General features: G+C 46.1%; 5 protein-coding genes across 6 annotated transcripts; 2 read left to right on the forward strand and 3 right to left on the reverse strand.

Moving 5' to 3' along the window:
- Positions 1 to 10336: 10336 nt before the first annotated feature.
- LOC100382112 (Inorganic phosphate transporter 2-1 chloroplastic) lies at positions 10337 to 13253 on the forward strand. The gene is made up of 3 exons (NM_001174873.1): positions 10337 to 11203; positions 11868 to 12059; positions 12233 to 13253. The coding sequence occupies exons 1-3, from the start codon at positions 10481 to 10483 to the stop codon at positions 13049 to 13051; spliced, it is 1734 nt and encodes a 577-aa protein (NP_001168344.1). The 5' UTR covers positions 10337 to 10480; the 3' UTR covers positions 13052 to 13253.
- A 952-nt stretch (positions 13254 to 14205) lies between these two features.
- Positions 14206 to 14930, reverse strand: LOC100276844 (uncharacterized). The gene is given in 2 exon segments (NM_001150551.1): positions 14206 to 14595; positions 14700 to 14930. Coding segments are annotated over 2 exon segments (291 nt in total). The 5' UTR covers positions 14838 to 14930; the 3' UTR covers positions 14206 to 14442.
- A 126-nt stretch (positions 14931 to 15056) lies between these two features.
- LOC103627372 (plant intracellular Ras-group-related LRR protein 2) lies at positions 15057 to 17472 on the forward strand. The gene is made up of 3 exons (XM_008647663.3): positions 15057 to 15956; positions 16324 to 16490; positions 16580 to 17472. The coding sequence occupies exons 1-3, from the start codon at positions 15258 to 15260 to the stop codon at positions 17235 to 17237; spliced, it is 1524 nt and encodes a 507-aa protein (XP_008645885.1). The 5' UTR covers positions 15057 to 15257; the 3' UTR covers positions 17238 to 17472.
- Positions 17473 to 19345: 1873 nt separating this feature from the next.
- LOC100275089 (Protein NBR1-like protein) lies at positions 19346 to 24033 on the reverse strand. 2 transcript variants are annotated; one of them, XM_008647664.2, is made up of 7 exons: positions 23464 to 24033; positions 21393 to 22579; positions 21190 to 21304; positions 20870 to 21100; positions 20607 to 20756; positions 19854 to 20513; positions 19346 to 19773 (listed from the first exon to the last, which is right to left on the reverse strand). In XM_008647664.2, the coding sequence occupies exons 1-7, from the start codon at positions 23542 to 23544 to the stop codon at positions 19669 to 19671; spliced, it is 2529 nt and encodes an 842-aa protein (XP_008645886.1). In that variant the 5' UTR covers positions 23545 to 24033; the 3' UTR covers positions 19346 to 19668. The 2 variants fall into 2 exon arrangements, with proteins under 2 accessions (XP_008645886.1, XP_008645887.1); XM_008647665.2 differs by having other exon boundaries at positions 19346 to 19757; positions 23464 to 24026.
- Positions 24034 to 62477: 38444 nt separating this feature from the next.
- LOC109939923 (uncharacterized) lies at positions 62478 to 63519 on the reverse strand. Its single transcript, XM_020538384.1, has 4 exons — positions 63499 to 63519; positions 63291 to 63423; positions 63019 to 63206; positions 62478 to 62939 (listed from the first exon to the last, which is right to left on the reverse strand). The coding sequence occupies exons 2-4, from the start codon at positions 63406 to 63408 to the stop codon at positions 62478 to 62480; spliced, it is 768 nt and encodes a 255-aa protein (XP_020393973.1). The 5' UTR covers positions 63409 to 63423; positions 63499 to 63519.
- Positions 63520 to 70842: the final 7323 nt, after the last annotated feature.

A 70842-nucleotide genomic window follows, 5' to 3' on the forward strand; every position in this document is an offset into this window, starting at 1 on the left:
ACCACGGGATAACCACTGTGTCAACTCTGTGATCGCTTTCTTGTGGTTATCGTGTTTTGAGTTCTCTCTAGCCACTTGGCATAAACTGTGCTAACGCCTAATCAAGTTTTGTGGCTATAAGTTTAAGTTTATTCAGGATCACCTATTCACCCCCCCCCTCTAGGTGCTCTCAAGAAGTGCGGCCACAGGAACAAGTTGAACAAGATCAACCTTCTTCCTCAACAATGGTGCATCCCCCAACTCAAGACGATGAACAGGTTCATCAAAAGGAGGCGTGTGATCAAGGGGGAGCACAAGATGATCACGTAATGGAGGAAGAAGCGCAACCGGCACCTCCAACCCAAGTTCGAGCGGTGATTCAAAGGGATCATCCCGTCGACCAAATTCTGGGTGACATTAGCAAGGGAGTAACTACTCGATCTCGATTAGTTAATTTTTGTGAGCATTACTCCTTTGTCTCTTCTATTGAGCCTTTCAGGGTAGAGGAGGCCTTGCTAGATCCGGATTGGGTATTGGCCATGCAGGAGGAACTCAACAACTTCAAGCGCAATGAAGTTTGGACACTGGTGCCTCGTCCCAAGCAAAATGTTGTGGGAACCAAGTGGGTGTTCCGCAACAAACAGGACGAGCACAGGGTGGTGACGAGGAACAAGGCTCGACTTGTGGCAAAAGGTTATGCCCAAGTCGCAGGTTTGGACTTTGAGGAGACGTTTGCTCCTGTGGCTAGGCTAGAATCAATTCGTATCTTGCTAGCATATACCGCTCACCATTCTTTCAGGTTGTACCAAATGGATGTGAAGAGCACTTTCCTCAACGGGCCAATCAAGGAGGAGGTGTACGTGGAGCAACCCCCTGGCTTCGAGGATGAACGGTACCCCGACCACGTGTGTAAGCTCTCTAAGGCGCTCTATGGACTTAAGCAAGCCCCAAGAGCATGGTATGAATGCCTTAGAGACTTTCTAATTGTTAATGCTTTCAAGGTTGGAAAAGCCGATCCAACTCTTTTTACTAAGACATGTGATGGTGATTTGTTTGTGTGCCAAATTTATGTCGATGACATAATATTTGGTTCCACTAACCAAAAGTCTTGTGAAGAGTTTAGCAGGGTGATGACGCAGAAATTCGAGATGTCGATGATGGGCGAGTTGAACTACTTCCTTGGGTTTCAAGTAAAGCAACTCAAGGACGACACCTTCATCTCCCAAACAAAGTACACGCAAGACTTGCTGAAGCGGTTTGGGATGAAGGACGCCAAGCCCGCAAAGACTCCGATGGGGACCGACGGACACACCGACCTCAACAAAGGAGGTAAGTCCGTTGATCAAAAAGCATATCGGTCAATGATAGGTTCTTTGCTTTACTTATGTGCTAGTAGACCGGATATTATGCTTAGCGTATGCATGTGTGCTAGATTTCAATCCGATCCTAAGGAGTGTCACTTAGTGGCGGTGAAGCGAATTCTTAGATATTTGGTTGCTACGCCTTGCTTCGGGCTCTGGTATCCAAAGGGGTCTACCTTTGACTTGGTTGGATACTCAGATTCCGACTATGCTGGATGTAAGGTCGATAGGAAGAGTACATCGGGGACGTGCCAATTCTTAGGAAGGTCCCTGGTGTCGTGGAACTCTAAGAAACAAACCTCCGTTGCCCTATCCACCGCTGAGGCCGAGTATGTTGCCGCAGGACAGTGTTGCGCGCAACTACTTTGGATGAGGCAAACCCTCAGGGACTTTGGCTACAATCTGAGCAAAGTCCCACTCCTATGTGACAATGAGAGTGCTATCCGCATGGCGGAAAATCCTGTTGAACACAGCCGCACAAAGCACATTGACATCCGGCATCACTTTTTGAGAGACCACCAGCAAAAGGGAGATATCGAAGTGTTTCATGTTAGCACCGAGAACCAGCTAGCCGATATCTTTACCAAGCCTCTAGATGAGAAGACCTTTTGCAGGCTGCGTAGTGAGCTAAATGTCTTAGATTCGCGGAACTTGGATTGAAATGTAGCATACATGTGTTTATGCTTTTGATCATGTTCATTCTGCATATTGTTGTTTATTGTGGTGCTCAAGTTGTACACACACTCCCTGGACCTCACAAGTCCGTTGCAAAGTGATGCACAGTTTTAGGGGGAGATGTGTTGCAACTTGACCCTTTGAGACTAACCATTTGTTTGAGTTTGATTGTTTTAGTCTCGAAGGAGGATTGAAAGGGAAAAGGTGGACTTGGACCATGAAAGACTTCCACTGCACTCCGATGAGAGGGTAACTTATTCCAAGTTCATCTCATGAACTCTTATTGCCTATTTGCTCTTAATTGAAGATTTTGGTGAGGCAATGGGGTTAAAGGGCCAAGATTAATCCCGTTTTGGTGCTTGATGCCAAAGGGAGAGAAAATAAAGGCCAAAGTGATAAATGGATCAGCTACCACTTGAGAAACTTTGAAAACAGTAGGATAGAGCTTTTGGTTTGTCAAAACTCTTGCATTGTCTCTTTTGTCAAAAGTTGGCCTCTTGTGGGGAGAAGTGTTGTTTATGGGAAAAAGGGGGAGTTTTTGGAATCTTGAATCAATTTTCTATGGAAAACCTCTCTTTATGTCTCTACAAGTGGATTTGACTTAGAGATAGGATTTTGTGTTTGATTTGCAAAAACAAACCAAGTGGTGGCAAAGGATGATCCATATATGCCAAATTGAATCAAAATAAACTTGAGTTTTTATTTGAAGTGATATTGCACTTGTTCTAGTTGCTTTATGTTGTGTTGGCATAAATCACCAAAAAGGGGGAGATTGAAAGGGAAATGTGCCCTTGGGCCATTTCTAAGTATTTTGGTGATTGAGTGCCAACACAAGTGTTTAAATGTAAATCTATGCCCATGGATGGACAAAGTGCAAATCAAGAGCAAAGGTATGTCTCTAAGTCTTAGTACATTGCTTTTGTGTACTAATATACTTGTCTAAGTATCAGAAACAGAAAGAAGAAGAGAAGAGTTGGCTGTGTACAGCCAAGAGGCTGTTTCGGTCTGGAGCACCGGACTGTCCGGTGGTGCACCGGACAGTGTCCGGTGCGCCTGGTTGCCTCGGGCGAAGTAGCTGCTCTCGGGAATTCGCCGACGGCGTACGGCTAAAATTCACCGGACTGTCCGGTGTACACCGGACTGTCCGGTGAGCCAACGGTCGGCCGGGCCAACGGTCGGCCACGCGATCTGCGCGGGACACGTGGCCGAGCCAACGGTCGGAAGGGGGCACCGGACTGTCCGGTGTGCACCGGACATGTCCGGTGCGCCAACGGCTCCCAGATCTGCAACGGTCGGCTGCGCCATTTTAGGAAGGAGATCGGGCACCGGACAGTGTCCGGTGTGCACCAGACTGTCCGGTGCGCCCGACGACAGAAGGCAAGGATGGCCTTCTGGATTTGTTCTCAACGGCTCCTAGCTGCCTTGGGGCTATAAAAGGGACCCCTAGGCGCATGGAGGAGAACACCAAGCATTCCTACAACATTCCTAAGCACCAAGACATCGATTCCACGCATTTGGTTCATTGTGATAGCATCTAGAGCTCTTGTTGAGTTGTGAACTCATTGAGTTGTGTTGCGAGCTCTTGTTGCGACTTGTGTGCGTGCTGTTGCTCTGATTTTGAGTTTTGTGTGCGTTGCTAGTTTCTTCCTTACTCCGTATTTCTTTGTGAATCTTAAGTGTAAGGGCGAGAGGCTCCAAGTTGTGGAGATTCCTCGCAAACGGGATATTGAAAGGCAAAGCAAAACACCGTGGTATTCAAGTTGGTCTTTGGACCGCTTGAGAGGGGTTGATTGCAACCCTCGTCCATTGGGACGCCACAACGTGGAGTAGGCAAGCGTTGGTCTTGGCCGAACCACGGGATAAACCACTGTGTCATCTCTGTGTTTGATCTCTTGTGGTATTGTGTTTTGTTGAGACTCCTCTCTAGCCACTTGGCAATTATTGTGCTAACACTTAACAAGTTTTTGTGGCTATCAGTTTAAGTTTTCACAGGATCACCTATTCACCCCCCCTCTAGGTGCTCTCAAAGGTCCTTGGGAAATTTGGAGACTTGGCAAATTTGGATGTATATCATGGGATACATCATATTAGATCAAGTTTATTGCCAAGTGGGTTAGTGAAAATTTTTGACCCAAATTTCCCACCCATGACTAAGGTAACTAGTTGTATTATATTTCTCGTTTTTAGATATGCGTATCTATTTACCTTTTATCTAGTTTACCTTTCTTGCCTAGTATTACATTTGTTATGTACTTTTGTTCAAAATCATGCATACTAGGTAAATCATATTGTAGGATTGCTTGTTTTTAAATTCATATACTTGAGCAAACCTACATGGCTTAAAATGTTTATTTAAGCACGGCACATAGCTTCTATATCTCTCCATAGTAAATGATGCATAAATTGAAAATTTTGATTCCTACAAGTTGTATCATTTAACTTATATGTGCCAAAGTTAGGATTATGGATAATTTACCCCTCTTGATATCAAATCAAAGTGCATGTCTCCTACAAGTATTCAAAACTTGTATGCACACCTTTAGGGGGAGGTTACTCTATAATCTAACACTTTGAGACTAACACCTTTTCAAGTCTATTTCATGTGATAGTCTCATTGTAAGGAAAATGAAGTCCCCGGAGAAAGACAACAATCTTCCACTGCAAAATCTCCAAGAACTCTCATGTCTCTCAAGCTCGCCATTGATCTTCAATTGGTATCTTTTGAGACTACATTTAGTATCATTTACATGTCTTCTCCCAAATTTGATTAGACTATAATTCATATCATATGCTTCCATGTTGCTAAAAATGCATAAGTGGTTAATTCATATTCTGTTACCTATGCACAAGGGAAGTTAATCTTTTCAAATCATGTCTTGCACCTCTAATTTTCACATGCTTTTTCCTAAGTAGAGGATCTCTGTTAGGGGGAGTATTTCCTCATCTCTAAAAAGGGGGGAGAAACTTCTTTCTAATGAGAACACTCATTTAGGGGGAGTAATCCTTTCATCTGGTATCACTCATGTGGTTTTATTTAATATCCTTCTAGTGGTATCATTTGATATAATTCTTGTTGAGGGCAAGCTTTTATTTACTTCCTACATGCTTTTAATGTCTTCCTTTTCGGTGGTTGATGCCAAAGGGGGAGAAGTTTAGGGACCAAAGCAATGAAAACTATATCAAACACCAAACACCACCAATTTTCAATTTTATATCTACAAATGGTTTTTCAAGTGGTTTTGGTTATTTGGTCCAAAAATAGGAAGTAAGTGAATTATGGAGTTAGGGGGAGGCTTAAGTCCATAATATCACATTGTGGGGACAATCATGCATCTTAGCAAGTAGAATGCATATTTTCATTCAAATACTTGTATTATGTGTTTGCTTTGGTTGTGTTGTCATCAATCACCAAAAAGGGGGAGATTGTAAGGAAAATGGACCCCGGGCCATTTGGCTAATTGAGTTTTGGTGTTTGATGAACAACACAATCCGTGAACTAATAAGTTTTCTAGTGTTTGTGTTTGTAGTTCACAGGATGCGAAGAGAATTGGACCAAGGCAATGTGGATGCAACACCTCAAAAGAAGACATAAAAAGATGCATAGGAGTCCAATACTCAAGAACAAAGAAGTCCGAAGAAATCAGCGAAGAAATCCAAGATAAGGGCTGTCAGCCAGCGCCTGGTGGCGCACCGGACATTGGTGTCCGGTGTGCACCGGACAGTCTGCGCAGAGAGGCCAAAGACAGGCGCTCTCTGGCTGTAGCACCGGACTGTCCGGTGTGCACCGGACTGTCCGGTGTGCCAACGGGCAGACGGCAACGGTCGGATCCAACGGTCGACTGCTACAGGCGCCAACGGTCGGCTGACGTGGCGTGCACCGGACATCTACTGTGCAATGTCCGGTGGTGCACCGGACTGTCCGGTGCACCCGACGACAGAAAGCTGCTGCTTTCTGTCCAACGGCTAGTTGGGGGTGTGGAGGCTATAAATACCACCCCAGCCGGCCATTCTCAAGTGTGGGAGCCCAAGAAACATACCAAGGCATATTGTAGACATTTCCAAGTGCTCAAACACCCAAGTGCTTAATAGAATCACTCGGTGATTAGCGTAGGTGCTTTGTGAAGTGCTTAGGTTAGTTAGACCGCATTAGTGCTTGCTCTAGGTGAATCCTAGTTAGTTGAGTGAGTTTTGTAAAACCACACAACCCCTCGGCTCTTGCGTGAGTCGTTGTAATTGTACCGAGTGGGGCGAGAGTCTTGCGAGACCGTGACAACCGCGTTTGTGTCACGGCCGCCACCGTGTACCGGAGGGAACGAGGCCCGTGGCGTTTCGGCCGGAAGCTCGATAGTGGAGACGGCGGGGAGCGTCCGAGAGGAGCCGGAAGCGGAGCACCACTTGCGCGTGGAGAAGGCCCGCGGCTCTCTACGGAGTTACTCGACCGAGGTGCTTGGCCCTCGCGTGGACTTCCCTTTGCGTAGGGGCACCAACGAGGATTAGTCGGGACCTTGCGTGGTTCCGGATACCTCGGTAAAAATACCGGCGTCATCCACGAGAGTTTGCTTCTCTACCTAGCTCTTTACTTTCCATATTTATATTAAGCATTTAAGTTTCAATCTTGTAGTCATACTTGTTTAGTGTAGATTGAAACTTAACCTTTGCGGTAGAGATAGCAACACTTAGACAAAACCTAGTTTGCACACTCTAGTTTGATTACTTGCAAAGGTTTTGCTCTAGGGATTTAATTGTGGCCTAGTTTAGTAAAAGTTTTGGAAGTCCTAATTCACCCCTCCCTCTTAGGCGTCACCCGTTTCCTACAATGTGCAATATGTTACCTCATGAAAGATTAGTGAAGTGTATGAGCATTAAGTGTCCTTATAATTATCTATTTGTATGAATGCAATGGATTGTTGGTTGGTAATATCTGCGGCAACGAATTGTTGGTCGGTAATCTACACCATTAGTGACTCTTAGAGAGTCGGTAATACTATTATTACCAACTGATGAAGTGTCGGTAAAATGTCTCTTTTAGCGACAGAAGATGGGTCGGTAAATCGTGGCAGCTGCAACTCTTAGAGAGTCGGTAATACTATTATTACCAAATGATGAAGCGTCGGTAAAACTTTTCTTTTAGTGACAGAAGATAAGTCGGTAAAACAACGGTCGGTCGGTAAAAGTTTTACCGACACAGCTTGCAACGACGTTCGTGGTCCGTCGGTAAAGGTCTTTACCGACCTATAGTTTGTCGGTAAAACTGATTTTACCGACAGACCATAAGTTGCAAATAATGTTCCGTGGTATAGTGACATGTTTCATTTCTGTTATCTACAGTTGGGCTCCATAGGGATCTCGAGAGGGCAAAGGTATACGTATAAAGGTTAAGATAATGGATTATGGAGATGGTGAACGTGGTTGGATGTCATTTCTTTGGAGTATGATACTAGGGTCCCTTAGACACAATGTTTATAGTTAAGGGGTATGTCTTAAAATCATTGGTTGGACGTGACAAGCAATGCTTTGAAGATTACATTTCTTGATATCTATTTTTAAAGATAAAGTTATTGAACATGTGATGACTCCTTGTGTGGTTCAACATGTGATCATAATTAGTTGCATGAACATGTGATGGGACCTTCTTGTGTGGTTCAACCAAAAAGAATCAAACTCAAGGAAAGCAGCAAAAGAAGTGGAGGCAAAAGTGACACAAGTAGCATGTATTTCCCTTATGTTTGTCTTTGTGTTCAATGGTAGATCCGAAGAAGAAGCATGTGAGATAAGAGTGAAATGGGGACAAATGCAAGTGCACCGAACAAAAAACATACTACTAGCTAAGCCTTTCATTTATCCTTTTATCTAACATTAGCATCGACCTCTGTATACTAGAAGCATGCATCTAAACTTTATACCTTAAATCATTACCACCAATACACATCAATGTGTCATTATATTGCTTAATGTATGTGCATATAAATTATAATTTGTCGACAATATATTTCTTGTGCTTATCAATTATTTACTGATAAATAATAAACATACACTAAGCATGGTGAATCCAAATTTATGAAAAATGACATATTGAGAATGAATCATGACATTAGAAGGCAAACTATATTAGGGTAGAATGTTATTTTTTACTTGATTGTCATAAAAATCAGCACTTTATTTTGTTTTGAGGATGAGGATTGCATCACTAATTTTCCTTAGTTTTACAAAAAAAAAACTAAAGCAAGAAGGACTAAGAAGAAAATCGTGTGATTATTTACAAAATGCACTAAAGATAAACGGTTTTGGATTTGACAGGTCACTAAAAAAGGAATAAGTTTTAGTTGCGCAACACCATGTATTGTTGTTACCTTATCTGCAGAAGCAACTTTAGAAGTTACCTCACGACTTATTCTTGATTCCCCCACATTTCTTCCCCTTCTACAATGACACAAAAATGAACAAGATATGCAAATCTTAACTCATTGTTTGAAATATCCATGGGAAGCAAAACAAGCAGCACTGCTGAAAAAGGATAATTTTTATGGCAGTCACTGAAAGTGGAGTAACTATACTACTGAAGATCAAAATTTAGGCACAATCTGCAGAAAGGGAGGGAGGAGACATTTTAGTTTGTTTATCGATATGAATAGGGCACAGTTTACCTCCTACTTTATGTTGGTGATATTGTACTAACAATTTCCTCAACCACTCTGGTTGCACTAACAATTACCTCCTTACTTTATGTTGGTGCACTTCAGCAGAAGTCCCCTGTGATAGATCTTAACGCTCTTCATAACTTCTTGGGCATACATGTTCAGCACACAGGTTTGGGTCTCTTCCTCTCTAAGCTATAGTACATTATTGAGATTCTTGAGCATGCTAGAATGATTGACTGCAGAGGCCACCTAGTTACGTCAATTATTGTTGCCTAAGGCTAAGATGCACACTCTCAGCCATTGGTCATTCAGCCATTCTGGTACCGTTTCAGTCGTTGTATTACATTTTCACTCATTCTGTTGTGGTTTCAGTGATTCTGTTACTGTTACAGTTGCAGACGTTCGGTCACAGCGGGACACATGGGGAGTGCCGCGTGTTTGGTGGTTGCAGCGTGCGGGCTAATCGGGGTGCGACGGTTAGGGCACCTGAAGAAGCGCATGGGCTAATTAGAATACATGTGTTTAGTGTGTTTACAACGGTTCCCGATGGAATGTTTCGAAAGTTTTGATTGACATTTTTTATTTTAAAGATTTTCATAAATGGCTTACGAAATGACATAGTGGCTTACGAAATGACATAGTGGCTTACGAAATGACATGTTCTCAAGTATGCCATTGGGTAATACTGATCCCGTGGAGGAACTGTAGAACAGGCCCTGCTCATAGCATGAAAGCATAGATCTGGGCCTAGGCCCAGGAATGCATGGGCTTATCCCTGAGCCCTTCACCATCTCGGTTCTCGAAGCCGTAGTAGAAGATATGACAGGGACAAGTATTCCACACCTGATCCCCGGACAGAAAAAGAAAAAAAAAACTGAAAAAGACCCCGCCGATTCTAAGCGGCTGGCTGCCACTCAAGTTGCTCGTCCTTTTCTTGCCACCCAGCAGCGCTCCATCTGCATATTGGCAACGGAGAAAACCTTTACTATCTCGATGATAAGCACATAGAACCTTTGCGTCTCAATGACAAGAACCTAAAGGTTACCTTTCTTTGTTCTTGGGCCACATGCCACTCTGTTCACGCATTTAGCTAGAGCAACGAAGCAGATATCCTACGGGAGGGAATGACAACAAAACATGACCATGAATATTCACGGCACGCCTTGTCCAGCGGCGCTGGTAAATACTTTGTGGCCATGGAGATGCAAGCGGGTAGCAGGACAACAGCAACCATACGACCAGCATGGCACTTTCTTATCATACGAACCTAGCACAGTGTGAGTTTAGTGCAAATAACAAGACTTGATATATGGTGCTCGTCCAATTTGATTAATGTGCACAGTGTGTGTGTATACTATATAGCAGTACATATGAAAATCCAACAAGGAACAGGCACGACGAAACATTTCAGGATCCAGGATTTTCCAACCGCCCTAAGATGGTAGCGACATGCTGAACAGTGACGAACAGCAGAAACGGACACAGAACTAGATATCTGGAAAACCGGCTGGGCGGAAGGTGAGGCCAAAACGATCATGCAAACTGGGAACAGTGAGGTGATCAGCTGCGACACAAGTTATGGATCAGGCAGGAATCTTGCCCACATCCCCTTCCACCACTCATTCGCAGCCACCAACCGTTCGCCTCAGCGTGCGCAGCCGCGGTCACCACATCACAGAACGGCGCTCACTTCTTCCCATAGCTAGGTTCCTATGCCCACAGTCACACAGCTTGTCTCCTTCCTCCTCTCCACCCCGGCCCCTTGATCTCATCTCTTCCATCCTAGCTTGCTCGCCGCTGCCAGTCTCTCCTCCACCTGCAACTCCCATGTCTCAGTCTTCTCCTCTCTTCTCCGTCGCCCGAGCGCACGCCGGAGCAGGAGGGCGAGCCGTGGCAGCCGCTCTCCTGCTCCGTCGTCGCCCCATTGCACAGCTGCCGCACAGCATCCATGGCCTACGGTGTCTCTCTCCAGCCAGAGCGACACCTTCCAAGACGCTCCTCAGCCTCCCCCGCGCCACGCTGTCCTCCTTCGCCGACCCCGACGGCGACGGCGGCTCCAGCGCGAAAGCCAGCGACGGCGGCGCCAAGGCCGGCGCCGGCGGGGAGGAGCAGGTCGGGGAATGCGAGATGTCGGAGATGGCCAGGGCGTTCCACATCTCGCCACGGGTGGCGACGTCCATCTCCGTGACGATCGCGTTCGCCGCCCTCACCGTGCCGCTGGCGATGCGCTCGCTGGTCTGCCACGGGACCTTCAGGATGAACGCGCTGGCGTACTTCACGCTCCTGTCGGGGTTCTACATGGCGTGGAACATCGGGGCGAACGATGTCGCGAACGCCATGGGGACGTCGGTTGGGTCCGGAGCTCTGACGCTCCGGCAGGCGGTGCTGACCGCCGCGGTGCTCGAGTTCTCCGGCGCATTCCTCATGGGGACCCATGTCACCAGCACCATGCAGAAGGGAATCCTGGTTGCGTCTGCGTTCCAAGGGAAGGACTCTCTGCTCTTCGCTGGACTCATATCCTCCCTTGCTGCTGCCGGTACATGGCTGCAGGTATGTTATGTGGTCCATGATTCCATCGCCCTTTTGAGTTCTGCTGAGATTTCACCCAGTTTCTTGGGAACTAGGATGTGCTACCAGTGACATGATCATGCAACCATCTCTATCGGTTGCGCTACGTACAAATGAGGACCTTGATCAACCGCGACGTGCCTTCCAAAACCAATTTTGGAGGCCTTTCTATGCTTTCTGCTCTTGTTTGTTTGTTTGTGGGTTGGCCCTCTCAAGTGTTTGTGGTTGTCCCGTAGCCTGCTGAGGCATATGCCGTCTCGTTGAGCCAAAACCTTCTGTTTCCTTGAATGCAAGGCAGATCTCCTGCCACTTACTTTCGAAAAAACCGATCATGGCACCAGAACTACTGATTAATTAATCTGATATGGAAATTCATAATCTTTACACACATGGAAGCTAGTCAATGTTGCCAAACAAATCATGGCCGCTAACTGCATCTTTAACAAAGACTCTGCAAAGGGAAAGGAACCAGCAACTTAGTAAATATAACCATCTGCCCATATCATGGTTTTAGGCTTCGCGGTGTGAAATAATTTGTTATGCCCATGTTGAGATTGGTTTAATTATATTATTATATGTGATCATTATTGCAAACTGCGCCATAAGAGTATGCATCTACATGTATTAACCTGTGCTGTGTTCTTAGGTTGCTTCGTCATATGGCTGGCCTGTCTCAACTACACATTGTATCGTTGGGGCCATGGTTGGTTTCGGGCTGGTGTATGGAGGGGTGGATGCAGTTTTCTGGAGTTCTTTGGCTAGAGTATCTTCATCCTGGGTCATCTCTCCTTTGATGGGTGCAGCTGTCTCTTTTCTTGTTTACAAGTGCATACGCAGGGTGAGTTCCAGAGTAGCCTCCCTTTATAATCTAAATGACACACTAAAAACAAAAGACAGTTCCATTTCAGTACTTACACAAAAATGATTATATAACCAAAATGCCATAAATACATAGACTGTTTATGAGGAGGTGCAAAGGTTATTTTTGTACTGACCTGTTTTTTTACTCAGTTTGTATACAGCGCACCAAATCCAGGCCAGGCTGCAGCTGCTGCTGCACCAATCGCAGTCTTCACCGGTGTCACTGCAATCTCGTTTGCTGCTTTTCCTCTCAGCAAGGTGTTCTCCATTGCCATCCTGCAAGCAGTGTCCAGTGGGGCAATAGGAGCCATCATTGTCTCCCGAGTGATCCAAAAGCAGCTAGGTGACTTGCTGTCTTCAGAAGCAGAGAAGATCGCGTCTGCTGAGAAGTCAAGTGCCCAGCAGGCTGGATTTCTCTCGGACATTGCTGGCCCTACGGGAGCTCAGCTGCAGATCGTGTACGGTGTGTTTGGTTACATGCAGGTCTTATCGGCATGCTTCATGTCATTTGCTCACGGAGGGAACGACGTCTCCAATGCCATAGGGCCCCTGGCTGCAGCTTTGTCCATCCTTCAAGGTGTGGCAAGCAGCGCTGAGATAGTCATACCCACTGAAGTTCTTGCTTGGGGTGGTTTTGGGATTGTTGCAGGGCTCACAATGTGGGGATACAGGGTGATAGCAACAATTGGCAAGAAGATCACAGAACTAACACCTACCAGGGGCTTTGCCGCAGAGTTTGCAGCAGCTTCAGTAGTCTTGTTCGCATCAAAGCTCGGGTTGCCTATATCTGCCACGCATACACTTGTTGGTGCGGTGATGGGTGTCGGGTTTGCAAGAGGGCTCAATAGAGTCAGGGCAGAGACAGTTCGCGAAATTGTGGCGTCCTGGTTGGTCACAATTCCAGTTGGTGCTGTCCTATCTATCTTCTACACATTGATCTTAACCAAAATTCTGGCGTACTTCATGTGAGTGGATTGTAAAATAAAAGGGCTGCTTTTAAGTGGTACAGCCCATTGTCACTTCATAAATTTTGATCAGTGGAAAAAGGATTTTCTTTTGCAAAAGTAAAGAGATGGACTGATTCCACAAGTTCCACCAGAAATTTACAAGAATTTCCAAGACCAAATAACCATTTTCTTGGAAACTGAGCAAATTAGAAGTGTTTCCCAGCAAATAATCATGGTACAGGCTCCTGAATTATTATTTTTTTCAACTTTTTATACTACCTTGTATGTCTATCACAAGGTCGAATACTGTAACTTCTCGTAGAGCTGTTATACATATAGATGTAATGTAATGGTTGGTCAAATTTATTCTTGTAAATTGTAATGATATCGCATGACTTTGTTCATTGCCAATCATCCTAGAATAAGAGCTCATTCCTCTGCAGGAAATTATATGACAAAAAAAAGTTTAAGATTGACAAGAATTAAAAAATATAGGTGGAACCGTGGAAGATGATACTGAATTATTATACTAAACAAGCAAATAACAGTTTGCGGTAATTATATTATTATGACTATGGCATACTGTGTTGTACAGCCTGTAATAATGTCAGAGCTTTGGAGTTTGGATCATCAAATGTTGATGAAATTTTACGTACAGGTTCAGTAAAAGGAGAATGAGGAAAATGAGACACAATGTATTCGATATTCATAGCTTCAAAATACGCATACCTAATAACACAGTAGACAAACTGGTCTTATTAAATTAGAGAACTGAAAAGTAAATAAGCTTTTTTGGGTGTCAAGTATAGAAAATCAACAGGCAATCAATGAAAATTAATAAGCACATTCCAGCAACACACTGACAACAAACACTTTATAGTTCAACTGCTAAGAGGACACTCATATAGAACACTTTGTTTTTTTAAAGGAATCCTCGATGTGAATGTCTAGGTTAATGACACCTGACAATTACAGTACTTGAGTGTTACTACGGCAAGTCGACATTACTAATAGCTCAATTTAATTCGCTCCTTGATGTCTCTTTTCTGTAAAGCAGTGCTTCAAAATTTTCATATAAGAAGATTCGACCACAAAAGAAATAGAACAGTGTAAGAATCTTGACAAGGATTTGTTGGTCATGACACAAACAACAAAATGGTAAGAAGTAGCAGTATCTGGCACAAATAGAGGAAACTAATATAGCATTTAAATTGGACCGATTAATCATGTACTTGTTTCATACACAAGGTCCACACGACAAGGACATGCTCAGATCCTGAGAACAGACAGCAGCAAAATAGGGTAACAGCGTATCTAGATAGAAGGAGCAACTCAGGGATTGCGAAATACAGACTGGACAGCGGGGATGACGACGCTCAAGGACGCCGACGAAGCACGGGGGAGCCACCTGGGTCAACCGGTCTCCTGGTCGAAGTCGTCGCCGTCAGACTCCTCGACGTTGTCTGCATCGTCGTCCTCCACCTCAGCGTCGTACTCCTCCTTGGTGTCGCCCGTGGGCTTCCCGATGATAACCAGGTGGCTGTTGGTCTTCCGGATCTCGTTCAGCTGAGAGGCAAGCAAAGGGAGAAACAAAGGAAGCGTCAGTCAGTCACCCCGTCGGCATCGGGAGCGTTGGAGAAGGGGCAAGGGAATAGAGAGAACCACTGCACCTTATCCTCGAGGTCGGACTCGGCCATGGAGAGGAGAAGCTCGTCCTCCTGGGAGGTGGCCGGCACGGGGAGCAGCGTGGACGCCGGGATCAGCGCCGGCGATGGCCACTGCCGCATCAGCGCCGGGAACTGCAGCATCTCTGCACTCAGTCGCGACCGCCGCAACTTCGTTTCAGTTTGGGGGAGGGGACCTGGAGCGGGTGTGGCGGAAGCCGAGAAATTTGCTATTTTGTCACTCTCAATTTTGGCTGCCTGTTATTATGCCATCCTTCTTACTGGCTGAAATGGGCTTTCGTCTCTGTGTGCCGCTGGCAGAAGCCCTTCTTACGGCCCATCGTAGCTGCCAATTCTCGCGTCCGGACCGGACCCCGGAACGCGCGGCCGTTCACTCAAGCTCTCGAATAAAATTTCCCGGTTTTCCGGTCCGGATCCCAAATCCAGAAATCCTACGACTCGCTCGTCCTCTCGTCTCCTCCGATCCGTTCCGTTCGCGAGCCACCGATCCCGCCAACGGGAGCGAACGAGAACGATCGCGTCGTCGTCGTCGCAGCCGCCGCCATGGATCCGACGCCGCAGTCACACCCGATCCTTGCCTACGTGCTCTCCCGCCTCCCCTCGCTGCCCGCGGTGAGGACGCCGAGGTCCCCGCGCGAGCGGGACCTCGAGCAGCCGTCCCCGCGCACGCCGTCGGGTGCCGCGGAGATCGACTTGGTGGGGCGCATGCCAGGCCTGCGCCACCCGTCCGTGCTGTCTGCCATGACCCGCGCCGTCGCCGACGTCTCCTCGGCGCGCGACGCGATCCGCCTCCTGGGGCCCCGGCCCGACCACGAGCAAGTCGACGCCTCCCGCGAACTTCTCCGCTTGGCCGATGCTGGGAAGAAGGCAGACGCCAACGCGGACGTGAAGACGAAGGATCTCGACGAGGAGAAGCTGGCCAAGTGCCGGGAGGTGGTGCGGCTGGAGGAGGACCACGAGGCGTACGGCGCCCTGCTGCGCGACGCGGAGGGGAAGCTGGAGCACGTGTACCAGATGGCGATGCACGGGAGGGACATCAAGAAGGTGGGCGGCGGTGATGGCAAAGGGGAAGAGGGTTCCGGGGCGGTGGACGAGGAGGTGGTGCGGGTGCTCAAGGACGCGGGGGAAGGGAAGGTGGTGGAGCGGGTGAACCTCGCCGATCGGCAGATGCGCCTACTGCCGGAGCCCATTGGCCGGATCCGCGGCCTCCTCGCGCTCGACGTCTCCCGCAACCAGCTCAAGGTTAGGGACTCGTACCTAAGCATTCGCGCCGTCTCCCTACATCATGCATTGTGACGTCCACGAATTTTCTGAATGAGTTGTTGGGATTGGTCGAATGGCAGTATTTTGTAGTGATCATATCGAAGTTCATTCTCCCTTGCACATTGCACAAAGTGCTTTGAAATTAAAGTGGTTTTCTGTGGAATTAAAGTGGTTTTATGAAATTCTTAAACCGATTCACATGAAAAGGTCTGTACAATTTCGGTTAAATTTTCGCGTTCAAACGGATCTAAATTAAACTACACATGTGGCGCTGTGGCAGTTCAGTTCACGGGCGAATTCCCTGTTTGGCGCCTTCAACAGTGATGTTCCTTGCTTGAATTCGCAGGTGATTCCCGACGCGATTGGTGGGCTCGAACACCTAGAAGAACTCCGCCTCGCTTCCAACGACTTGGTTTCTCTTCCAGACTCCATTGGCCTTCTCTCCAACCTCAAGATCCTCGACGTCTCCGGCAACAGGCTGAGGGTTCTGCCCGACACCATCTCGAAATGCAGGTAAACAGCCAACCAACCATTGTATTGCTTCTTGTTCCACTTCCACCAAGAAACGTTCGTTCTGATGGATGTGCCACTCGGAGCTTCAGATCGCTGGTGGAGCTGGACGCGAGCTACAACGCCCTGGCTTACCTCCCGACAGGCATCGGGCACGAGCTGGTGGACCTGCAGATACTGCGCGTGCACCTCAACAAGCTGCGCTCCCTACCGTCGTCGGTCTGCGAGATGCGATCGCTGCGCCTCCTGGACGCACACTTCAACGAGCTCCACGGCCTACCGGCCGCCATCGGACAGCTGTCCGCGCTGGAGACGCTGGACCTGAGCAGCAACTTCAGCGACATGCGGGACCTGCCGCCATCGTTCGGCGACCTAGCTGGCCTGCGCGAGCTGGACCTGAGCAACAACCAGATCCGTGCGCTGCCGGACTGTTTCGGCCGGCTTGCCAAGCTGGAGAGACTCCGCCTGGACCAGAACCCGCTCGCTGTGCCACCCCCCGAGGTGGTCGCCGACGGCGTCGTCGCGGTGAATGAGTACATGGCGAGGCGGTGGGCCGAGGCCGTTGCCGAAGAGGAGCGGCGGCGTGCGAACGCGGCCGCCGTGGCGGAGAGCCCCAGGGCGTCCACGCCCAGGGAGTGGCTGACGCGGAGCGTGTCGTCGCTGAGCACCTGGGTGTCGGACGTGACGGTGAAGGTTGTCGGGCAGGAGAAGGTGGACGATGAGGACGAGTTCCTGCAGCAACAGTTCTGAACGTGAGCTGGCACCACCATCGCCCGACCATTACCATTCAAATAACAGCAGATTGTTTATTTGTGAGGATGATAAGACATTATTTAATTGCTTTTCAAATTTCATTGCTTACCAGTTTACCACTTTACCAGTTGAGTGACCGTGTGTAAAGATCTATGACATATTATTTTTTATATTTATACTTGCTGTAATTTTCTTATTATGACATTTTTTATATTTGTTATAATTTCCTTCAGCCTGTTTGTATGTGCTATCTATAGCCGCAACAGGCAAAGAAACAATAAGAATTTGTTGCTTCGTGGCTAACTGCGCCACACTTTGTTTAATGTTAGTCGTTCGTGTTAAAGAACTAAACTTAGATAGAAAAGTTAACTAAAGTATGATAAGTTAGACAGTGAACGAAACAGACCCTAAAATACTGCTATGGGACAACTACACCGCAGCTAACGCGCACCATTTTTTTCATATTTTTGTGATAATATTACTTTCCCTTTTCAAACTTAGCCATATAATTGCTTAAATAATTATGTTTTAATTGCATATATTGATATCAAAAGCATTTGTTCATAGCATGATTAAGGTCATGTTTAGAAACAATCCAGTTTTCAAATAACTGGTTTTATCTTGTAGTTAGGAGAGACTAGCTTCTTGGTTTTTAAGAAATTAAAAATATAATTTCTATAAACTAGGGCATAAATTGGTATGTATGGAACCACTTTAATTTCTATAAACCAGTTTTCTTAAAAACTAGGTGCTTCTAAATAGACACTATGCTAGCTAAGCCTATACTCGTGGAGCTGAAAAATGTCACCGTAATAAAATATACATGGACAAGTCGTGATATAAATCAAACTAAAAGGATATCTTATTTTGGTTAAACCATAGAACTTCTAAAAACTTAGTCAAAAACCTGTTTGGGTCGGTTGCAAAACATACGAAAAATGTCAGGCTTATCCTCACTCTCATGTGTTGCTTGCCGTGCATCCTCTCAAGCAGTGTTATTAAAACTACGTTTAAACGTCAAAACTCTAATTAGAGGTTGAAACCACGTTTTAGCGTTTTGGCGTTCTAAACTGTAAAACGCAGTGTTTTATGCATTTTAGACTATTAGCTACTTTTGGGCCCAGTCTATTAGTTACTTTTGGGGTTCAATCCAACTCATGAGTGAAGTTTTGGTAAGTCAGTAACCTCTATGTTTTGGTATTTAACTTCATATTATTGTCTTAAACGTTTAAAAGTCAAAATTCCAGCCATGTGCGTTCCAACGTTTTATCGTTTTAATAACCTTGCTCTCAAGTCTCGACTGTTCTTGTCTCATGGAGTCTAACTATATTTAGGAAATCGTCATTATTTACCTGTACTTCCCTTCGTAAGGCTCGGACGCCGCGTATGTTTCGAAGCAGAATTAGTTAAAGGTCTTCTAGTGCACAAAAAATTTTGTTTAAAATGTCATAAGTAAGATGATATGTCAATGTACTATGCATGTATAAAAAAAAAGGCAGAAGCGAGCTTGAATAGCACGCAATATATGACAACAGTTTTTCTCCTGAATATTCAGTGGGTCCTACATAGACACAAACGGTTATTCATTCAAGCTATTCACTCTACAAAAGATAATCACCTCCCAAGTCTCGTCTCTTTGTAGCTACTACCTACAACTACAACCCAAACGATTTTGCCTGCCATCTTTCTACAGAAGCACGTAGATAAAGATGAAACACACACACACCCAAAATACCAATGGCTGATAAAGACAGGTAGAGATAATCAGAGGATTTGATTTTGGTAATATTAGTAGAGATACAGAGAGTAGAAACACCACATTGCTCGTGGACTGGCCAAAATTTCAACTAAAACACGGCATTGCCCTTCAGCGTGCCACATATAGGAAGTGGAAGCAATAGTCCTCGGAGCCGGCCTCCAGCTCCTTACATCGGTGCGCAAACTCCACGTAGGGTCGCCAGGTTCCATTCCATTCTTTGTGAAGCAAACTCCACTGGCAGTGCATATCACCAAATCGCTGCATACAGTTATCCTGATTACGTACGTGCAGACGCTCGCTTCTGCAAGCAAAGCAAGCAGCAAGATTTACCTGGGGCTGACAAGCAAGCAACAAGCCAACCGCTAATACATTATCACGAGGGCAAGAGCGCCAGCATCAAACATTGGTCCACGCATCATTTTTTATATATATACATGGTAACAGACAGTAGGCACGACAGCCAGTCCACGTGGCATGGCAGGGTAACTGCTGAGACGCACACGCTCCACATACTAGATAGTTCATCGACACCGCAGACACGACAGATATAAGGAAGAAACCTAACACGAAGAGTTCACCATAAGCAAGCTCTGAGACGCACCAGGGCTGCACCGCAGTGGCACAGCCGTCTCATTATTTACGAATATATACTTAGATAGCACACGATCTTCACTTGTCCTTCTTCTCCCTGGCAATGAGCTCCATCACAGCTCGCTTGATGCTTCCCTCATTCTTCGCAAGCAGCTCCTTGTTCATCTCTGTGTCATCAAATCCCTATGAACGAACGGCAACAAATCAAGAAGCTTGTAGCAAGTAGTTGAAACTATACAAGATAAGGCGGAGGCATGTCTTACCATCTCTTCCAGCTCTGCAAGGAGAGGATCCCATTCATTGACGCCACATAGGTCATCGACAGACTGCTCCAGATTGTAATTGTTCTGCCTGAGGATTTCCTTGTTGAGATCGACCTGCCTAAAACCCATTTCCTCCAGCTCCCTCAGCAACTTCTCCTCATTGTGAACATCCAGTTCTGACAGCTCAGGTACCACAGCACTAACAGGTGGAGGCACACCAACAGCCCCTGATGCAAGCTCAGGGGCAATTGCAGGAGCAGATACTGGGGCTGAAAAGTGTATAGTTGTAGGCAAGACAGGCGTAATAGGTGACGGTGTATGAGTAGTAACGACTTCATGCATAGGCACATTAACAGAGGGCAAACAAGCAGCAGCAGGTGTACTGGACATGGGAACATCACCAGTTTGGTTTGTAGGAGCTGCTGCAGACAAAGAGGTAGTGGCCAACGTAAAAGGCACAGACTTACTGGGTTCAGGAAAATCAGTTGAACAGAAATGGAACTCCTTTGTGCGCTTAGCATGTGCACTAAGGGCTGAGTCAGCAGGCTCAATGTTCACATCAATTAAGTTGGTTGTGTTTGAACTATAGCTCTCTGGAGGCAGATTCAGGTTAATAGCAGCATTCCTGTTATTGTCATTAACAAAAGAAGGGTCTTCCACCTATAGATACAGATACAATTGCAATTCAGAACATCAGGCAACATAAGGAAATTATCGACAGAGAGAGCAACCATATTTTGGATAGGTAACAACCTGGATATGAACCCAAACTCGCTGACCAAATTTCTGACCAGAAGGGGAAGCCAACCTCCAGTAAGATATGTACCTCCCTGGCCTTGTAGGTGCCACAAAATCAACAGGAACATCAATCTCTTTGTCCACAGGAAAACCATCCACAGGAATCTGCACAACAAAAAACAACTAAGAATGTCTTCCAATTCTACAACGTGCAGTCTAATTGGCAATCGAAACAGCAAGCAGACATATGTGTAAAAGCAATGAATATGTATAGCTACCTCTAATGGAACAGATGTCTGCAATGCAAACTGATCTCCACCAACCCAGACAAGCTGTGTGCCCCGTGGCCACACAACAGACCCATTGTTATGCATGCGCCAAATCTTAGTGAACGGGGTAGAAGGTGTCATCAGTGTTCCATCAAGAACAGTCACATCCAAAATGAAGCGACTTTCAAGTTTCTCCCGTCTTGACTTCATTAGAACCCGTGGATGGTGCACCTTCCGGTACTTTTGAAGGAAAAACATTCAAATCAGTTATTCTGCTGAGAAAATTAGTAATACAAAGAGTTCCATGAAGAATGAGATGGGGTACCCACCACATGGGGATCTCTTAGAAACCTGTGGGGTAAAATAGGCTTGTCTATTTTGGTGTACTCCATTTCATTTCCCATGCGCTGGAAACAGGAATCACATAAATCATAGTCTTCCTTCCTGTAGGACAAACAAGGAAGATGTCAGTGCTAACATCACAAAATACAACCAACAGAATATTGAAGTAGAAACTTATTCAAGGCCTTACACATTAGATTTATAACGTGGACCAACAATTGGTTGCGCTCCACAGCCATCACACTGAATCCATCTATGCAGACTATGTGGTGCTGAGTTTTCCATGTTACCAGCGAGATCTCCGTATGGATGCCCAGAAGATAAGAGGCGGCCTGGATAAGGAAAATGTGGAGAAGGTACATAGCCTGGGGGTGGCACTGCTGGAGGTGGTGGTGCATAGGGCATTTTATACATCGGAATGCGCCATCTAGAATCATTAGTGGCTTTTGCATTGTCTTCAAATTTCAATTGACGGTGTTGGCTTCTTTGTGCTCGGGACCATTCTGAAATGCACGGATGTGGTGGAGGTGGGGCATGAGTACGAAGAGAATGAGGAGCAGGTTGGATGCCTGAGGACGTAACAGATTTTCCCTTACTTTGAGCATCAATCTTCCCTTTGCAAACAGATTTGTCGACTGAATTACAGGGGAACAGCATCTCCTCAACAGATGGATACATTAATGGCTGTTGAACCTGAGAAGCTCCAGCATTAGGAACAGGTCCAGCAGCCTCTTTCAACACGGTCTTAAGACCCAAACTTGGCCTAACTTTGGGCTCATTTTTAGCTTCAGCTGGCACCTGTGCACTGGAAGAGCTAGATGACCCCTCAGCATGCACATCAGATGGCCCATTGCCATTATTGTTTGGTGCCATCAATTGTGCAAAAGGTTTCATCAGCTCAGCTAATGGTGGTGGTGCTGCATCAAGTATTTCATGAGAAAGTTTTGCAAGGGCATCAGGTATTGGCTCTGGGATAGACTTGATTGCTTCACCAATAGCTGATTTTATATGGGCCAGACTATCTTCCTGAACAGGCTTCAAACCTTCAATAGCTGACATTAACTGGGATAGTGGATCCTGAGCAGCGGATTTCACTGGTGCAGAAGTATCTTTTTTTTCAGTTGGTTGATTTTTCTTCAGTTGAACAGTAATCCTGAGAGGGTTTAATCTCTGACGGAGAGCTGCATCACGCAAGTCATCATCATCATCTAGCATGACAATATCACCATCCTCATCGGTGTAAGTCAGAACAAAGTCAACGTCAGGACCAAACTTAAAGGCAGTATCAATCCTCGCCCGTAGAGCAGATAAATTCATGTCAAAATGACTCCCATTGGCACAACCATAAAACCTTTTAAGTGTATCACCATATTTGACCTGAAATATCAAAGAGGAAAAATCTGATAAGTATACATAGGACTGGGAAGTAGTGTGCAACACTATTCGATCTTATTATTTTGAAACAATTACATGGCCGAAATTTCATATAGTCAAACAAAAGAAAAGAAACAAGTGCTACAAATTGTTACTTTGTACTGGACAACACTTAAGATCCCCTTCTGCCTAAACCTTTCTTAAAATCTATCATTTCTGGGGCCACAAAATGCCCACAGAGGAACTACACCAACACATACTGCAAACACACTAATTGGACGATGAACGCAACCATATTCCAGACCAAAACATCAAACTTATAAGAAAGTAAACAGATCTCGTTCAGAATAATACAGGACGTTAACTTGCCCAAAAGATGTCCTTTTCTTGCTATTTTTAGAGCCCAAAGAGGGGATCTCGTCTATAACAATACCCTAAGCGCTAAAAGATAGATCCTCACGATTTTAACTATAATGCCACAGAAAAGGATCCAAATCATGGTCTCACACTACCATAGTCTTCACGTTTAAACCATATACAGACCAAAATACGTGTTCACCAAAGCACATAGGGATTGGTAGTAGCAATGAAAATCTACTCCCCGAGACGAAACGGGCCTACACAGACAAACAAATCGCAAAACCCTATAACCACACCAAGAGTGCGGACAACCCCTCTTTCCGTCGATCAAACCCCGAATCCGCACTACTACTACGTCCGATTGACGGTTCAACACGGGAAGCCCAACCCCCGGTCCCCCCCGAAGCGATCAAACCCTACAACTAAACTAACGCGATTTACCGCACCTCACGCCACTACCGAGTGCCGTCCCCATATCGCGAAGGAGTGTAGTAAAGAAAGAAAGAAAAATCGATCGGATGCCTCACCTTGAAGGTGACGTCCCACCCCTCGGCCTGCGGGCCAAAAGGGAAGAACGTCGGCGCAGCCGGCGAGCTCCAGTCAGACATCTCGGCGGGGTCCCCGCGGGAGCCGGGAGGACGAAGCGGCGATCGGGCCGAACCCTAGCGGAGTCAGTCGGCGATCGATTCGGGCGAAACTCTATGTGCTAGTAGCAAAAAGAGGAGGGCACGGGGGGGTCGGGAGAGCGGGCTGCGTAGCCGTGAGCCGCAGCGGTGGTGGTGGTGCGCGGCGAGTGTCGATGCGGCCAACGCCGGGACCGAGGAGCCCCACTTTATCACGCCTCGTTTGCTTCCACGCGAAGGGATGCCTCTGCCTCTCTAGGCGGTGCGGCTGGAGAGTGGGACCCGCACGTCAGGGGCTGAACCACCGCTGGCTTTCGCCGGGTCCATGGGCCTGTCCGTGAATTTCGAATCTGCTGGTGTGGATAAGGTCGTGGAATAGAAAACTGCGGTTAAAAATCCTTGATCCTGTATCTTCTTTGGGCGCAAGTCGGGGATCTTCTCGCCCGCTGGACCGCGTCCGCGTGCGTTGCCTACGACCCACTGGTGAGTGGGGCCTCTTGTTTTCTTTTTGTCACCTGTATCTTGTTGGTAGTTGTCGGCTTGCCGTGCCCATGAAGAAGCTCATTTATTATTTGGCTGGTTGATGTGTGTCGTTTTGTCACCTGTATGTGCTGTACTGTTTGTAGAGTACGAGAGCCTCTTCTTAGCGTGCAAGCTCCAAGCTATGCTTGGGCCAAGGAATTGACCTCGCCTCCAGGTCGCCGTCGTGGACAGCAACGATGAAAGTTAGGCCCAGATGTGTGATTGTGTGAATATCATTTGATGGGTAAAGGCACCAAAAATTGGGACCAATATGGTTAAGGGGATGTTTGGTTTTCCTGACTAACATCAAGTCTGGATCATATCGGATGTTTAAATGTCAATTACTAAAATTAAATATAGTCTAACTACAAAAGTAATTATATAGATAAAGACTAAACGACGAGATGGATCTATTAAGTCTAATTAATCTATTATTAGCAAATATTTATTTTACATGGACGAACCATGGACTACTTAAACTTAATAGGTTCGTCTTGCTGTTTAGTCCTCATCTATATAATTAGTTTTATACTTAGACTATATTTAATACTTCTAACTAGTATCTAAATATCCGACTAGCAAAGTGTGCATACATTGCTACGCTTTCTATTTATGCTTAAGTATAGAACTAGTTAGTTACTCGTACATTGTTATGAATTCTATATATCATATATGTAATTTTTTATTTAAATGAGATTTTTATTCAATCATGATTTTAATTTTAATTTTCAAATTGTTACTATATACATTTATATACTCTATATAACAATAAGCGACACATGGTGCAATGGTTAAGGCTAAAGCTTTGGTCCTTAGGTTGGCTACAGTGTCGTCCACTCGCCACCCCGCCTCCCCTACTCATGTGGATGTTTATAGATAGGGATGAAAACGATCGGAAACAGTTGGAAAAACTCTCTCCCACTTCCATTACCATATTTTTTTTACTGAAAAACGAGGGCGGGAGCGGTATAGCCGGAAACAGAAACGGTTGTGGATATACGATTAAATGAAAACGGATTAAAACGAATGGATATGCAACAAAAACGGACGGTAACTTTGTCCAGCATATGCAATATTATACAATCACTCAACAAACTACAATATTAAGAGTTTAGGACACTATAAAACACAACTTTTACAAATTTAAAAGTTGGCACGAAAACATATATTTTTTAAAAGATCAACAGCTTGCGCAAGGCAACACTTTTTTGTAAACATTCTTCAATCATAAACCCAAACTTGTGAATACATAAGATAAGAATGATTACCCTATACAGTTGTAAGATGCTAACATGACAACATCAAAGATTATGCAAGCATGCCATAGAAAGTAGGGCTAATACTGTGGGGGACAGATATCCCCCGGGTCCACTAGAAGGATAAAAGACCTCACGAAAGGCCCAAGGGCCCCATAATTCGTAAGATCATTCCCTCGTGGGCCTGGGAGGAACAACCAGTGGAACGGATTAGCACAAGGTCGGGTCGGCGCAAGCCCAGACGACCCAACAAGTTCGAGCAGTAATCGCAACAGTGACCCGACCTTCCCGCGCAGGGGCCCCGTACATCGGAACTAAGCGAGGATGAGTCGGCTGAACTATAGGAAGATAGACTCAGTTAGTTCGCTATTACTTTGGCACACGTTGTTGTCATATCCACATGTAATGCCCCATGGCCGAGTATATAAGGCCTAGGGGGCACCCCTTCATGATGATCGACATCATTCATTACTTAGCCATCCACCCCGCTCTCTACGTTCTCCAGCACTAGAGATCTCCCTTGTAATCCATCGCATAAAGCACTCCCGCCAGGACGTAGGGTGTTACGCATCTCAAAGCGGCCCGAATCTGTACATCATTGTCCACTATTTCTCGTGCGCCCGGCACGAACCATCGAGCTACAGTCGGTAACACCGTCCTACTCCTAAAAGCACCTCGAGGGGTAACCCTGGGTGCGTGGTCGGACCCGAAACACCGACAGCTGGCGCGCCAGGTAGGGGTTGTGTCATCGATCCAAGCTAGCTCAATGGTCGTCACCTTCCAGCACAAGATCATCCTTCGCCCCGGATCCATATTCTACTTCGGTACTATCTCATCTGTAGCGAATGAGGAGGGAACTCTGCATCGCCTCGCGGATCCGCCAGAGAGGAAGCCTTCCTCAGAAATCTTCGAGAAAATCGGGGCGAGGCAGGGAAAAGCGCAACCTCCAGCGCTCCTAAAAAAGATTACCTCCAGCAAGCTAGGAGCTGAGGGTCCTTCAGCCCGGAGAACTCCGCTGTCCACCTCTCCGACGAGAGAATGGACACGGATCACAAGGAAAAAGGAAGCAAAGGATCATCTAGCTGATCTTTCTGTGCCTCCACCCTCAAAGGAGAACAGAAAGAAGATCGCCATAACAGCTACTCCATTCTACCCCGACGTCCTCTTCATCAGGAGAGTGGAGTCGCCCCCCATATCCGACGACGAGCCGACTGCACCCGGAGAGGAACCTCCTCAGCAGGAATCCCACCGATGAAGGAACCGACACCGAAATATCCGGCGACATCACGAGGCCGAAGAGCGGGACCCGGCGCAACCTGTATCGCGAGACGAGGTCTCAGAGATAGGAGAAACTCCGGAGGAACGTGTCTTCAGGGAACGAAGGAATTCCCGACGACGCGATCGTCGACGGGCTCAAGAACAGGTCGAGCAGGAGACAAGGCAACATCGGGAAAATCCACTCTTCGGGCGCAACCTGAACCCCGACTTCGCCCGAGCCATGAACACGCCGAATGAAGTCGGAGGGGTGTTGGCTCGGATAGCTGATGGCCTCCCTCGGACTCCCGACGCCGAGGGCTATCGACGGTTGTTCACCCAAGCAGCCAATCACCTTCTACCCCTCGCTCACCCGCCGAACGATCTACGACACGCCATCAACAGTCATCGGGACGCGCGAAGCTCCATCAATGCTTCGCGTGAACGACGACACGAGAACGAGATCCGTCGCCGGGAAGAGTACGACCGGGACCATGGCATCCCAGCACGGAGTCAGGCTACCAGGACCGAGTCGGCCACAGCTTCAACTGGAGGCACCACTCGGGGACGGTCGAGGCACCATGACGACCACTCCCCTCCCCGGGATAGACAACATCATCGACGACGGGAGGACACATGTGAGTATCGGCACTTACTCTGCGCCTCAGGGCCATTCAATGGCCCCCTAACTTCAAGGTATCCAACGTTGACAAATATGAACCTAAGCAGGATCCGGGAGGCTGGCTGGCCGTCTACACCACCGCTGCTCGAGCTGCTGGGGCAACCGAGGACGTAATGACCGCGTACTTGCCTATCGTCCTCGGGCAAGACGCGCTGCAATGGCTACGACACCTACCCCGACACTGCATCGACGACTGGAGCGACTTCAGTCGGCGCTTCACCGCCAACTTTCAGTCTCTCTCCGATAAACCGACGCAACCATGGGACCTCAAATCCATCAAGCGTCGAGGGGACGAAACTCTCCGGTCATACCTCAAAAAGTTCCAGACCATGAGAAATCGTATCCCCGAGGTCGCGGAGGCGGCAGTGATCGAGGACTTCTACAGGGGATCCAATGACTCGACCTTCGTCCGAACCATATTACAGAAGGCGCCGACTACCTCCGAGCAACTGTTCCGGGAAGCCGACCTCTACATCACCGCCGACGAGCGAGCTCAGGACCTCATCGGAGGAATGAAGCCAGCACCAGCGGCACTACGACGTGACACGAACCAGCAGCCCGACAAGCGTTGGGAGAAGAGGCCTCGCGAAGAAGTCCACGCCGCCGGACCACCTGCCTCTCGCGCCCGAGGAGGACCTCGTGGAGGCGAATGCACGCTGGACGACATCCTCGACGCCCGGTGCCCGTACCACAAGGACATGCGCCACACCCTTCGGAACTGCAGAGACTTCAAGCACTCCGTCGGGCACGGCCGACCCTTCCAACCTCTGCCTCCTTCTCCGCCGCGAGGAGGACCAGGAGAACCGCGACAACCCCAGCAGGAGGAGGAGGGAGAAGGTGGATCCTTCCCGCGCGTTGACAGAGAGGTCAATGTCATCTTCGGCGGACACGGGTCGCAGGAGAACAAGAGACAACAAAAGCTCAACGATCGTCAGATACTGGTGGCGGCTACCGGTCCACCCGCCCCATACCGATGGTCAGAGCATCCGATCACCTTCACCCGGGCAGACCAGTGGCTCAACTTCGACCACCCAGGCAAATACTCGCTCCTCGTCGATCCGGTGATCCGAGAGAGCAGGGTAAAGAAGGTATTAGTGGACGGGGGGAGCAGCATCAACGTCACTGAAAGGGAATTAGGCTTACACCTAGTTCCTAAATAATTTTGGTGGTTGAATTGCCCAACAGAAATAATTGGACTAACTAGTTTGTTCTAGTATATAAGTTATACAGGTGCTAAAGGTTCACACTTAGCCAATAAAAAGACCAAGAGTTGGGTTCAACAAAAGAGCAAAGGGCCAACCGAAGGCACCTCTGGTCTGGCACACCGGACTGTCCGGTGCACCAGAGGACTCCAACTGGAACTCGCCACCTTCGGGAATTTCCAGAGGCACTCGCGCTATAATTCACCGGACTGTCCGGTGTACACCGGACAGTGTCCGGTGCGCCAAGGAAGAACGGCCTCAGGAACTCGCCAGCTTCGGGATTCTCCAACGGCTAGTCCGCTATAATTCACCGGACATGTCCGGTGTACACCGGACTGTCCGGTGAACCAGCAGAGCAACGGATACTTCACGCCAACGGTCACCTGCAGGCGCATTCAATGCGCACCAGAAGCGCGCAGAAGTCAGACACGCCCATACTGGTGCACCGGACAGTGAACAGTTCATGTCCGGTGCGCCACCGGACATCAAGGCGGGCCCAGAAGTCAGAACTCCAACGGTCAGATTCCAACGGCACTGGTGACGTGGCTGGAGCACCGGACATGTCCGGTGCGCCATCGAACAGACAGCCTCCACCAACGGTCATGTTTGGTGGTTGGGGCTATAAATACCCCAACCACCCCACCATTCATTGCATCCAAGTTTTCCACTTCTCAACCACTTACAAGAGCTAGGCATTCAATTCTAGACACACCAAAGAGATCAAATCCTCTCCAATTCCACAAAAGGCTTTAGTGATTAGTGAGAGAGATTTGCCATGTTCTTTTGAGCTCTTGCGCTTGGATTGCTTCTTTTCTTTCTCACTTGCTCTTGTGATCAACACTCAATTGTAATCAAGGCAAGAGGCACCAATTGTGTGGTGGCCCTTGCGGGGAAGTTTTGTTCCCGGCTTTGATTTGAGAAGAGAAACTCACTCGGTCCAAGGGACCGTTTGAGAGAGGGAAGGGTTGAAAGAGACCCGGCCTTTGTGGCCTCCTCAACGGGGAGTAGGTTTGAGAGAACCGAACCTCGGTAAAACAAATCCGCGTGTCTCACTTGATTATTCGCTTGCGATTTGTTTTCACGCCCTCTCTCGGACTCGTTTATATTTCTAACGCTAACCTGGCTTGTAGTTGTGTTTATATTTGTAAATTTCAGTTCCGCCCTATTCACCCCCCCTCTAGGCGACTATCAATTGGTATCAGAGCCCGGTGCTTCATTAGAGCCTAACCGCTCGAAGTGATGTCGGGAGATCACGCCAAGAAGGAGATGGAGACCGGCGAAAAGCCCACTACAAGCCACGGGAGCACTTCATCGGAAGAGTCCCGCACCAAGAGGAAGGAGAAGAAGAAGAGCTCCTCCAACAAAGGGAAGGAGAAGAAATCCTCTTCTCACCACAAAGAGAAGAAGGAGAGATCTTCCTCTCACAAGCCGCATCGGAGTGGGGACAAGCACATGAGGATGAGAAAAGTGGTCTACTACGAGACCGACACTTCATCAACATCGACCTCCGGCTCCGATGCGCCCTCCGTAACTTCTAAACGCCAAGAGCGTAAGAAGTTTAGTAAGATCCCTTTACACTATCCTCGTACATCTAGACATACTCCATTACTTTCCGTTCCATTAGGCAAACCGCCAACCTTTGACGGTGAAGATTATGCTAGGTGGAGTGATTTAATGAAATTTCATCTAACCTCACTTCACAAAAGTATATGGAATGTTGTTGAGTTTGGAGCACAGGTACCATCCGTAGGGGATGAGGATTATGATGAGGATGAGGTGGCCCAAATCGAGCACTTCAACTCTCAAGCAACAACAATACTCCTCGCCTCTCTAAGTAGAGAGGAGTATAACAAAGTACAAGGGTTGAAAAGTGCCAAGGAGGTTTGGGATGTGCTCAAAACCGCGCACGAGGGAGACGAGCTCACCAAGATCACCAAGCGGGAAACGATCGAGGGGGAGCTCGGTCGATTCCGGCTTCGCAAAGGGGAGGAGCCACAACACATGTACAACCGGCTCAAGACCTTGATAAATCAAGTGCGCAACCTCGGGAGCGTAAAGTGGGATGACCACGAGGTGGTTAAGGTTATTCTAAGATCTCTTATTTTCCTTAACCCCACTCAAGTTCAATTAATTCGTGGTAATCCTAGATATACTAAAATGACCCCCGAGGAAGTTATCGGGAATTTTGTAAGTTTTGAGTGCATGATCGAAGGATCGAGGAAGATCAACGAGCTTGATGATTCCTCCACGTCGGAAGCTCAACCCGTCGCATTCAAGGCGACAGAAGAAAAGAAGGAGGAGTCTACACCAAGTCGACAACCAATCGACGCCTCCAAGCTTGACAATGAGGAAATGGCGCTCGTTATCAAGAGCTTCCGCCAAATCCTCAAACAAAGGAGGGGGAAAGACTACAAGTCCCGCTCCAAGAAGGTTTGCTACAAATGTGGTAAGCCCGGTCACTTTATTGCTAAATGTCCATTATCTAGTGACAGTGACAGGGGCGACAACAAGAAGGGAAGAAGAAAGGAGAAGAAGAGGTACTACAAGAAGAAGGGCGGTGATGCCCATGTTTGTCGGGAGTGGGACTCCGACGAAAGCTCTAGCGACTCCTCCGACGACGAGGACGCCGCCAACATCGCCGTCACCAAAGGACTTCTCTTCCCCAATGTCGGCCACAAGTGCCTCATGGCAAAGGATGGCAAACGGAAGAAGGTTAAATCTAACTCCTCCACTAAATATGAGTCTTCCAGTGATGATAATGCTAGTGATGAGGAGGATAATTTGCGTATCCTCTTTGCCAATCTTAACATAGAGCAAAAAGAAAAATTAAATGAATTGATTAGTGCTATTCATGAAAAAGATGACCTTTTGGATTCCCAAGAGGATTTTCTAATTAAAGAAAACAAGAAACATGTTAAGGTTAAAAATGCTTATGCTCTAGAAGTAGAAAAATGTCAAAAACTATCTAGTGAGCTAAGCACTTGCCGTGAGATGATTGACAACCTTAGGAATGAAAATGCTAGTTTAAATGCTAAGGTTGATTCACATGTTTGTAATGTTTCAATTCCCAATCCTAAAGATAATAATGATGATTTGCTTGCTAGGATTGAAGAATTAAACATTTCTCTTGCTAGCCTTAGGAGTGAAAATGAGAAATTAATTACTAAGGCAAAAGATTTTGATGTTTGCAAAGTTACAATTTCCGATCTTAGAGATAAGAATGATATACTACATGCTAAGATCGTTGAACTTAATTCTTGCAAACCCTCTACATCTACCATTGAGCATGTCACTATTTGTACTAGATGTAGAGATATTGATGTTGATGCTATTCTTGATCACATGATTTTAATTAAGCAACAAAATGATCATATAGCTAAACTAGATGCTAAAATTGCCGAGCACAACTTAGAAAATGAGAAATTTAAATTTGCTCGTAGCATGCTTTATAATGGGAGACGCCCTGACATTAAGGATGACATTGGCTTCCAAAGGGGAGACAATGTCAAAATTAGTGCCCCTCCTAAAAGATTGTCAAATTTTGTTAAGGGCAAGGCTCCCATGCCTCAGGATAACGAGGGTTACATTTTATACTCTGCCGGTTATCCCGAGGACAAAATTAGGAAAATTCATTCTAGGAAGTCTCACTCTGGTTCTAACCATGCTTTTATGTATAAGAGTGAGACATCTAGTCCTAGGCAACCAACCCGTGCCAAGTTGCCTAGAAAGAAAACTCCTAATGCATCAAATGATCATACTATTTCATTTAAAACTGTTGATGCTTCTTATGTGCTTACTAACAAATCCGGCAAGGTTGTTGCCAAGTTTGTTGGGGGCAAACACAAGGGGTCAAAGACTTGTGTTTGGGTACCCAAAGTTCTTGTTTCTAATGCCAAAGGACCCAAAACCGTTTGGGTACCTAAAGTCAAGAACTAAAATTGTTTTGTAGGTTTATGCATCCGGGGGCTCAAGTTGGATACTCGACAGCGGGTGCACAAACCACATGACAGGGGAGAAAAAGATGTTCTCCTCCTATGAGAAAAACCAAGATCCCCAACAAGCTATCACATTCGGGGATGGAAATCAAGGTTTGGTCAAAGGATTGAGTAAAATTGCTATATCACCTGACCATACTATTTCCAATGTTTTTTCTTGTTGATTCATTAGATTACAATTTGCTTTCCGTTTCACAATTATGTCAAATAGGCTACAACTGTCTTTTTACTGATATAGGTGTCACTGTCTTTAGAAGAAGTGATGATTCAATTGCATTTAAGGGAGCGTTAGAGGGTCAGCTATACCTGGTAGATTTTGATAGAGCTGAACTTGACACTTGCTTAATTGCTAAAACTAACATGGGTTGGCTCTGGCACCGTCGACTAGCCCATGTTGGGATGAAGAATCTTCATAAGCTTCTAAAGGGAGAACACATTTTAGGATTAACAAATGTTCATTTTGAGAAAGACAGGATTTGTAGCGCATGCCAGGCAGGGAAGCAAGTTGGAGCCCATCATCCACACAAGAACATCATGACAACTGACAGGTCACTGGAACTCCTACACATGGATCTATTTGGCCCAATCGCTTACATAAGCATCGGCGGGAGTAAGTACTGTCTAGTTATTGTGGATGATTATTCTCGCTTCACTTGGGTATTCTTTTTACAGGAAAAATCTCAAACCCAAGAAACCTTAAAGGGATTCTTGAGACGGGCTCAAAATGAGTTCGGCTTAAGGATCAAGAAAATAAGAAGCGACAACGGGACGGAGTTCAAGAACTCTCAAATTGAAGGCTTCCTTGAGGAGGAGGGCATCAAGCATGAGTTCTCCTCTCCCTACACGCCACAACAAAATGGTGTAGTAGAGAGGAAGAATAGAACTCTATTGGACATGGCAAGAACCATGCTTGATGAGTACAAGACTTCGGATCGGTTTTGGGCCGAGGCGGTCAACACCGCTTGCTACGCCATCAACCGGTTATATCTTCACCGAATCCTCAAGAAGACATCGTATGAACTCCTAACCGGTAAAAAGCCCAATATTTCTTATTTTAGAGTCTTTGGTAGCAAATGTTTTATTCTTGTTAAAAGAGGTAGAAAATCTAAATTTGCTCCTAAGACTGTAGAAGGTTTTTTTCTTGGTTATGACTCAAACACAAGGGCATATAGAGTCTTTAACAAGTCCACTGGACTAGTTGAAGTCTCATGTGACGTTGTGTTTGATGAGACTAACGGCTCTCAAGTAGAGCAAGTTGATCTTGATGAGATAGGTAATGAAGAGGCTCCGTGCATCGCGCTAAGGAACATGTCCATTGGTGATGCGTGTCCTAAGGAATCCGAAGAGCCTCCAAATGCACAAGATCAACCATCCTCCTCCATGCAAGCATCTCCACCAACTCAAATTGAGGATGAGGCTCAAGATGTTGAACAAAAAGATCAAGAAGATGAGCCACCTTAAAATGACGGCAACGATCAAGGGGGAGATACAAATGATCAAGAAAAGGAGGATGAGCAAGAACCAAGGCCGCCACACCCAAGAGTCCACCAAGCAATCCAACGAGATCACCCCGTCGACACCATCCTCGGCGACATTCATAAGGGGGTAACCACTCGATCTCGGGTTGCACATTTTTGTGAGCATTACTCTTTTGTTTCCTCTATTGAGCCACACAGGGTAGAGGAAGCACTCCAAGATTCGGATTGGGTGATGGCGATGCAAGAGGAGCTCAACAACTTCACGAGGAACGAGGTATGGCATTTAGTTCCACATCCTAACCAAAATGTTGTAGGAACCAAGTGGGTCTTCCGCAACAAGCAAGACGAGCATGGTGTGGTGACAAGGAACAAAGCACGACTTGTGGCCAAGGGATACTCCCAAGTTGAAGGTTTGGATTTCGGTGAAACCTATGCACCCGTAGCTAGGCTTGAGTCAATTCGCATATTATTGGCCTATGCTACTTACCATGGCTTTAAGCTTTATCAAATGGACGTGAAAAGTGCCTTCCTCAATGGACCAATCAAGGAAGAGGTCTATGTTGAGCAACCTCCCGGCTTTGAAGATAGTGAGTACCCTAACCATGTCTATAGGCTCTCTAAGGCGCTTTATGGGCTCAAGCAAGCCCCAAGAGCATGGTATGAATGCCTAAGAGATTTCCTTATTGCTAATGGCTTCAAAGTCGGAAAGGCCGATCCTACTCTATTCACTAAAACTCTTGAAAATGACTTGTTTGTATGCCAAATTTATGTTGATGATATTATATTTGGGTCTACTAACGAGTCTACATGTGAAGAATTTAGTAGGATTATGACACGAAAGTTTGAGATGTCTATGATGGGGGAGTTGAAGTTTTTCTTAGGATTTCAAGTTAAGCAACTCCAAGAGGGCACCTTCCTAAGCCAAACGAAGTACACTCAAGATATTCTAACCAAGTTTGGAATGAAGGATGCCAAGCCCATCAAGACTCCCATGGGAACAAATGGGCATCTCGACCTCGACACGGGAGGTAAGTCTGTGGATCAAAAGGTATACCGATCGATGATAGGTTCATTACTCTATTTATGTGCATCTCGACCGGATATTATGCTTTCCGTTTGCATGTGTGCAAGATTCCAATCCGACCCTAAGGAATCCCACCTTACGGCCGTAAAACGAATCTTGAGATATTTAGCTTATACTCCTAAGTTTGGGCTTTGGTACCCTCGGGGATCCACATTTGATTTGATTGGTTATTCGGATGTCGATTGGGCGGGGTGTAAAATTAATAGGAAGAGCACATCGGGGACTTGCCAGTTCTTGGGGAGATCCTTGGTGTCTTGGGCTTCAAAGAAGCAAAATTTGGTCGCTCTTTCCACCGCCGAAGCCGAGTACATTGCCGCAGGTCATTGTTGCGCGCAACTACTTTGGATGAGGCAAACCCTGCGGGACTATGGTTACAAATTAACCAAAGTCCCTTTGCTATGTGATAATGAGAGTGCAATCAAAATGGCCGACAATCCTGTCGAGCATAGCCGCACTAAACACATAGCCATCCGGTATTATTTTCTTAGGGATCACCAACAAAAAGGGGATATCGAGATTTCTTACATTAACACTAAAGATCAATTAGCCGATATCTTTACCAAGCCTCTTGATGAACAAACTTTTACCAAACTTAGGCATGAGCTCAATATTCTTGATTCACGCAACTTCTTTTGCTAGATTGCACACATAGCTCATTTATATACTTTTGATCATATCTCTTTTATATGCTATGACTAATGTGTTTTCAAGTCTATTTCAAACCAAGTCATAGGTATATTGAAAGGGAATTGGAGTCTTCGGCGAAGACAAAGGCTTCCACTCCGTAACTCATCCTTCGCCGTCGCTCCATGCCACTCTCCATCCTAGGGGGGAGAAAGCAAAAGGACTTCGTCTTTGGTATAATCTTAACTCATTTATTTATGACCAAAGGAGAGGAAAGTACTTCGAGGGCTCTAATCATTCCGTTTTTGGCGATTTATGCCAAAGGGGGAGACAGTATGAGCCCAAAGCAAAAGGACCGCACCACCACCAATTTCAATACTTAGTGTTTTCCAAGAGTATTTATCAATTGGTATCCTATTGTGTTCAAAAGGGGGAGAAAGTAGTATTTCAAAAATGATATATCAAAACCCTCTTGAACACTAAGAGGAGGATCTCATTTAGGGGAGTTTTGTTTAGTCAAAGGAAAAGCATTTGAAACAGAGGGAGAAAATTTCAAATCTTGAAAATGCTTTGCAAAATCTTATTCATTTACCCTTGACTATTTGCAAAAGAACTTTGAAAAGGATTTACAAAAGAGTTTGCAAAAACAAAACATGTGGTGCAAGCGTGGTCCAATATGTTAAAAATGAAAGAAACAATCCATGCATATCTTGTAAGTATTTATATTGGCTCAATTCCAAGCAACCTTTGCACTTACATTATGCAAACTAGTTCAATTACGCATCTCTATACTTGCTTTGGTTTGTGTTGGCATCAATCACCAAAAAGGGGGAGATTGAAAGGGAATTAGGCTTACACCTAGTTCCTAAATAATTTTGGTGGTTGAATTGCCCAACATAAATAATTGGACTAACTAGTTTGTTCTAGTATATAAGTTATACAGGTGCTAAAGGTTCACACTTAGCCAATAAAAAGACCAAGAATTGGGTTCAACAAAAGAGCAAAGGGCCAACCGAAGGCACCTCTGGTCTGGCACACTGGACTGTCCGGTGTGCCACCGGACATGTCCGGTGCACCAGAGGACTCCAACTGGAACTCGCCACCTTCGGGAATTTCCAGAGGCACTCGCGCTATAATTCACCGGACTGTCCGGTGTACACCGGACAGTGTCCGGTGCGCCAAGGAAGAACGGCCTCAGGAACTCGCCAGCTTCGGGATTCTCCAACGGCTAGTCCGCTATAATTCACCGGACATGTCCGGTGTACACCGGACTGTCCGGTGAACCAGCAGAGCAACGGATACTTCGCGCCAACGGTCACCTGCAGGCGCATTCAATGCGCACCAGAAGCGCGCAGAAGTCAGACACGCCCATACTGGTGCACCGGACAATGAACAGTTCATGTCCGGTGCGCCACCGGACATCAAGGCGGGCCCAGAAGTCAGAACTCCAACGGTCAGATTCCAACGGCACTGGTGACGTGGCTGGAGCACCGGACATGTCCGGTGTGCACCGGACTGTCCGGTGCGCCATCGAACAGACAGCCTCCACCAACGGTCATGTTTGGTGGTTGGGGCTATAAATACCCCAACCACCCCACCATTCATTGCATCCAAGTTTTCCACTTCTCAACCACTTACAAGAGCTAGGCATTCAATTCTAGACACACCAAAGAGATCAAATCCTCTCCAATTCCACAAAAGGCTTTAGTGATTAGTGAGAGAGATTTGCCGTGTTCTTTTGAGCTCTTGCGCTTGGATTGCTTCTTTTCTTTCTCACTTGCTCTTGTGATCAACACTCAATTGTAATCAAGGCAAGAGGCACCAATTGTGTGGTGGCCCTTGCGGGGAAGTTTTGTTCCCGGCTTTGATTTGAGAAGAGAAGCTCACTCGGTCCAAGGGACCGTTTGAGAGAGGGAAGGGTTGAAAGAGACCCGGCCTTTGTGGCCTCCTCAACGGGGAGTAGGTTTGAGAGAACCGAACCTCGGTAAAACAAATCCGCGTGTCTCACTTGATTATTCGCTTGTGATTTGTTTTCACGCCCTCTCTCGGACTCGTTTATATTTCTAACGCTAACCCGGCTTGTAGTTGTGTTTATATTTGTAAATTTCAGTTCCGCCCTATTCACCCCCCTCTAGGCGACTATCAGTCACTTTCCCCCGGACACTCCAAGGCTTGGGAGTTCACCTCAAAGAGCTCCACGAGTCAGACACTCCTTTCTTCGGCATCGTGCCGACTGAAGGAGAATACCCGCTGGGCCACATCTACATGCCGGTCACCTTCGGAACTCCGGAGAACTACAGAACCGAGTTCCTAAGGTTCGAAGTGGCGAACTTCGACTGTGGGTACAACGCCATCATCGGGAGGCCTGGATTGGCAAAATTCATGGCCATTCCGCATTATACATACATGATATTGAAGATGCCAGGGCCGCAAGGGATCATAACTGTGCGCGCTGACTTCCAAGGCGTCGCAGAATGTTTCCGAGTGGCCATTCAGGTGGCCCTCAAAACCAAACCATCGACGACTTCTTCTGCGCAGGCGAACTCAAAGCCTGAGGAAGACCTCGCGGTACCCGCGAATGAGGCTCAAGCCGCGACCTCTATGCGGCCGACTGAAGAAACCAAAAGGATCAACCTTGGGTTCACTGATGAACGCAAAACCGCCATCATCAGCTTTAGTCTGGATGACAAATAGGAAGGCGCGCTCGTCCAGTTCCTGCAAGATAACCAAGACGTATTCGCATGGCAACCTGCGGATATGCCGGGAGTCCCAAGAGAACTGCCCGAGCACAAATTGAAGGTCTACCCCTAGGCGAGGCCGATTCGGCAAAAAATACATCGTTTCACGCCCGACAAGAGAGAGGCCATCCGCGCTGAGCTGGCTCGCTTGGTCGCGGCTGGATTTATTAGAGAGGTGTTACATCCCGAGTGGTTAGCCAACCCTGTTCTTGTACTCAAAAAGAATAAAGTGGATTGGCACATGTGCGTCGACTATACGGATCTCAACAAACACTTTCCAAAGGATCCCTTCGGGCTTCCTAGGATAGATCAGGTGGTAGATTCCACCGCTGGATGTTCTGTGTTGTCCTTCTTGGATTGCTACTCTGGGTATCATCAGATTAGCCTGGCGAAAGAAGACGAAGAAAAAACAGCATTCATCACTCCATTCGGAGCTTTCTGCTATACCTCCATGCCGTTCGGCCTCAAAAACACTGGAGCGACTTATCAGAGAGCTATTCAAACATGCTTAGCCGATCACTGGGGCAAGCGTGTGGAAGCTTATGTGGATGATGTGGTGATCAAAATAGAAAATTCAGAAAATTTCATTGAAGATTTACAGCTGGTTTTCAACAGTCTACGGCGATATCGATGGAAGCTTAATCCCGAAAAATGTGTTTTCGGTGTGCCAGCAGGAAAGTTACTCGGATTTATTATCAGCCACCGGGGGATTGAAGCTAATCCAGAAAAGATCGAAGCTATCATGAGGATGGAAGCACCACGATCACAGAAGAAAGTTCAAAGACTCACCGGATGTATGGCAGCCCTGAGCAGATTTATATCCAGGCTGGGAGAAAAAGGCTTACCATTTTATAAGTTACTCAAGAAGGTGGACAAATTTTAGTGGACTTCAGAAGCACAGGAAGCCCTAGATGCATTGAAAAAGTTCTTGACGACACCGCCAGTGCTGAAACCACCGCATCGAGCCACGCCGACTCAACCAGCAGAAGATCTGCTGTTATATATCTCTTGCACGACTCACGTGGTGAGCACCGCGTTGGTAGTCGAGCGAGCAGAAGAAGGACATGCATACCCAGCACAGCATCCTGTTTATTTCATCAGTGAAGTTCTGGGTCCCTCGAAGAAGAAATACCCTCAAGTTCAGAAGCTATTATACGCAGTACTTCTAACTGCACGCAAGCTCCGTCACTACTTCGACGACCACAAAGTCATAGTAGTCACCGGATTTCCAATAGGAGATATTCTTGACAACAAAGAAGCCATCGGGAGAATAACCAAGTGGGCCTGCGAGCTGGGATCTCATGACATTGAATTTCGACCTCGCACTGCCATCAAAACTCAAGCACTGGTTGATTTCGTATCAGAGTGGACCGAACAACAAGTACCGGATAACCCAGAAACCGCAGAAGTATGGCGAATGTATTTCGATGGCTCGTTAAAGCTGCAGGGAGCAGGCACAGGGATCCTCTTTACTGCACCTGGAGGCGAACAACTCAGATATGCCCTTCAGTTGTCATTTCCAGCCTCTAACAATGCAGCAGAATATGAAGCTCTGATTCATGGACTGAACATTGTTATATCACTGGACATCAAGAGACTGATGGTATATGGAGATTCTCTGGCGGTCATAAGTCAGATAAACAAAGAATGGGATTGTTCGAGCGATTCCATGGGAAAATACTGCACTGCTGTCCGGGAACTAGAAGACAAATTTGAAGGCCTGGAATTTCACCATGTAGAGAGAGATCGAAACACGACAACCGATGTATTGTCCAAGCTAGGATCCAGTCGAACTCAGGTCCCGCCTAGAGTTTTTGTTCAACAAATATTACGTCCAAGCATTTCACTGGATCGAGCAGATGAATGTAATACTCTGAGCCAACCAGAGTCAGATTCTGATGACTGGAGGAGGCCGATCATCAAATATATAAAGAATGAGGAGGAGCCAGATGACAAGAATGCAGCCGAGCGCATCGCGAGACAGTCAGCTCACTATACACTCATTGGGGAAACACTATACAGAAGGGGCGCATCAGGAGTCCTCATGAAATGCATTCTCTTAGCTACTGGAAAGCAACTTCTAGATGAGGTCCATGCTGGGCAATGTGGAGTACACGCAGCATCCAGGACCCTGGTTGGGAAGGTCTTCAGGTCAGGTTTTTACTGGCCAACAGCAAAGAGTGATGCAGCCGAGTTAGTCCAGAGGTGCGAAGCCTGCCAGTACTTGTCAAAACAGCAGCATCTACCAGCACAGCAGCTGCAGACTATACCCATAACCTGGTCGTTCGCATGCTGGGGATTGGATATGATTGGACCTTTCAAGAAAGGTCAAGGAGGATACACTCATGTACTGGAGGCTATCGACAAATTCACTAAATGGATAGAGTTCAAACCCATTGCTTCTCTAACTTTAGCTAAGGCAGTGGAATTCATACAAGATATAATATTCAGGTTCGGGATATCGAACAACATCATAGCTGACCTAGGATCCAACTTCACCTGTTCAGAATTCTTCGATTTCTGCGAGCAAAAGAGCATTCAGATCAAATATGCCTCGATGGCGCACCCAAGAGCCAACGGGCAAGTAGAAAGAGCCAACGAGATGATATTAGAAGCACTCAGAAAGAAAGTCTTCGACAAGAATGAGAAGTTCGCAGGAAAGTGGATCAGAGAGTTGTCGTATGTGGTTTGGAGCCTGAGAACTCAAACTAGCCGAGCTCTGCATGGAAATACCCCCTTCTTTATGGTTTATGATTCGGAGGCAGTGCTACCTGCTGATCTCAAGTTCGGGGCACCGAGGTTAATCTTTGAAAACATAGCAGAAGCTGAAGCTACTAGGCTGGAAGACGTTGATGTACTCGAAGAAGAGCGACTGAATACGGTGATTCAATCAGCGCGATATCAGCAAACTCTGAGGCGCTATCATGATAAGGCCATACGGCGTCTGAAAGTCGCCTAGAGGGGGGGTGAATAGGGCAAAACTGAAATTTACAAGGTTAATCACAACTACAAGCCGGGTTAGCGTTAGAAATACAATCAAGTCCGCAAGAGAGGGCACAAAACAAATCGCAAGTGAATAAGAAGTGTGACACGTGGATTTGTTTTACCGAGGTTCGGTTCTTGCAAACCTACTCCCCGTTGAGGTGGTCACAAAGACCGGGTCTCTTTCAACCCTTTCCCTCTCTCAAACGATCCCTCGGACCAAGTGAGCTTTCTCTTCTCAAATCAACCGGGAACAAAACTTCCCTGCAAGGACCACCACACAATTGGTGTCTCTTGCCTCGGTTACAAGTGAGTATTGATCTCAAGAAAAGACTGAGAAAGAAGAAAGCAATCCAAGCGCAAGAGCTCAAAAGAACACAACAAATCTCTCTCACTAGTCACTAAAGCTTTGGGTGGAAATGGGAGAGGATTTGATCACTTGAGTGTGTCTTGTATTGAATGCCTAGCTCTTGTAAGTGGTTGGAAGTGTGAAAACTTGGATGATTTGAATGTGGGGTGGTTGGGGGTATTTATAGCCCCAACCACCAAACTAGCCGTTTGGTGGGGCTGTCTGTCGCATGGTGCACCGGACAGTCCGGTGCACACCGGACAGTGTCCGGTGCGCCAGCCACGTCACCAGGCCATTGGGTTTCGACCGTTGGAGCTCTGACTTCTGGGCCCGCCTGGATGTCCGGTGGCACACCGGACATGCACTGTAGAGTGTCCGGTGCGCCACTTCGCGCGTGCCTGACTTCTGCGCGCTCTGGCGCGCATTTAATGCTGTAGCAGGTGACCGTTGGCGCGAAGTAGTCGTTGCTCCGCTGTCTCACCGGACAGTCCGGTGCACACCGGACATGTCCGGTGAATTATAGCGGAGCGAATTCCCGAAGGTGGCGAGTTCCTGAGACGCTCTTCGTTGGAGCACCGGACATTGTCCGGTGTACACCGGACAGTCCGGTGAATTATAACGGAGCGCCTCTGGATTTTCCCGAAGGTGAAGAGTTTGGCTTGAAGTCCCCTGGTGCACCGGACACTGTCCGGTGGCACACCGGACAGTCCGGTGCGCCAGACCAGGGCACACTTCGGTTATCCCTTTGCTCTTTTGTTGAACCCAATTCTTGGTCTTTTATTGGCTAAGTGTGAACCTTTAGCACCTGTATAACTTATATACTAGAGCAAACTAGTTAGTCCAATTATTTGTGTTGGGCAATTCAACCACCAAAATCAATTAGAAAATAGGTGTAAGCCTAATTCCCTTTCAATCTCCCCCTTTTTGGTGATTGATGCCAACACAAACCAAAGCAAATATAGAAGTGCATAATTGAACTAGCTTGCATAATGTAAGTGTAAAGGTTGCTTGGAATTGAGCCAATATAAATACTTATAATATATGCATGGATTGTTTCTTCATTTTTAACATTTTGGACCACACTTGCACCACTTTGTTTTGTTTTTGCAAATTCTTTTGTAAATCCTTTTCAAAGTTCTTTTACAAATAGTCAAAGGTAAATGAATAATATTTTGCGAAGCATTTTCAAGATTTGAAATTTTCTCCCCCTGTTTCAAATGCTTTTCCTTTGACTAAAACAAAACTCCCCCTAAATGAAATCTCCTCTTAGTGTTCAAGAGGGTTTTGATATATTAATTTTGAAAAACTATCTCTCCCCCTGGTGAACACAAAGAGATACCAATTTGAAATTTACCAATTGAAAATCCTTAGTTTTAAAATTAGGTGGTGGTGTGGTCCTTTTGCTTTGGGCTCATGCTTTCTCCCCCTTTGGCATAAATCGCCAAAAACGGAATCATAAGAGCCCTTAGAATTACTTTCTCCCCCTTTGGTCATAAATAAATGAGTGAAGATTATACCAAAGACGGAGTCCTTCTCCCCCAAAGATGGAGAGTGGCTCGGAGCGACGGCGAAGGATGAGTTACGGAGTGGAAGCCTTTGTCTTCGCCGAAGACTCCAATTCCCTTTCAATATACCTATGACTTGGTTTGAAATAGACTTGAAAACACATTAGTCATAGCATATGAGAGAGACATGATCAAAGGTATATGAATGAGCTATGTGTGCAATTTAACAAAAGAAGTTCCTAGAATCAAGAATATTTAGCTCATGCCTAAGTTTGTTAAAGGTTTGTTCATCAAGAGGCTTGGTAAAGATATCGGCTAATTGATCTTTAGTGTTAATATATGAAATCTCGATATCTCCCTTTTGTTGGTGATCCCTTAAAAAGTGATACCGAATGGCTATGTGTTTAGTGCGGCTATGCTCAACGGGATTATCCGCCATGCGGATTGCACTCTCATTATCACATAGAAGAGGAACTTTAGTTAGTTTGTAACCGTAGTCCCTAAGGGTTTGCCTCATCCAAAGTAGTTGCGCGCAACAATGGCCTGCGACAATGTACTCGACTTCGGCAGTAGAAAGAGCTACGGAATTTTGCTTCTTTGAAGCCCAAGACACCAAGGATCTTCCCAAGAACTGGCAAGTCCCCGATGTGCTCTTTCTATTGATTTTACACCCCGCCCAATCGGCATCCGAATAACCAATCAAATCAAATGTGGATCCCCTAGGATACCAAAGCCCAAACTTAGGAGTATAAACTAAATATCTCAAGATTCGTTTTACGGCCGTAAGGTGAGCTTCCTTAGGGTCGGCTTGGAATCTTGCACACATGCATACGGAAAGCATAATATCCGGTCGAGATGCACATAAATAGAGTAAAGATCCAATCATCGACCAATATACCTTTTGATCGATGGATTTACCTCCTTCGTCGAGGTCGAGATGCCCATTGGTTCCCATGGGTGTCTTGATGGGTTTGGCATCCTTCATCCCAAACTTGCTTAGAATATCTTGAGTATACTTCGTTTGGCTTAGGAAGGTGCCCTCTTGGAGTTGCCTTACTTGAAATCCTAAGAAATACTTCAACTCCCCCATCATAGACATCTCGAATTTCTGTGTCATGATCCTACTAAACTCTTCACATGTAGATTCGTTAGTAGACCCAAATATAATATCATCAACATAAATTTGGCATACAAACAAATCATTTTCAAGTGTTTTGGTAAAGAGTGTAGGATCGACTTTTCCGACTTTGAAGCCATTAGTGATAAGAAAATCTCTTAGGCATTCATACCATGCTCTTGGGGCTTGCTTGAGCCCATAAAGCGCCTTAGAGAGTTTATAAACATGGTTAGGGTACTCACTATCTTCAAAGCCGGGATGTTGCTCAACATAGACCTCTTCCTTGATTGGTCCATTGAGGAAGGCACTCTTCACGTCCATTTGATAAAGCTTGAAGCCATGGTAAGTAGCATAGGCTAATAATATACGAATTGACTCAAGCCTAGCTACGGGTGCATAGGTTTCACCGAAATCCAAACCTTCGACTTGGGAGTATCCCTTGGCCACAAGTCGGGCTTTGTTCCTTGTCACCACACCATGCTCGTCTTGCTTGTTGCGGAACACCCATTTGGTTCCTACAACATTTTGATTAGGACGTGGAACCAAATGCCATACCTCATTCCTAGTGAAGTTGTTGAGCTCCTCTTGCATCGCCACCACCCAATCCGAATCTTGAAGTGCTTCCTCTACCCTGTGTGGCTCAATAGAGGAAACAAAAGAGTAATGCTCACAAAAATGTGCAACACGAGATCTAGTTGTTACCCCCTTATGAATGTCGCCGAGGATGGTGTCGACGGGGTGATCTCGTTGGATTGCTTGGTGGATTCTTGGGTGTGGCGGCCTTTGCTCTTCATCCTCCTTGTCTTGATCATTTGCATCTCCCCCTTGATCATTGCCGTCATCTTGAGGTGGCTCATTTGCTTGATCTTCTCCTTCATCAACTTGAGCCTCATCCCCATTTTGAGTTGGTGGAGATGCTTGCGTGGAGGAGGATGGTTGATCTTGTGCATTTGGAGGCTCTTCGGATTCCTTAGGACACACATCCCCAATGGACATGTTCCTTAGCGCGATGCACGGAGCCTCTTCATCACCTATCTCATCAAGATCAACTTGCTCTACTTGAGAGCCGTTAGTCTCATCAAACACAACGTCACAAGAAACTTCAACTTGTCCAGAGGACTTGTTAAAGACTCTATATGCCCTCGTGTTTGAATCATATCCTAGTAAAAAGCCTTCTACAGTCTTAGGAGCAAACTTAGATTTTCTTCCTCTTTTAACAAGTATAAAACATTTGCTAGCAAAGACTCTAAAGTATGAAATATTGGGCTTTTTACCGGTTAGGAGTTCGTATGATGTCTTCTTGAGGATTCAGTGCAGATACAACCGGTTGATGGCGTAGCAGGCGGTGTTGACCGCCTCGGCCCAAAACCGATCCGAAGTCTTGTACTCATCAAGCATGGTTCTTGCCATGTCCAATAGAGTTCTATTCTTCCTTTCCACTACATCATTTTGTTGTGGCGTGTAGGGAGAGGAGAACTCATGCTTGATGCCCTCCTCCTCAAGGAAGCCTTCGATTTGAGAGTTCTTGAACTCCGTCCCGTTGTCGCTTCTAATTTTCTTGATCCTTAAGCCGAACTCATTTTGAGCCCGTCTCAAGAATCCCTTTAATGTCTCTTGGGTATGAGATTTTTCCTGCAAAAAGAATACCCAAGTGAAGCGAGAATAATCATCCACAATAACTAGACAGTACTTACTCCCGCCGATGCTTATGTAAGCAATCGGGCCGAATAGATCCATGTGTAGGAGCTCCAGTGGCCTGTCGGTCGTCATGATGTTCTTGTGTGGATGGTAAGTACCAACTTGCTTCCCTGCTTGGCATGCGCTACAAATCCTGTCTTTCTCAAAATGAACATTTGTTAATCCTAAAATGTGCTCTCCCTTTAGAAGCTTGTGAAGATTCTTCATCCCAACATGGGCTAGTCGGCGGTGCCAGAGCCAACCCATGTTAGTCTTAGCAATTAAGCAAGTGTCGAGTTCAGCTCTATCAAAATCTACCAAGTATAGCTGACCCTCTAACACTCCCTTAAATGCTATTGAATCATCACTTCTTCTAAAGACAGTGACACCTACATCAGTAAATAGACAGTTGTAGCCCATTTGACATAATTGAGATACATAAAGCAAATTGTAGTCTAATGAATCTACAAGAAAAACATTGGAAATGGAATGGTCAGGAGATATAGCAATTTTACCCAATCCTTTGACCAAACCTTGATTTCCATCCCCGAATGTGATGGCTCGTTGGGGATCTTGGTTTTTCTCGTAGGAGGAGAACATCTTCTTCTCCCCTGTCATGTGGTTTGTGCACCCGCTGTCGATGATCCAACTTGAGCCCCCGGATGCATAAACCTACAAAACATGTTTAGTTCTTGACTTTAGGTACCCAAATGGTTTTGGGTCCTTTGGCATTAGATACAAGAACTTTGGGTACCCAAACACAAGTCTTTGACCCCTTGTGCTTGCCCCCAACATACTTGGCAACTACTTTGCCGGATTTGTTAGTTAAAACATAGGATGCATCAATAGTTTTAAATGAGATGTCATGATCATTTGATGCACTAGGAGTTTTCTTCTTAGGCAACTTAGCATGGGTTGGTTGCCTAGAGCTAGATGTCTCACCCTTATACATAAATGCATGGTTAGGGCCATAGTGAGACTTCCTGGAATGAATTCTCCTAATTTTGCTCTCAGGATAACCGGCAGGGTATAAAATGTAACCCTCGTTATCTTGAGGCATGGGAGCCTTGCCCTTAACAAAGTTGGACAATTTCTTAGGAGGGGCATTAATTTTGACATTGTCCCCCTTTTGGAAGCCAATGCCATCCTTGATGCCAGGGCGTCTCCCACTATAATGCATACTACGAGCAAATTTAAATTTTTCATTTTCAAGTTCATGCTCGGCAATTTTAGCATCTAATTTTGCTATATGATCATTTTGTTGTTTAATTAAAGCCATGTGATCATGTAAAGCATTAATATCAACATCTCTACATCTAGTACAAATAGAAGTGTGCTCAACGGTAGATGTAGAGGGTTTGCAAGATTTTAATTCTACAACCTTAGCATGCAATATATCATTTTTAGTTCTAAGGTCCGAAATTGTAACATTGCAAACATCTAATTCTTTAGCCTTAGCAAGCAATTTTTCATTTTCAATCCTAAGGCTAGAAAGAGACATGTTTAATTCTTCAATCTTAGCAAGTAAATCATCATTATCATTTCTAAGATTGGGAATTGAAACATTACAAGCAATAGAATCAACCTTAGCTAACAAATTAGCATTCTCATTTCTAAGGTTGTCTATAGTCTCATGGCAAGTGCTTAGTTCACTAGATTATTTTTCACATTTTTCAACTTCTAGAGAATAAACATTTTTAATTTTAACATGCCTTTTGTTTTCCTTGATTAGGAAGTCCTCTTGGGAGTCCAAGAGGTCATCCTTCTCATGGATGGCACTAATTAATTCATTTAATTTCTCTTTTTGTTGCATGTTTAAGTTGGCAAAAAGAGTATGTAAATTATCTTCCTCATCACTAGCATTATCATCGCTAGAAGACTCATATCTAGTGGAGGATTTAGATTTAACCTTCTTCTTTTTGCCGTCCTTTGCCATGAGGCACTTGTGGCCGACGTTGGGGAAGAGAAGGCCCTTGGTGACGGCAATGTTGGCGGCGTCCTCGTCGTCGGAGGAGTCGCTAGAACTTTCGTCGGAGTCCCACTCGCGACAAACATGGGCATCGCCGCCCTTCTTCTTGTAGTACTTCTTCTTCTCCTTTCTTCTCCCCTTCTTGTCGTCGCCCCTGTCACTGTCACTAGAAACAGGACATTTTGCTATAAAGTGACCGGGCTTACCACACTTGTAGCAAACCTTCTTGGAACGGGGCTTGTAATCTTTCCCCCTCCTTTGCTTGAGGATTTGGCGAAAGCTTTTGATGACAAGCGCCATTTCCTCGTTGTCGAGCTTGGAGGCGTCGATGGGTGTTCTACTCGGTGTAGACTCCTCCTTCATTTCCTCCGTCGCTTTGAATGCGACCGGTTGAGCTTCGGACGTAGAAGGACCGTCAAGCTCATTGATCTTCCGTGAGCCCTTGATCATAAATTCAAAGCTCACAAAATTCCCGATTACTTCCTCGGGAGTCATTAGTGTGTATCTAGGATTGCCACGAATTAATTGTACTTGAGTAGGGTTAAGGAAAATAAGTGATCTTAGAATAACCTTAACCACCTCGTGGTCATCCCACTTCTTGCTCCCGAGGTTGCGCACTTGATTCACCAAGGTTTTGAGCCGGTTGTACATGTCTTGTGGCTCCTCCCCTTGGCGAAGACGGAAGCGACCGAGCTCCCCCTCGATCGTTTCTCGCTTGGTGATCTTGGTGAGTTCATCACCCTCATGCGCGGTCTTGAGCACGTCCCAAACTTCCTTGGCGCTCTTCAATCCTTGCACCTTGTTGTACTCCTCCCTACTTAGAGAGGCGAGGAGTATGGTTGTGGCTTGGGAGTTGAAGTGCTCGATTTGGGCCACCTCGTCCTCATCATAATCCTCATCCCCGACGGATGGTACCTGTGCTCCAAACTCAACAACATTCCATATACTTTTGTGGAGTGAGGTTAGATGAAATTTCATTAAATCACTCCACCTAGCATAATCTTCACCGTCAAAGGTTGTCGGTTTGCCTAATGGAACGGAAAGTAATGGAGTATGTCTAGAAGTGCGAGGGTAGTGTAAGGGGATCTTACTAAACTTCTTGCGCTCATGGCGCTTAGAAGTTACGGAGGGCGCGTCGGAGCCGGAGGTAGATGGCGATGAAGTGTCGGTCTCGTAGTAGACCACCTTCCTCATCTTCTTTTTCTTGTCCCCACTCCGATGCGACTTGTGGGAAGAAGCTTTCTTCTCCTTCCCCTTTCCCTTTTTGCGGGACTCTTTCGATGAAGCTTTCCCGTGGCTTGTAGCGGGCTTGTCGCCGGTATCCATCTCCTTCTTGGCGTGTTCTCCCGACATCACTTCGAGCGGTTAGGCTCTAATGAAGTACCGGACTCCGATACCAATTGAAAGTCGCCTAGAGGGGGGGGGGTGAATAGGGCAAAACTGAAATTTACAAGGTTAATCACAACTACAAGCCGGGTTAGCGTTAGAAATACAATCAAGTCCGCAAGAGAGGGCGCAAAACAAATCGCAAGTGAATAAGAAGTGTGACACGTGGATTTGTTTTACCGAGGTTCGGTTCTTACAAACCTACTCCCCGTTGAGGTGGTCACAAAGACCGGGTCTCTTTCAACACTTTCCCTCTCTCAAACGATCCCTCAGACCGAGTGAGCTTTCTCTTCTCAAATCAACCGGGAACAAAACTTCCCCGCAAGGACCACCACACAATTGGTGTCTCTTGCCTCGGTTACAAGTGAGTATTGATCTCAAGAAAAGAATGAGAAAGAAGAAAGCAATCCAAGCGCAAGAGCTCAAAAGAACACAACAAATCTCTCTCACTAGTCACTAAAGCTTTGGGTGGAAATGGGAGAGGATTTGATCACTTGAGTGTGCCTTGTATTGAATGCCTAGCTCTTGTAAGTGGTTGGAAGTGTGAAAACTTGGATGATTTGAATGTGGGGTGGTTGGGGGTATTTATAGCCCCAACCACCAAACTAGCCGTTTGGTGGGGCTGTCTGTCGCATGGTGCACCGGTCAGTCCGGTGCACACCGGACAGTGTCCGGTGCGCCAGCCACGTCACCAGGCCGTTGGGTTCCGACCGTTGGAGCTCTGACTTCTGGGCCCGCCTGGATGTCCGGTGGCACACCGGACATGCACTGTAGAGTGTCCGGTGCGCCACTTCGCGCGTGCCTGACTTCTGCGTGCTCTGGCGCGCATTTAATGCTGTAGCAGGTGACCGTTGGCGCGAAGTAGCCGTTGCTTCGCTGTCTCACCGAACAGTCCGGTGCACACCAGACATGTCCGGTGAATTATAGCGGAGCGAATTCCCGAAGGTGGCGAGTTCCTGAGACGCTCTTCGTTGGAGCACCGGACACTGTCCGGTGTACACCGGACAGTCCGGTGAATTATAGCGGAGCGCCTCCGGATTTTCCCGAAGGTGAAGAGTTTGGCTTGAAGTCCCCTGGTGCACCGGACACTGTCCGGTGGCACACCGGACAGTCCGGTGCGCCAGACCAGGGCACACTTCGGTTATCCCTTTGCTCTTTTGTTGAACCCAATTCTTGGTCTTTTTATTGGCTAAGTGTGAACCTTTAGCACCTGTATAACTTATATACTAGAGCAAACTAGTTAGTCCAATTATTTGTGTTGGGCAATTCAACCACCAAAATCAATTAGGAAATAGGTGTAAGCCTAATTCCCTTTCAGCGTCGATCCTTCGCAATGGGAGATCTCGTCCTCCACCGAATTCTAACGGGGGAGGGACAGCATAAATTGTCACCTCTATGGGAAGGACCATTCATAGTAGCAGAAGTCACTCGGCCGGGATCATATCGTCTCACTCAGATGGACGACACGAAAATTGGGAACTCATGGAACATAGAACACCTCAGGAAGTTTTACCCCTAGCTACATCCTAGAAGCTCTCGGAACGACGATGTATTCTGTAAATCGAGAAAAATATCATCAATAAAAAGGTTTCAAGGGCACTCAGATTGTTCACTGTCAATTGACACGCTTACTTAACTCGGGGTGACCACTATGCCCTACTAACAGAGCAATCGGCTTAAGTCGGCAATGACTTAAGGTGGTGCGACATGCTCACACTTATTTAACTCGGGGTGACCACTATGCCCTACTAACGGAGCAATCGGCTTAAGTCGGCAATGACTTAAGGCGGTGCGACATGCTCACACTTACTTAACTCGGGGTGACCACTATGCCCTACTGAAAGGGAAATAGGCTTACACCTTTTCCTAATTGATTTTGGTGGTTGAATTGCCCAACACAAATAATTAGACTAACTAGTTTGCTCTAGATTATATGTTCTACAGGTGCCAAAGGTTCATCTACAACTATACTAAATCGACTGTCCGGAATACCGTAGATTATTCCGGACAGGAGAAGCTTTTTGGAAAATCAGGCCAAGCGCGGACCGTCCGGGCCTTTGCGGCGGACCGTCCGCGACACCTAAATGACCCTCGGACAGAACCAATGCAAAAACACTTGTCTCTACTGCGGACCGTCCGATGGAAGAACAAGCACCATCCGAGACCACGTGCGTACCGTCCGGGCTCAGGCACGGACCGTCCGGTAGGTGAGGAACCGAAAAACGCGAAGGTGACGGGTTTGGCAAAATGAATTATAGCGTCCTCGCGGACCGTCCGGGGTGCACGACCGGACCGTCCGCGACTGGCTTTATCTGACATCTGACGACGCATTAAATGCAATATAGCCGTTGATATAGCCGTTACTGCTGACCGTTGCGTTTTCAGCCGTTGATCTGCAGGGGCGGACCGTCTGGTCCAGGGGCGCGGACCGTCCGCGGTCAGCAGAAAGGTGCAACGGCTAGGAAGTGGTTGGTGGCTATAAATACAACCCCAACCACCTCCATTCATGATACCTAAGCATTCCAAACTTCAACATTCAATACAAGAGCTAGCAATCCATTCCAAGACACAATCAAAGCCTCCAATCTCTCCAAGTTCCACAATTGAGACAAGTGATCATTAGTGATTAGTGACTTGAGAAAGAGAGTGATCTGTGTGTTATTTGTCGCTCTTGTCGCTTGGCTTTTGCAATCGTGCTTTCTTCCTTCCCATTCTTATTCTCAAAGCACTTGTAATCAAAGCAAGAGACACTAAGTTTGTAGTGGTCCTTGTGGGGTCTAAGTGACCCGTTTGATTAAGGAGAAAGCTCACTCGGTCTGAGTGACCGTTTGAGAGAGGGAAAGGGTTGAAAGAGACCCGGTCTTTGTGACCACCTCAACGGGGAGTAGGTTTGCAAGAACCGAACCTCGGTAAAACAAATCATCGTGTCTTGCTCTTTATTTGCTCGCGATTTGTTTTGCGCCCTATCTCTGGGACTAGTTTATATTTCTAACGCTAACCCGGCTTGTAGTTGTGCTTAAGTTTATAAATTTCAGATTCACCCTATTCACCCCCCTCTAGGTGACTTTCAATTGGTATCAGAGCCCGGTGCTTCATTAGAGCTTAACCGCTCGAAGTGATGTCGGGAGCATCCGCTAAGAGGGAATTCGGGACCAGTGAGAAGCCCGCTACAAGCCATGGGAAAGCTCCATCCGGGGAGTCCGCCAACAAGGTGAAGGGATCCCCTTCACACAACAAGTCGCGTCGGAGCGGTGACAAGAAAAAGATGAGGAAGGTGGTCTACTACGAGACCGATTCTTCGTCACCATCCACCTCCGGCTCCGACACACCGTCCGTAACTTCTAAGCGCCATGAGCGCAAGAAGTTTAGTAAGATTCCCCTACTCTACCCTCGCATTTCCAAACGTACTCCATTACTTTCCGTCCCATTAGGCAAACCACCCATGTTTGATGGTGAAGATTATAATATGTGGAGTGATAAAATGAGGCATCATCTAACCTCACTCCACACTAGCATTTGGGATGTTGTTGAGATTGGAGTACAGGTACCATCACCGGGGGATAAATACTATGATTTGGACGAGGTCGCCCAAATCCGACACTTCAACTCTCAAGCACCACTATACTCCTCACCTCTCTAAGTCGAGAGGAGTATAACAAGGTGCAAGGATTGAAAAGTGCCAAAGAGATTTGGGACGTACTCAAGACCGCGCACGAAGGAGACGAGGTGACCAAGATCACCAAGCGGGAGACGATCAAGGGGGAGCTCGGTCGCTTCCGCCTTCGCCAAGGAGAGGAGCCACAAGAGATGTACAACCGGCTCAAGACCTTGGTGAACCAAGTGCGCAACCTCGGGAGCACAAAATGGGATGACCACGAAATGGTTAAGGTTATTCTTAGATCACTTGTTTTTCTTAACCCTACACAAGTTAAATTAATTCGTGGTAATCCTAGATATACACTAATGTCTCCCGAGGAAGTAATAGGAAACTTTGTGAGCTTTGAGTTGATGATCAAAGGCTCACAGAAAATCATCGAGCTAGATGGCCCCTCCACGCCCGAAGCACAACCGGTCGCATTCAAGGCGACGAAGGAGAAGAAAGAGGAGTCTACATCAAGTAGACAACCCATCGACGCCTCTAAGCTCGACAATGAGGAGATGGCGCTCATCATCAAAAGTTTCCGCCAAATCCTCAAGCAAAGGAGGGGGAAGGATTACATGCCCCGCTCTAAGAAAGTATGCTACAAATGTGGTAAGCCCGGTCATTTCATTGCTAAATGTCCATTATCTAGTGATAGTGACAGGGGCGACGACAAGAAGGGAAAGAGGAGAGAAAAGAAGAGATACTACAAGAAGAAGGGCGGCGATGCCCATGTGTGTCGCGAGTGGGACTCCGACGAGAGCTCCTCCGACTCCTCCTCCGACGAGGACGCCGCCAACATCGCCGTCACCAGGGGACTCCTCTTCCCCAACGTTGGCCACAAGTGCCTCATGGCCAAGGACGGCAAAAGGAAGAAGGTAAAATCAAAATACTCCACTAAATATGCAACCTCTAGTGATGAGGATAATTGTAGTGATGAGGAGGATAACTTGCACACCCTTTTTGCCAACCTAAACATGCAACAAAAAGAAAATTAAATGAATTAATTAGTGCTATTCATGAGAAGGATGAACTCTTGGACACCCAAGATGACTTCCTAATTAAGGAAAATAAGAAGCATGTTAAGGTCAAAAATGCTTACGCTCTAGAAGTAGAAAAATATGAAAAACTATCTAGTGAGCTAAGCACTTTCCATGATACTATTGTCAACCTTAGAAATGAGAATGCTAAATTAATTGCCAAGGTTGATTCAAATGTATGTGATGATTCAATTTCCAATCTTAGAGATGATAATGCTAATTTGCTTGCTAAGATTGAAAAATTAAATGATTCTCTTGCTAGCCTTAAGATTGAAAATGAAAAATTAATTGCTAAGGCTAAAGAATTAGATGTTTGCAATACTTCCATTTCCGATCTTAGAGATAACAATGATATTTTACGTGCTAAGATTGTTGAACTTAATTCTTGGAAACCCTCTACATCTGTCATTGAGCATGTCACTATTTGCACTAGATGTAGAGATATTAACATTGATGATATTCATGATCATATGGCTTTAATTAAACAACAAAATGATCATATAGCAAAATTAGATGCTAAAATTGCCGAGCATGACTTTGAAAATGAAAAATTTAAATTTGCTAGAAGCATGCTCTATCGTGGGAGACGCCCTGGCATCAAGGATGGCATTGGCTTCCAAAAGGGGGACAATGTCAAACTTAATGCCCCTCCTAAGAGATTGTCTAACTTTGTAAAGGGCAAGGCTCCCACGCCACAGGATAATGAGGGTTACATTTTGTACCCTGCCGGTTATCCCGAGAGCAAAATTAGGAGAATTCATTCTAGGAAGTCTCACTCTGGCCCTAATCATGCTTTTATGTATAAGGGTGAGACATCTAGTTCTAGGCAATCAACCCGTGCAAAATTGCCTAAGAAGAAAACTCCTACTGCATCAAATGATCATAACATTTCATTTAAAACTTTTGATGCATCTTATGTGCTAACCAACAAATCAGGCAAGGTAGTTGCCAAGTATGTTGGGACAAACACAAGGGCACCAAGACTTGTGTTTGGGTACCCAAAGTTCTTGTATCTAATGCCAAAGGACCCAAAACCGTTTGGGTACCTAAAATCAAGAACTAAACTTGTTTTGTAGGTTTATGCATCCGGGGGCTCAAGTTGGATCATCGACAGCGGGTGCACAAACCATATGACAGGAGAGAAGAAAATGTTCTCCTCTTATGAGAAAAACCAAGATCCCCAAAGAGCGATTACATTCGGGGATGGAAACCAAGGTTTGGTCAAAGGATTGGGTAAAATTGCTATATCTCCTGACCATTCCATTTCCAATGTTTTTCTTGTAGATTCGTTAGATTACAACTTGCTTTCAGTTTCGCAATTATGTAAAATGGGTTACAACTGTCTTTTTACGGATACAGGTGTCACTATCTTTAGAAGAAGTGATGATTCAATAGCATTTAAGGGAGTGTTAGAGGGTCAGCTATACTTAGTAGATTTTGATAGAGCTGAACTCGAAACTTGCTTAATTGCTAAGACTAACATGGGCTGGCTCTGGCATCGCCGACTAGCACATGTTGGAATGAAGAATCTTCACAAGCTTCTAAAGGGAGAACACATTTTGGGACTAACAAATGTTCATTTTGAGAAAGACAGGGTTTGTAGCGCATGTCAGGCAGGGAAGCAAGTTGGTGTTCATCATCCACACAAAAACATCATGACAACTGACATGCCACTCGAGCTCCTACACATGGACCTATTCGACCTGATAGCTTACATAAGCATCGGCGGGAGTAAGTACTGTCTAGTTATTGTGGATGATTATTCTCGCTTCACTTGGGTGTTCTTTTTGCAGGAAAATCTCATACCCAAGAGACCTTAAAGGGATTCTTGAGACGGGCTCAAAATGAGTTTGGCTTAAGGATCAAAAAGATAAGAAGCGACAACGGGACGGAGTTCAAGAATTCTCAAATTGAAGGCTTCCTTGAGGAGGAGGGCATCAAGCATGAGTTCTCTTCTCCCTACACCCCACAACAAAATGGTGTAGTGGAGAGGAAGAATCGAACTCTATTGGACATGGCAAGGACAATGCTTGATGAATACAAGACTTCGGATCGGTTTTGGGCAGAGGCGGTCAACACCGCTTGCTACGCCATCAACCGGTTGTATCTACACCGAATCCTCAAGAAGACATCATACGAACTCCTAACCGGTAAAAAGCCCAATGTTTCATATTTTATAGTCTTTGGTAGCAAATGCTTTATTCTTGTTAAAAGAGGTAGAAAATCCAAATTTGCTCCTAAGGTTGTAGAAGGCTTTTTACTAGGATATGATTCAAACACAAGGGCATATAGAGTCTTTAACAAGTCCTCTAGAATAGTTGAAGTTTCTTGTGACATTGTGTTTGATGAGACTAACGACTCTCAAGTAGAGAAAGTTGATCTTGATGAGATAGGTGATGAAGAGGCTCCGTGCGTCGCACTAAGGAACATGTCCATTGGGGATGTGTGTCCTAAGGAATCCGAAGAGCCACGACATGCACAAGATCAATCATCTTCCTCCACGCAAGCATCTCCACCAACTCAAGATGAGGATAAGGCTCAAAATGATGAAGGAGAAGATTGAAAGGGAAATGTGCTCTTGGGCCATTTCTAAGTATTTTGGTGATTTAGTGTTCAACACAAGTGCCTAAGTGTTAAATGGTGGACAAAGTACAAATCAAGTATAAAGGTATGTTTCTCAGACTTAGTACTCCCTCCAGTGCAGTAAAGGTAGTCGTTTAGGACATGATTGTGCATACCAAGAAGTGATTAATTATCATAGAGTTTTCCCTGTTTGCCCCTATTAAATAGGGATATGGGTGCATTAACGTCACTAAAACAATCAGGCTTGATTGGTTACTGCAGCAGCTCCAAGGCATTCTAGACTGGAGGTCTCAAGTTCGATTCCTCTTAAATGCATCTTTTTTTGTGCAATTACTAGGGGCAACAACGTCCAAATCCCAGACCCACACGCGCTATGACTTCTTTTTGTGCACGCTCGGTCACGCGCAGGATGACTTCTTTTACTGCACCGGAGGGAGTACATTGTTTTGGAGACTAATGTATTGTGTCTAAGTGCTGGAAACAGGAAAAATCAAGTCGAAAGTAAAGATGGCTTAGTTCAGCCAAAGTCTGCTCTGTCTGGGTGCACCGGACTGTCCGGTGGTGCACCGAACAGTGTCCGTTGCGCCAGGCTGGCTCAGGCAAACTTGCTGCTCTCGGGAAAGTGATTAACGGCGTACGACTATAATTCACCGGACTGTCCGGTGTGCACCAGACTGTCCGATGTGCACCAGACTGTCCGGTGAGCCAACGGTCGGCCGGGCCAACGGTCGGCCGCGCGATCGGTGCGAGACACGTGGCCAAGCCAACGGTCGGAAGGGGGCACCAGACTGTCCGGTGTGCACCGGACAGTGTCCGGTGCGGCAACGGCTCCAAAGCGCCAACGGTTGGCTTCGCCAAAGAAGGAAAGAAATCCGCACCGGACAGTGTCCGGTGGTGCACCGGACTGTTCGGTGCGCCAGGCGACAGAAGGCAAGAATTGCCTTCCTGGAATGCTCTCAACGGCTCCTAGCTGCCTTGGGGCTATAAAAGGGACCCCTAGGCGCATGGAGGATGACACCAAGCAACCTTTGAGCATTGTTGATCATTCATACTTCACTCTTGCGCACTAGTTCGACATTCTTAGTGATTTGAGCTCTGTTCTAGTGAGAACCTTGAGATATTGTCTTGAGCTCAAGTCTTGATCGTGTGTGTGCGTATTTGCTGTGGTTTTGAGTGTATTGCTTTCCTCCCTTACTCTTGTGCTTCATATTGATTCTTTTTGTAAGGGCGAGAGACTCCAAGTTGTGGAGATTCCTCGCAAACGGGAAAAGAGCAAAGTGAAAAGAACACCGTGGTATTCAAGTTGATCATTGGATCACTTGAGAGGAGTTGAGTGCAACTCTCGTCCGTTGGGACGCCACAACGTGGAGTAGGCAACTTTTGTACTTGGCCGAACCACGGGATAAAACCCTCGTGTCTCTTGTGCTTGTCCTTATTGTGTCTATTATGTCTCACAAGAGCTCTCTTCTCTACTCACTTGATTTCATTATACTAACTCTTAATCAAGTTTGTGGTGTTAAGTTTTAAGTTTTACAGGATCACCTATTCACCCCCCCTCTAGGTGCTCTCAAAGATCAAGAAGTTGAGCCACCTCAAGAGGAGAGCAATGATCAAGGGGGAGATGCCCATGATCAAGATGAGGAAGATGAACAAGTTCCATGACCGCCACACCCAAGAGTCCACCAAGCAATCCAACGAGATCACCCCGTTGACACGATCCTCGGCGACATTCATAAGGGGGTAACTACTCGATCTCGTGTTGCTCATTTTTGTGAACATTACTCTTTTGTTTCCTCTATTGAGCCACACAGGGTAGAGGAAGCACTTCAAGATTCGGATTGGGTGGTGGCAATGCAAGAGGAGCTCAACAATTTCACAAGGAATGAGGTATGTCATTTAGTTCCACGTCCTAATCAAAATGTTGTAGGAACCAAGTGGGTCTTCCGCAACAAGCAAGATGAGCATGGTGTGGTGACAAGGAATAAAGCCCGACTTGTGGCCAAAGGATATTCACAAGTCGAAGGTTTGGATTTCGGTGAAACCTATGCACCCGTAGCTAGGCTTGAGTCAATTCGCATTTTACTTGCCTACACTACTTACCATGGCTTTAAGCTTTATCAAATGGACGTGAAAAGTGCCTTCCTCAACGGACCAATCAAGGAAGAGGTCTATGTTGAGCAACCTCCCGGCTTTGAAGATATTATATTTGGGTCCTAATCACGTATGAATGCCCCAAGAGATTTTCTTATCACTAATGGCTTCAAAGTCGGAAAGGCCGATCCTACTTTATTTACTAAAACTCTTGACAATGATTTGTTTGTATGCCAAATTTATGTTAATGATATTATATTTGGGTCTACTAACGAATCTACATGTGAGGAATTTAGTAGGATCATGACACAGAAATTCGAGATGTCGATGATGGGGGAGTTGAAGTACTTCTTAGGATTTCAAGTGAAGCAACTCCACGAAGGCACCTTCATTAGCCAAATGAAGTATACTCAAGACATTCTAAATAAGTTTGGGATGAAGGATGCCAAGCCCATCAAGACACCCATGGGAACCAATGGGCATCTCGACCTCGACACGGGAGGTAAATCCGTCGATCAAAAGGTATACCGGTCGATGATAGGCTCTTTACTCTATTTATGTGCATCTCGACCGGACATAATGCTTTCTGTATGCATGTGTGCAAGATCCCAAGCCGACCCTAAGGAAGCTCACCTTACGGCCGTAAAACGAATCTTGAGATATTTAGTTTATACTCCTAAGTTTGGGCTTTGGTACCCTCGGGGATCCACATTTGACTTAATTGGTTATTCGGATGCCGATTGGGCAGGGTGTAAAATTAATAGAAAGAGCACATCGGGGACTTGCCAGTTCTTGGGAAGATCCCTGGTGTCTTGGGCTTCAAAGAAGCAAAATTCCGTAGCTCTTTCTACCACTGAAGCCGAGTATATTGCCACAGGCCATTGTTGCGTGCAATTACTTTGGATGAGGCAAACCCTTAGGGACTACGGTTACAAATTAACCAAAGTTCCTCTTCTATGTGATAATGAGAGTGCAATCCGCATGGCGGATAATCCCGTTGAGCATAGCCACACTAAACACATAGCCATTTGGTATCATTTCTTAAGGGATCACCAACAAAAGGGAGTTATCGAGATTGCATATATTAACACTAAGGAACAATTAGCCGATATCTTTACCAAGCCATTAGATGAACAAACTTTTAACAAACTTAGGCATGAGCTAAATATTCTTGATTCTAGGAATTTATTTTAATGTTTTGCACACATAGCTCATGAATATACCTTTGATCATGTCTCTTTTATATACTATGACTAATGTGTTTTCAAGTGAATTTCAAACCAAGTTATAGATTGAAAGGGATTTGAAGTCTTCGGCGAAGACAAAGGCTTCCACTCCACTTCATAACTCATCGTTCGCCGTCGCTCTGAGCAACTCTCCAACTTTGGTATAATCTTCACTCATATATTGTTTGCCAAAGGAGGAGAAAGTAGTTAAAGGGCTTATATTTCACTCAAAGTATCCGTTTTTGGCGATTCATGCCAAAGGGGGAGAAAGTATTAGCCCAAAGCAAAAGGACCGCACCACCACCTAATTTTAAAAATATTCTCAAATTGATATCTTATTGTATTCAAAAGGGGGAGAAAGTAGTATTTTCAAATTGGTATCTTAAAACCCTCTTGAACACTAAGAGGAGGATTTTATTAAGGGGAGTTTTGTTTAGGTCAAAGGAAAAGCATTTGAAACAGGGGGAGAAAAAAATTTCAAATCTTGAAAATGCTTCTCAAAATCTTATTCATTTACCTTTGATTATTTGCAAGAGGACTTTGAAAAGAATTTACAAAAGAATTTGCAAAAACAAAACATGTGGTGCAAGCATGGTCCAAAATGTTAAAAATAAAGAAACATTCCATGCATATCTTATGAGAATTTATTGGTTCAATTCTTAGTAACCTTTGCACTTACATTATGCAAACTAGCTCAATTATGCACTTCTATATTTGCTTTGGTTTGTGTTGACTTCAATCACCAAAAAGGGGGAGATTGAAAGTGAAATAGGCTTACACCTTTTCCTAATTGATTTTGGTGGTTGAATTGCCCAACACAAATAATTGGACTAACTAGTTTGCTCTAGATTATATGTTCTACAGGTGCCAAAGGTTCATCTACAACTATACTAAATCGATTGTCCGGAATACCGTAGATTATTCCGGACAGGAGAAGCTTTTTGGAAAATCAGGCCAAGCGCGGACCGTCCGGGCCTTTGCGGTGGACCGTCCACGACACCTAAATGACCCTCGGACAAAACCAATGCAAAAACACATGTCTCTACTGCAGACCGTCCGATGGAAGAACAAGCACCGTCCGAGACCATGCGCGGACCGTCCGGGCTCAGGCGCGGACCGTCCGGTAGGTGAGGAACCGAAAAACCCGAAGGTGACGGGTTCGACAAAATGAATTATAGCGTCCTCGCGGACCGTCCGGGGTGCACGACCGGACCGTCCGCGACTGGCTTTATCTGACATCTGACGACGCATTAAATGCAATATAGCCGTTGATATAGCCGTTACTGCTGACCATTACGTTTTCAGCCGTTGATCTGCAGGGGCGGACCGTCCGGTCCAGGGGCGCGGACCGTCCGCGGTCGGCAGAAAGGTGCAATGGCTAGGAAGTGGTTGGTGGCTATAAATACAACCCCAACCACCTCCATTCATGATACCCAAGCATTCCAAACTTCAACATTCAATACAAGAGCTAGCAATCCATTCCAAGACACAATCAAAGCCTCCAATCTCTCCAAGTTCCACAATTGAGACAAGTGATCATTAGTGATTAGTGACTTGAGAAAGAGAGTGATCCATGTGTTATTTGTCGCTCTTGTCGCTTGGCTTTTGCAATCATGCTTTCTTCCTTCCCATTCTTATTCTCAAGGCACTTGTAATCAAAGCAAGAGACACTAAGTTTGTAGTGGTCCTTGTGGGGTCTAAGTGACCCGTTTGATTAAGGAGAAAGCTCACTCGGTCTGAGTGACCGTTTGAGAGAGGGAAAGGGTTGAAAGAGACCCGGTCTTTGTGACCACCTCAACGGGGAGTAGGTTTGCAAGAACCGAACCTCGGTAAAACAAATCATCGTGTCTTGCTCTTTATTTGCTCACGATTTGTTTTGCGCCCTCTCTCTCGGACTAGTTTATATTTCTAACGCTAACCCGGCTTGTAGTTGTGCTTAAGTTTATAAATTTCAGATTCGCCCTATTCACCCCCTCTAGGCGACTTTCACCTACTAACGGAGCAATCAGCTTAAGTCGATAATGACTTAAAGCGGTGCGACATGCTCACACTTACTTAACTCGGGGTGACCACTATGCCCTACTAATGGAGCAATTGGCTTAAGTCGGCAATGAATTAAGGCGGTGCGACATGCTCACGCTTACTATACTCGGGGTGACCACTATGCCCTACTAACAGAGCAATCAGCTTAAGTCGGCAATGACTTAAGGCGGTGCGACATGCTCACACTTAATACACTCGGGGTGACCACTATGCCCTACTAGCGGAGCAGTCGGTTTAAGTTGGCGCTGATTTAAATTGGCACGACATGCTTGGCACGTTTGCAATCACCCATCTTAGGGCAACTTCTATGCCCCATGATGAAATTTCAAAACCATCACACTGCATTTACTTCTACAAATGTAGACACTGTTGAATTCTAAACAATGGGAAAACAATAGTAGCATTCAGTACTAAAAAGTGTCCTCTAACAAAACATCCGAGCACATTACCACGTGTTCAAAGCATGCAATGTTTTCTATTTGGCAGTGTTCTTCTCAGGAGCAACCGACGAAGAGGGGTGACTTGAGGAATCAGGAGCGGCGTTCACATCTGCCATTATGTCGTCAGGAACAACCACACCAGGTCTCCTCATCAGGATCCGCCCCGCGCGAATAGCTTTATCCATAGCTTTATCGCGCTGGGCCCTCAGAGTAGCAGAAGTCTCTTCAGCAACCTTGACAGCCAACCGAGCGGTTTCTAGCTCCTGGGCGACAGATTTCTTGGAAGCACGCAGATCCTTGATGACAGCATCTTTGGTCGACACCAACTGCTTGAGGCGAATCACATCGTCCAAGGGTTCTTGCAGCTTATAACGATGATTATCTAACTCCTCCCTGGTGAAGCGATGACTCCTCTCCAAGATGGTCAACGAATTGCTGGCGTCGCGGTATAGCTTGTCAAGGTTGTCACGAGAAGTAGCGAGGGCACGCTTTTCTTCCTATAGACAAGAATCAGTTTCTCCAAACGTCAAGGAAGCAATAAGAACACAGCAAACAAAGCCAAGATTCGCAGGTCACCTTTTCAGAGTTGAGCTGAGCATGGAGAGTAGAGTTCAGCGTGTTAACATCATTCAGAGAAGCAGAAACCCGGGCCAGTTCAGTCTGACCTTGAGAATATTTTTCTTCAAGATCAGAGCACCATCGGGCCAGTTCAGTCTGACCTTGAGAATATTTTTCTTCAAGATCAGAGTACTGCCGAGCCATATCTGTCAAGAAACAGTCAAGCAAATGTGTTAAAATAAAAGGCAGATTAATCAGGTAGCCAAAAAAGGAAGCAAAAGAGCACTGACCGACATTTGCCACCTCCAAATCAGATACACACCGCTGAAGCAGCACTGAATTCCAACGCGCCAGAGACAAAGCTCCTTCTGGGACAGAGGCACCCTGCAACTTCAGCCGACTAGACATCTCATCAACCAACGCCTGGCATTAAAAACAGACAAGCATGAGAACAATTATCTGCCTGGGGTAAAGTCAGACTAGAAGAGATCAAAATACCTGGAGGTTGGAGAAGAATGAGGGAACCCCCAAGTCGTGAAGAGGTCAACTGATGGCTCGGCGAAGGGTCACCAACCGGAACAACTCGCAACGAATCAGCAAGAACCAATTCAGTGTCATCAGCAGAAGCCAGAACCCTCTCATCGGGTGCGCTGACCTCTAAAGCGACTCCTTGGCCGAAGGCTTGCGCTACCGCCATGCAACTAGAGTGTGGAGGAGAAGACCCTACGTGAACATCCATGGAAGTGTGGGAGGGAGAACCCACTCGGGGGCTGGGTCACAGCTCACGCTACCCATCCGAGCCGGATCATCTCCGACAACACCCTCGGGGGCTGGGTAAGCATTAGCGCCATCCATGGGGGCCAAGTTCTCTGCAACAGCCACCTCTAAGGCTGAAGGACCCTCAGTCACTTCCGTGGGGGTAGTGCAATCTAGACCAGCCTCTTGACCCTCAAGACCGCGCTCTAAGGTCGATGAGGCGCGGGACGCTACCCGGGATGACCCCAACCCGGCATCGGGCACATCAACACAAACAACCATCGCGCCACCATCTGCCGGCTCTGACAACAGATCTTCTGGAACCATGTCTTCAAGAGTTTGATCAAAGTTCGCCAGAGATAATTCTTGCAGACCAATCAGGGCAGACAAAGTAGGAGAAGGAACACCACTACTTTCCCCACTAGCTATGTAACGCCGGCTGTTCTTCCGAAACAGAGGGATTTCATCCTCTTCTTCATCATCTTCATCAACAACACGGACAATACACCCATTGGGGTTAGCAGCAGTCAGGTCACACCCATTGGGGTCAGCCTCAGCAAATTCAGGCACTGGCACTTCCTCAGCAACAGGAACAGAAGGACCGGCACCCTGATCCAAGCTAGACACTCGACGAAGACGTCTCTTCTTCTTCTGCCCCTCAGCAGGAGAAGTGGGTTGATCGGCTCGGCGAGAACGTTTCGGGCGAACATTGTCAGACCTCTGAGCGTCCAAAGCTTTGCAGGCTTCAGGGATGGGCGCAACCACCAGTGTTTCAGCAGGAGTGGCATCAGAAGAATCCTCAGCTAACATATCCAGCATAGCACTTATCTCTGCGTCACTTGGATTCAAAGGCACCTCAAAATGAACCTGCCTCTCGTCGTCAGGAATTTCTCCGAGCGAGGCAACCAAAGCACTAACTTCTTCGGGAGAGGGTTGCACTCTAAGGCCCAAACCGCTATCACAAGTAGGAGGATTTGACATGAAACTGGTAAAGGACTGGGAAGGAGGCAGATTCCAGGCCGAGTATGCAACAGGAGCGCCGATGTTCGACACCTTTCCTTTGAGTATCATCTCGAGCCGGCCCACCAAGTCCACAGCAGGAATTCTTCTATTAGTTACCCGGGTTGAATCAGCCAAGCCTCGATACAGATAGGCCGGATACGCTCTGTCTTTCAGCGGTTGAATGTTCTTGAAAACAAAGTCAGCGACCATAGCTTCTGCAGTTAGACCCCTTTCTTTCAACAATCCAACCTCAGCTAGCAGAGCCCCTGCCTCAGCCACCTCCTGGTCTGTGGGGGATTCGGTCCAGCTCGGAGTGCGGACATCCGGCTGTCTCCCTGACCGTGGGGGGAGGGAATTCCCATGATTCTCCACGATGAACCATTCCAGGCGCCATCCCTTGATGCTATCCTTGAGTGGGATGTCGAGGTAATCAGTCTTCCTCCCACGGCGCATCTCCAAGCTCGCGCCCCCCACCAGCTGGTGCTGCCCTCCAGCCATTCCAGGCCGACAGTGGTACAAATACTTCCAAAGGCCAAAGTGGGGCAAAACACCAAGAAAGGCTTCACATAAATGAACAAAAACAGAAACTTGAAGAATGGAATTGGGGTTCAGATGGGTCAGATTCAAGCGATAGAAATCAAGGAGACCGCGGAAGAAAGGAGAAATGGGAAGAGCAAGTCCGCGGATAAGAAAAGGAACGTAAATGACGGATTCGTGGGTGTCTTCTGTCGGAATAGTGACCCCACGGCAGATCCGCCACGAACAGAGCTCCTTCGGAGGAAGAACTCCGATGGAAACGAGATGAAGAAGGTTGGATTCAGAGACAACACATATATGGTTACCTATGAAAGGCAACTGACTGTTGGGATCGATGGGGGGAATGATTGCGACAGACGAACTTGAAGCTTTTCGCTTAGGCGCCATCTCAACCTCGCTAGCAAGCGGAGCAGAAGCAATATTGCAGGAAAGCAGAGAAAGCCTGGATGCAGAAAAGCAGAAACTAGGGCACGGAGCGTGGAGGCGTGCAACAGTGCAGTACATATGGGGTTTTCCCGGGCCAGAGGCCATTTCTAAAAAGTGCCCAGTCATCACCCAGCCATTATTTCTAAAATGCTGGCATGCCATGTCATCACCCAGCCGTTATTTCTAAAACGCTGACGCGCCATGTCATCACCCAGCCGTTGTTTCTAAAACGCTGGCGTGCCATGTCATCACTCGGCCGTTATTTCCAAAACGGCTGACACGACTCAAATTGACTCAGCTGTTGTTTCTAAAAACGCTGGCGTTATCTGACTTCACTCGGCCACTACTTTCAAAGCGGCCGACGCGGTCCGTTATCACTCGGTTGTTACTTCTAAAACACCAACATCGCCAGTAACAGCTCGGTCGTTATTTCTAAAACACCGACGCGGCCCGCTATCGCTCGGCTATCACCTCTAAAAGCCCCAACCTCGCTGATAATCACTCGACCACCACTACTAAAGCGCTGGCATCGTGAAAAAGGCAGTCTGAAGCACGACTCAATGATTCTAAGTCACTACACAAGCATTACGTTCAAAAACAGCCTCTGCAGTAGGCGTTAACACAATCGACGATCAGCAAGAAAGCAGAATGATACACACAAGAGGGGTTGAAATCATTCTCCATTATACGGGAAGTACTACCGAACTTACAAATCAACTCATTATGAGCTGATGCTTTCCCTTCTACTACATTACATTTAACTAACTATACTACTAGCTACTACTACATTATTTCGCTAATACTATTTCTACTACTAATCTACACTAACATCTAAAATCAGTGGCGTCTAGCCACTGGCCTTGTTGCTGCCCTTGCTGCTGCCTTTGCTGTCGCCGCTGCCGTCGCCGCTGCCACCCTTGCCGCCGCCGTCACCGCCCTTGTCGCTGTCGCCGCCACCGTCACCGTCGCCTCCGTCGTCGTCGCCGTCGCCGCCGCCACCCTCCTTGGACGAGTCGGAGGAATTCTCCTCGTCCGAGGAGTACTCCGACTCATCTGAGCCCGGCGCGCTCGACGGCCCGGATGTAAGTCCATACCTCCGCGGCGATCCCCTGTGAGTCATCTGAATCATCAGACGACGCCGGGGGAGAGGCAGGAGCCGGAGAGCCCTCGGACTCAGAGGAGAACTCCTCCTCCGAGTACTCCGAGTCGCCGAAGTCCTCCGAGGGAGGAGTCGGCTCGCGCTTGTGCTTGTCGCCCGAGTGATGCGAAGAGCCACCACCTTTCTTGCTCTTGCCCATGGCGGAGTGGAAAGAAGAAGATGAGATGAAATAGCAAGCAGTAGCAAGAAATGTGAAAACGCCGGAGAAGCAAGAGCACTATTTATAGAAGAAGAAGGCAACCGCTCACCTCCTACCACGGCCACCGAACAGTCACAAAAATTCAATATGCAATTCAAACCGTCTGAAGACACGTCAGGCGGCTGACGCCGTTTCATGTAACACGACACCCATTGGGACTCCAGTCAACTGTGTGGGCGATATGATTACACCCGCGATCACATCAAGTTACTACTCAGAAGCAGTTTGCTAAACGCTCAGTGTACCAAGCCATCCCTTGCCTACACCCATTGGGGGGGGGACGCCCAGGAATTATCAGTATATTTTCCAAAACTGTCACATCCGTACAGTATATGCAATGAATACTCCAAGACAGAAGAGAGATATCAGCAAGGATCAAAGGAAAGCCAAATATAGCCGATAAGGTACAAGTCTAATCGACAGAAGCATCAAAGCACGAAGTGACATGAAGACTAGTCAAGGGCCATCTATCGAACTTCCAATCAGTCGCAGATCAAATAAATTGCAGGACCTAGCAAGATATGGGCAGATCGTGTACTCAGCCTTAAAGACAAAAATGTGTGCTGGCCTCTAAAGCATAGTGTTAATAATATAATGTGGATCTCCGAAGGCATTCCCAGAAAAAGGCACGAAATGAAGACCTTCGAGTGGATTATTCTCAAAAATCCACTCGAAGCTCGGGGGCTACACCCATGGTGCACCCAATGAATCATCATCCCCGAAGAAGCAAAATGCTGACCTCTAAAGCACAATTAAGACAAGGCTAACCTCTGAAAAGGCACAAGTGGAAGATGAAAGTGGTTTCTGATAATACTTGAAGTGAAGACCTTCGAGTGGATTGTGCGCAAAAATCCACTCGAAGCTCGGTTCGGTGCACCCAATGAAAATCGAAGTCCAACAGTACAAAATGCTGACCTCAGAAGCATGAACCTGGGACAGAACGCCAAATTTCGAGGAACAATAGCAGAAGAAGACAGTAAAAAGAAAACGTGTTAACCGAATCACTCAGAATTCAGAAGCAGTGGCCGGCAGACTTATCTCCAAAGCATTCCCTGTTAAAGTCAAATACTGCAAGCTGGACCTAGGATCTTTAGGCCATTTATTCCAAAACCAGCCCAAAGATCGGGGGCTTGTGGGGACAGATATCCCCCTGGTCCACTAGAAGGATAAAAGACCTCACGAAAGGCCCAAGGGTCCCATAATTCGTAAGGTCATTCCCTCGTGGGCCTGGGAGGAACGACCAGTGGAACAGATTAGCATAAGGCCGGTTCGGCGCAAGCCCAGACGACCCAACAAGTTCGAGCAGTAATTGCAACAGTGACCCAACCTTCCCGCTCAAGGGCCCCGTACATCGGAACTGAGCGAGGATGAGTAGGCTGAACTATAGGAAGATAGACTCAGTTAGTTCGCTATTACTTTGGCACACGTTGTTGTCATATCCACATGTAATGCCCCACGGTCGAGTATATAAGGCCTAGGGGGCACCCCTTCACGACGATCGACATCATTCATTACTTAGCCATCCACCCCGCTCTCTACGTTCTCCAGCACTAGAGATCTCCCTTGTAATCCATCGCATAAAGCACTCCCGCCAGGACGTAGGGTGTTACGCATCTCAAAGCGGCCCGAACCTGTACATCATTGTCCACTATTTCTCGTGCGCCCGACACGAACCATCGAGCTACAGTCGGTAACACTGTCCTACTCCTAAAAGCACCTCGAGGGGTAACCCTGGGTGCGCGGTCGGACCCGAAACACCGACAAATACATTATTTTTGTTATATTGTTTTTTGTTATACTTAAAACGAGATTTTGGAAACGGGAAAAACAAGAATATACTCGTAAAAATGGGATTTTATAAATGCAGACGAAAAACACTGAATCGTTTTTCGTTCCCGTTCCTGCAATATACCATCATGTTTTTGTATCGTTCCAGTTTTTCCGCAAATACGAAAACCGTACGGGTAAAAACGGAATACGGTACTGGACGAAATGAGATTTTTCTCGTCCATTTTCATCTCGTCTCCCTTGTCCTACAATGGCTAGCCCTACCCCCTCCCCTACAGGCATTCTGCACCCGAGCGTACACCAGATCAAGAGTGTCATGTACCGCCCTTGCATCGATTTTCATGCATGTCATTATTTGTTAGTTTGGAAAAAAATTATGTTGGATGATGAATAAGTTTGGAAAATAATATTTTATGGTTGTGGTGCGGTATAGAGGGATAATTTAGGGGGAACCATTACAGGAAGAAGAAAAGTAGGGGTGAAATCTAGGTGAAGTGGTCGCACAGTGTGCTGTATTGGCAAATTTCAGGGGGAGAGCGTTGTTGTCAATCTTATAGACCCAAGTTTGAGCGTCCTCTTTTTTTACTAAATCCAGGCGAAAGTTTGCAGAGCAGGCGCACATAGCTGGAAGCGTGAGCATGCGTGCTCTGTTTGCTAGGTGTGTGTGAATGTGGGTTTAGAGGCGACAATCATGTTTCGAGTATTCATTTATGCATAAATTTAGCATTTGTACTATTTTAATATGGGGAACACAACAACAGTGGAAATCGTGGAACCATAAAAACTAGTGCTTTAATAAAGTACAGATAGCGAAGATAAGAGATGTGACAGGGACTAACATTTAGTCTGGATATCCAAACAACCCTAAGCCGGGTAAGAGTTTTTTTTAGAATCTGGATTCTTGATAATTAATTTGTCATGAGAATCTTGACATCATGAGGCTTGCTACGGAGGAAGATGAATGGGTCTACATGGTTTAGGGTTTAGAAAGTGACACATTTCTCCCACCTCGATGGCTCGGTGAATTCTGCATTTGCGTTGGCTGGACAATTTTCGCATAAGTGGACTGAGACGCAAAACGTTTGGCTGTTAGAAGCAAGCTAGAAGACTAAACAAAGTGAGCCTATCATGGTTGGTGAAAGGGAACTGTGTCTTTGTGTCATTTTTTATAAAATGTATACATGAAATTAAGTTAGAGATTTAAATAAATCTAGTACATTACATAGATATAGTTGGATTGTCACTTAGAATATCTGTCTAAGTCATGGTAATATTCTTGGAATAAGTGAAAATTATTTGGATAAGAAAATACAGAGAAAAGGACAAGTGTTGTTGTCTAGGGTGCATCAGATCAGTCTGGTGCGTAGGGGTGTAATCAGATCAAATACGAACGAATATCATCGAAATCATATTTATTTTCATATTTTTATTTGGATTCGAATTCGAATACAGATATCTTCGGATATGAATACAAATATAACTGTTTTCGGATGCAAGTACGAATAATCGTGTGTCAAATACGGAACTAGTCGTCACTATCCGTTGGTAACAGTATTTTTTTAGGATATCGTGTAAGACATCATTCCACAAAATCACAGCTGTTGTAATAATTTAGTCACTCCTTGAGTTCAAACCTTTTTAGAATTATATGTTACTGAAATGAAAGCAGTTCTAAATGAATATGAGTATTTTTGACATGATTAAAATTTTGGACCATATTTGCATCACTTGCATTGATTTTTACAAACTTTTTGGTAAAATCTTTTCAAAGACATTTAATTTGCTTTTGGCTGGAGGTACAAAAATGAAAATATTCAAACATTTCTAAGTTTTGAAAATTCTCCCCTTTTTTAAACCTTTTTTACTTGGCCAAATAAATGCTCCCCTTTGGCATAACATTTTTCTCCTCTTAGCTATCAAGAGGGCCTTACTAATTTGGAAGATTAAAAAGTTTTGAAAAAACAAGTGGTAGAGC

The sequence above is a fragment of the Zea mays genome, chromosome 5 (assembly GCF_902167145.1).
Source record: "Zea mays cultivar B73 chromosome 5, Zm-B73-REFERENCE-NAM-5.0, whole genome shotgun sequence".
In the NCBI taxonomy this organism is placed as follows: Eukaryota; Viridiplantae; Streptophyta; class Magnoliopsida; order Poales; family Poaceae; genus Zea; species Zea mays.

Coding starts and splice junctions, on each gene's coding strand:
- LOC100275089 (XM_008647664.2), bottom strand. CDS start 23,544: ATGTCTGACTGGAGCTCGCCGGCTGCGCCGACGTTCTTCCCTTTTGGC. Junction 22,580..23,463: donor GGTGGGACGTCACCTTCAAG/GTGAGGCATCCG, acceptor TTGATATTTCAG/GTCAAATATGGTGATACACT. Junction 19,774..19,853: donor TTGCAGAGCTGGAAGAGATG/GTAAGACATGCC, acceptor GTTCGTTCATAG/GGATTTGATGACACAGAGAT.
- LOC109939923 (XM_020538384.1), bottom strand. CDS start 63,408: ATGTCTAGTCGGCTGAAGTTGCAGGGTGCCTCTGTCCCAGAAGGAGCT. Junction 63,207..63,290: donor TTTGGAGGTGGCAAATGTCG/GTCAGTGCTCTT, acceptor GTTTCTTGACAG/ATATGGCTCGGCAGTACTCT. Junction 62,940..63,018: donor CTCAGCTCAACTCTGAAAAG/GTGACCTGCGAA, acceptor TCTTGTCTATAG/GAAGAAAAGCGTGCCCTCGC.
- LOC103627372 (XM_008647663.3), top strand. CDS start 15,258: ATGGATCCGACGCCGCAGTCACACCCGATCCTTGCCTACGTGCTCTCC. Junction 15,957..16,323: donor TCTCCCGCAACCAGCTCAAG/GTTAGGGACTCG, acceptor TTGAATTCGCAG/GTGATTCCCGACGCGATTGG. Junction 16,491..16,579: donor GACACCATCTCGAAATGCAG/GTAAACAGCCAA, acceptor TCGGAGCTTCAG/ATCGCTGGTGGAGCTGGACG.
- LOC100382112 (NM_001174873.1), top strand. CDS start 10,481: ATGTCTCAGTCTTCTCCTCTCTTCTCCGTCGCCCGAGCGCACGCCGGA. Junction 11,204..11,867: donor CTGCCGGTACATGGCTGCAG/GTATGTTATGTG, acceptor CTGTGTTCTTAG/GTTGCTTCGTCATATGGCTG. Junction 12,060..12,232: donor TTTACAAGTGCATACGCAGG/GTGAGTTCCAGA, acceptor TTTTTTACTCAG/TTTGTATACAGCGCACCAAA.